This window comes from Macaca mulatta, chromosome 2, assembly GCF_049350105.2.
Source record: "Macaca mulatta isolate MMU2019108-1 chromosome 2, T2T-MMU8v2.0, whole genome shotgun sequence".
NCBI lineage: Eukaryota > Metazoa > Chordata > Mammalia > Primates > Cercopithecidae > Macaca > Macaca mulatta.
Window position 1 is genome coordinate 164138156 of NC_133407.1, and position 58159 is coordinate 164196314.

Here is a 58159-nt window from a genome sequence, read left to right on the forward strand (position 1 = left end):
GCCCATTAAATTCTGCAAGTCAAACCCAGCTCATCATTTTCTCTTCTTAGCTGGGATTTGGCCTTAGAAGTGCAAGGCTTTACACTTCCTATTGGTGTCACAATGTGTAGTTCACAAAGCACCTGCACATTCATTGTCTCACTAGTAGGGAGGGATTACAGTATGCATTTCACAGATAAGAAAATGAAGGCTCAGATAAGCTAAATTCACAAAACAAGAGGAGTGGAAGTACTGGAACCCAAATCTTCTGATTTCAGCCAAGCCAGGATGCTTGGCATCACGCCACTCAGCCTCAGCCCAGATTTTCTTACCTTGGGCAACCTCTGGGTGCCTCAGCCTCCACATTTGTAAAATGGCACTGATTTTAAAAAGTAACAACCTCCTGGATTTGTTGTTAGGAATAAACAAATTAAATTTCATAAAGTTGGCTGGACACGGTGGCTCACGCCTGTAATCCCAGCACTTTGGGAGGCCGAGGTGGGTGGATCACCTGAGGTCAGGAGATAGAGACCAGCCTGGCCAACAGGGTGAAACCCCATCTCTACTAAAAATACAAAAATTAGCTGAGTATGGTGGTGCGTGCCTGTAACCCCAGCTACTAGGGAGGCTGAGGCAGGAGAATCGCTTGAACCCAGGAGGCAGAGGCTGCAGTGAGCTGAGACTGCACCACTGCACTCTAGCCTGGGCAACAGAGCGAGACTCTGTCTCAAATAAATAAATAAATAAATAAATAAATAAACAAACAAATAAATAAATAAATAAGTTATTAGAGTGCTTGGTACATAGTAAGCTTGATTTTTGACGTATTTGTATTATTCATATACAACCAGGGAAAATGGGTGTTCTGTTTTAGAACTAGAACATTTTATCCCCACAACCTTTCCTTCGACAGCAATGTTTAAATATTGTTTCTCTTAGAAATGATCAGCTTCTAGAGAATTAGAATCTCGACTAATAATATACCCACCATGAATGAAATCCCTGGTAAAGCGCTGGCTTCCCTGTTGGTGCATTTCCTAAGAGCCCCCCTCTTTCAGCCAATTCCCCAGGGTTCCCTACTCCCTGTGGCTTTCAGGTCAAAGCCCTCCATCCCATCCAGGCCAATACTTTTATAAGGGTCCGGCAGACTAGCTCGTTCTCCCCTCAGGTGAAACTTTTCCCTCCCCTCCATTTATCTAAACCCTATTTACTCAAGGTCTAGTTCAAGTCACGGGGCTTCCAGAAGTGCTTCTGCAGCTGCACTGCTGTTGTCCATGGAATGCAGGCTAGGGAGCCCCTGGAGGAGTAAACGACGAAGACGGATGCGTTCTAGTACCCAGTTACTGGTAATGCTGTTTCTGCTCACAAAGGATATTTGTAAATGTTATTTACGTCGCTTATTATTTACAGTGAAGCCTAGGCACTGAGGTTCTGGGCTATTAGACCTGACTCTGCCGAGACAGAGTTGTGGGAGAACAGACACTCGGGACCGCGGTTTCCCCATCTGTAAATTGGAGGGGTAGTGGGGAGGTATAGGCTCCCTGAAGTTCCGTCCTGCGCTGTGATTTTCAGACACTAGCTCCGCTTCTTGGCTTCTGAAGACTAACTGTTAACCCCCCATACCCTCCATCTCAATGTCCTCATTGTACTTTCCGTAATTCCTTCTGGCTCCACCCTAATGTGTGTTTCGGTGAGTTGCAAGCTGGGATGGGGGAAGAAGAGCGGCATCTTTTTTCGTTTGTAAATTGCCTTTAACGTTCGCTTTCAGAACGCTGCAATTCCTTAACTCCTCTGAACTTTCACGGGTCACATTCTCGCACCCGAACTATACATTCAGAACTAAGATCTGATCAGCTGCTTCCGGGCCATGCCCGGCTTTGGAGAGAAACCGGGCGGTTGACAAGCTCTCGCGCTTTGCAAGACTGGGTGGGAATCCTCACGGCCCCGCCAGCCAGGGGCCGGGGAGGGGAGCGCGGGGCCGAGGGCCGGGGGGCGGTACCTGCTCGTAGCCTGGACTGGAACGCGCGAGCAAAGGGCGCGGCGCGGGCTCCTGGGACCGGGGAACAGGCCTGGCTGCTGCCGGTGGGCGACGGCGCGGGCTGGGGCGGAGCCAGGTCCCCGGCTTCCGGGACTGTCCCCAGGTCAGAGTGGAGGCGGCGAGCGCCCCAGCACCTGCGCTCGGCCGCGCGGAGTTTGAGCTAATCTTGGAACTTCCAAGGCGGCTTCCCGGCACCGCCGCGCCCTTCTGCACCCAAGCGAGGGTGGACAGGACCTCCGTCGCCCGCCCCAAATGCTCTGAAGGGCCCGGAGCCTGGTGCCCGGAATGTGGCGGCACCGGAAAGCCGGCTCTCGCCCGGGTGTGGTCAGTGACTCCCGCGTAGACCCGGCTGACGCCTTCGCCCGTGCTCACGTCCGACTCTGTAGGGCTGTAGTGGACCGGGTGTGCCCAGATGCTTGGAAGAGCGTACTGAGTGCGCCGCCCTTGCCCGGGTTCTGGGCCTTCACGCATAAAGTGGGATAATAATATCTGCCTCTTAGAATGGTTGTTAAGGATCCAGTTAGTTAATTTTAACTCATCTTTTATTTGGCAGCAGCGTAGAATTATTTTATCCTGATCGTAAATAAAAGCAAAGAAAAACGAAGATTATTTTCGTCTAAATACATTAATCATGCCACTTTTAAAGCAAATCAGAATCACCATATGCAAGTATTCTATGTATTTCTCCAAAGTTTTAAATTTGCTATGCCTGTTTTCTTGCTGTAATGACTAGCTTTGGTCTGAGAGCTTTTTTAAAAATTGATATCTAATTTATATATAATGAAATGCCCTTACACCATAATCAAAATATGGAATATTTCCATTACTTTAAAACATTCTCTTGAGACGTTCCCAGTGAATCCCCATCTCTATCTCCAACTCTAGCCTAAGTGACTTTTGAGTTTTTACAAAAATCAAGTTCACCAGTAAGGGAGGCAGAGATCACCCTCAACCCCCCACACCCTTTAGCTTTTAGTGGGCTAATCAGCTGCATCGAGAAGCCAAATTGACACTAGGCAGATTAACAAGAGAAAAGTATACAAATTTTATTAATTGTACATGTACACGGGGATGTTAAGAGACTGAATCCTGAAGAAAGTGGCCAAAGCAAGATGCTTTTATACTTTTTAGAAAAAGAGTGATAAATTGAAGAAGAAATGACAGGACAAAGAAAATCTGGCTAAGGTGGTAAAAATTTCTGGGGGAGCCCCTAGGAGATATATGGGGGGTGGGGTGTAAAACAGGTGGAAGATAATGGTTACTTTGCAAGAATGTTTATTCCAGTCCAAATGCCACCTCCAGTTCCAAATCTCTGGATATAGGGTTATTTTCTCACTCTGGCGTGGAGAACATACCTCTCCTAGAGGAATCTTTATTGCTGGCTACATGTAGGAAGAGACAGTTCAGCTCCTGTTAGGGAACCAGGTTCATTTGCCTTTCACACAGTATGCCAATCACTGAGGCGCATGAGTTTTGCAGTAGAGAAAGGGCGTATTCACAAGGCAACCAGGCCAGGAGACTGGAGAACAGGCCTCAAATCTGCCTTTCCAAAGATGGAATTTTAGGGATGCTTATAGGTTAGGGGAGGAAGGTGGTCCAAGGTGCCCAAAAAGATGAGGTAAGGAAAACAGGCAATCGGTAATCTGAGCAAGCATAGTCAAGCTTCATGGCTGTTCATAGAACACATGTTCACAAAATCACGATGTTAGCATGATCTGAGGGTGGAGTTTTGGGTCAAAAGGTCACCCATTGGACACTTATGCAGGCGCAAATGAAGGGCTGGTGGCTTGAACTGGACAAGAACTGATTCTAAGTTCCTGAAAAATAACTTAAGCAATCATTTCCATGGTGTCCTATCAGAGAAGTTATCTCTAAGGAGGCAAGTGGAATTTAGTTATGTATTGTATAGCTACGTGACTTTTAGCTATGCAGGTTTTAAAATTGACTAGAAACAAGGGACTAAAAGCAAGCGAGGCAAATTAAGTGTGAGGCCTTATCAGGTCAGACCTCAGTTTTACTCACCCTTTCTGAAACTATAATTTCTTTAATGTTTTCAACTCGAAATAATCAATATATTATATGGCATATTTGGGGATGGCACATCCTTCGTTCTTTCAACTATCAAAGATTTTCAGCCTCTGAGGATGCAGTCAAAGCAAGTTCCGTAGTAAGAGACATTTCGAATAATAAGCATCCTGATACAACTCAACACAGTTTCAGCTTAAGATGTCTGCTGAGGATATTGTTCATATTATATAGTGATCTTTCTGTGAGAATCCATGGGAAAGGGTGATTTTTTGTTTTTGGCTTAAATGTAAAGAATAACTGGGGCTGGGCACAGTGGCTCATGCCTGTAATCCCAGCACTTTGGGAGGCCGAGGTGGACAGACTGCTTGAGACCAGGAGTTCGAGACCAGCCTGGGCAACATGGCGAAACCTGTTCTCTACAAAAAATACAAAAATTATCCAGGCATGCGCCTGTGGTCTGAGCTACTCAGGAGGCAGAGTTGGGAGGATTGCTTGAGCCCAGGAGGCAGAGGTTGCAGTGAGCTGAGATTGTGCCACTGCACTCCAGCCTGGAAGACAAAGCAAGATCCTGTCTCAAAACACAAACAGACAAACAAACAAACAAAAACAAAACAGAAAAACTGGGGTTGTTAGCAATTTGTTTGCTTTGAACTTTATGGTGCCTATGAACTTGCGACCATTAGCATGGACTCCTTACACATCCATGCTATCTGGTTTCAAATCCTTGTGATAACACTTGGGGGCCAGGCACGGTGGCTCATGCCTGTAATCCCAGCATTATGGGAGGCCAAGGCGGGTGGATCACGAGGTCAGGAGTTCGAGTCCAGCCTGACTAACATGGTGAAACCCAGTCTCTACTAAAAACAAAAAATTAGCCGGGCATGGTGGTGGGTGCCTGTAATCCCAGCTACTCGGGAGGCTGAGGCAGGAGAATCACTTGAACCCGGGAGGTGGAGGTTGCAGTAAACCAAGATCGTACCACTGCACTCCAGCCTGGGCAACAGAGTGAGACTCCATCTCAAAAAAAAAACGAAACAAAACAAAAACAAACAACAACAACAAAAAACACTAGCTTGAGTAAGTGACTTTAGACAAGTCACTTCATCTTGCTAAGCTTCACTTTCTGTTGTAAAGTAGTAAAAATAATAGTACATATTTCATAAAGTTGGTTTGAAGATTGCATGAAATAATTAATTGAAAAATTTTAGCACAGTGCTTACCAATGTAGTAGTCATGCAAGAAAAAATTACTACCAGATCAGATACCTCTCTGTATTCCCAGTTCTCATCTCCATCACACACATGAGCCATTCTACCTTCTTTTCACATTAGTTAACACCTACTGACATCCTTTCTCCTCTGTCAAAATTAGAAAATGTTTCTGGGGCATCAAGGACATTGTCGTGTAAACCAACAGGATAATTTATCAGTTAGCATGTTTCTGGTTCCAAATAACGGCAAATAACATCACTCTTCCCCACCCCCAAAACACCACATACTCACCAGGCTTAAATAATAAAGACACTTATTATCTTATGTAACAAAATGTCTAAAGGTAAGAAGTCCCAGGGTTAATTCAGCAACTCAATACTATCATCAAAGGCCCTGTTCTTCTTATCTTTCTGACCTACTATCTTCAGTTATTTTTATCCCCAGACTGACGTTTTTAACTGGCACAAGATCACATTTTTCCCCATTTTAATTCATTTTATCAAATGTGTATAGAGGTCCTATCCTTCGGTGTGTTTTTGTTTAAACCATTTTGCTATTTTGTGTCTGCTAGTGAGTCCAAGAGGCCTTGCCTATTAATCACTTACTGTTAATTCCTTTGAAAATTTTTGTTTAGCTCTGATTATTTCAGATTATATATTTATGATTATATTGCAGTCAAGATAATGTGTATGCATAATAATACATTGCAGTTGCAGTTATAGACAATGTCCAGTGGAAAAAGAGAGTGTCTCTTCTTTCAAGATAAAGAAACTATTCTCAAAGATCCTCCAGAAGTCTAAACCAATTCCTGGCAGGCAGGTTGGATTATGATGTTTCCCTTAGATCAATGATAGACACGTCTTCCCTGAAAGATAGTGGTAGGTTCTTTTACAAAAACCAGTGTTTGTTTGCGAAGGAAACAGTGAATGTTGTTCTGCCAAAAAGAACCAATAGTTACTTGGCATCTTACTAGGTGCTAGGCATTAGCATAGGTCCTAGAAAGACAAATATATTGCATACTTGGTTCCTTGCTCTTAGTTTTATTGAGGAAGACATATCATAGGCATCTTCATTACTCACCAATACTGAATCAATTGCTATGTTGAGGCTCTTGCTGAGAAATAAACTTGTAGGCCTTGGACCTGATCTCTAAGATCCTTCAGACACTTCATATATAAGGTAGGAACAATGACACTGTTCTTAACAAACTTGTCACTTACAAGAAAGATCTTTATACATTCTTCAGACATTAAACACCTGCTGTGTAAGTATGTGCTAGGCCCTGACAGCCCCTGCTCCTCTGGAGTACCCAAGTTTTCTTACTTTTAGGCTGCTAACTATTTTTAAAATTACCAAAACAAGTGTTTATATGTTTTCTTAGATAACTTTATTGAGATATGACTGGCATACAAAAAGCGGTACATATTTAGCGTATACAACTTGATGAGTTTGAAGATAAGTACAGTAACTTTTTATAATAAAAGTAATGTATAATTGTAGTCAAAATGTTCTAAAAGAAATACCCACACACATTCACAAATATAAATGTTTCTGGATGTTCTGCACAAAATGTTCCCAATGGCAGAAAATTGGAAATATCCTCAATATCCATCTACAGGGGAGTATTCATTTCCTTCCCCTAAATTGTGACATAACTATTTATGGAAAAACTATGGAGCTGCTTAAAACCGTGAGGTAGACATAGACATGCTCACATGGGAAGAGCTTAGAGACACTTAACTGAAAAAAAAACAAAATTTTAGGCTGGGCGCAGTGGCTCACGCCTGTAATCCCAGCACTTTGGGAGACCAAGGTGGGTGAATCACCTAAGGTCAGAAGTTCAAGACCAGCCTGGCCAACATGGTAAAACCCTGTCTCTACTAAAACCACAAAAATTAGCCGGGCATGGTGGTGCAGGCCTGTAGTCCCAGCTACTCGGGAGGCTGAGGCAGGAGAATCACTGAACCCCAGAGGCAGAGGCTGCTGTGAGCCAAGATCGCGCCATTGCACTCCAGCGTGGGCAACAGAGCAAGACTCCATCTCAAAACAAACAGACAAAAAATTAAAAAGATTTAAAAAGATGAATATATATGGCCTTATTTATATTCGTGAGAAAAGCTCTGTGTGTGTGCATGTGCAAATGCACGTATATGTGTATAAAATGGATAGAAGGATAAATATCAAATTACTAATAATGATTACAGTTATCTCTGAGGATGAGGATGAGAGAGTTGTCAGGGAGTAGGAAGAGAGAGAAAGGGAAGCTTAATGCTTGCAATAAGCATTTTTGTATATTATGTGTATGAAGAAATTTTAGAAAACATAGACAAAATAGAAACCATCCACAGTTCATGATTCAGGTTGTATATATTTACAGTCTTTATTTTATGTACATGTTTTTTGAACAAAAATGGAATAATTTTGTGTATGCAATTTTATATCCTGTAAATAAAACTACTTACTTTTACATTATAAGTGTGTCTGTCTCATTTGCAATAGTATTATGACCGTAATTGATTCTAAATGTTCACATAAGGTCATGCTTTTAGAATAAACTCCCTTCCAATTTGACACAAAAAAGTCTAAGGCCCTAGTGGTCAGCTCCTCTACCACACCGTGGCTAAAACTGCTTCAACAGAAGGCAAATGGAAGCACAGAATCAAAAAACAGGAATTAACTCTTTGCCACTTTGGGGCCTGAATATGTGGATTATACATACATGACTGCCTAGCTGAATAATCGGAGCTTAAAAAAAAAAAAAGTGAAAGAAAAGGGAGTTGGTTGAACAAGAAATGGTTGATAGGCAGGGCCGCTTGGACTTACTAGCAGACACAAAATAGCAAAAAAGCTTAAAGAAAAACATACTACAGGTTAGACCTCTATATACATTTGTTAAAATGAATTTAAATGAAGGAAAATGAAGAAAGCAGAAGAAAGCTAGTACAGGAGAAACAAGAAACCAAAAGTAGCTGCTCACATATCCTGTGTTTTCAATTCAATTCAAGAAGATTTAGTGAGCATCTGTGATGGCTAATTTTGTCAGCTTGGATAGGCCACAGTACCTAGATATTTGGTCAAACATTGTTCTAGATGTTTCTGTGCAGGTATTTTTTAAGATGAGATTCACATCTAAATCAGTAGCCTTTGAGTAAAGCAGATTACTCTCCCTAATGTGGATGAGCCTCATTCCAATCAGTTGAAAGCCTTAATAGAAAAAAGACTTGCCTCCCCCAAAGAAGAGAGAATTCTGCTAGCAGACTGCCTTTAGACTCGAGCTGCAACTCTTTCCTGGTCTTCAGCCTGCTGGCCTACCCTGTCGAACCTACCAGCCTCCACAATGGTATAAGCCAATTCCTCAAAGTAAACTCTCTTTCTCTGCATGTGCGTGTGTGTGTCCATCCTATCAGTTCTGTTTCTCAGAAGAACCTTGACTAATACAGTATCTAAAATGTGCCAGCCAGTCTAGTGCGGTGGTTCACGCCTGTAATCCCAGCACTTTGGGAGGCCGAGGCGCGCGGATCACCTGAGGTCGGGAGTTCGAGACCAGCCTGGCCAACAGCGTGAAGCCCCATCTTAACTAAAAATACAAAAATTAGCTGGGCGTGGTGGCGGGTGCCTGTAATCCCAGCTACTTGGGAGGCTGAGGCAGGAGAATTGCTTGAACAGGGGAGGCAGAGGTTGCAGTGAGCCAAGATCGCACCATTGCACTCCAGTCTGGGCAACAAGAGCAAAACTCTGACTCAAAAATAATACAAATAAATAAATAAATAAAATGTGCCAGCCAAGCACATGCTTGGTGCTTCTTGCAGCTACAGAGGTAGGGCAAACATCACATGAGGAGAGGAGACACTGTACAGGACAATGGCACGAGGCTGTGAGAGTGTGGAAAGAGAGAACGGTCAAGGTACATGGTTGGCACCTATGAGAGAGTTAATGTTATCAGCTCAGTCAGGGTGTTCAGAGAGCGGCATCCAGAAGATCAGCTCATCAGTGAAAACAGGCTCAGACTCCACCGCTGATTTCAACCAACCACATGACTGCTGTCCCTTCCTTTTGCAGTTTTGACACACAACTGACCATCATTCTGTCCTGATAAGAGACCACCAGTCACAGATTGGTTTTGGCCAGTCTACAGAGGACCTGCAGTGAGGGTTTTTGTGTCCTCTGCTTCACCTTTTAACATCAGAGGGCCGAGAACTCCACCCTCAGATCATGCTGATGCTGTCATTTTTTGTACAAGGCACACCTTAAAGGGGCATGAAGCTCAATTGCACATGCACATGTTTCTCCTTTCATAAATATTCATGATTTCTCCTATAGCTTATTAAATACGTGTATTTTTGTAATCCCAGCTACTTGGGATGCTGAGGCGTAAGAATCGCTTGAACTCGGGAGGTAGAGGTTGAAGTGAGCTGAGATTGTGCCACTGCACTCCAGCCTGGGTGACAGAGTGAGACCCTGTCTCAATAAATAAATACATAAATAAATACATATGTGTATTTGGCCGCTCTGCTCAGCATACATTCCTGTTCCCTTTGCCCTTCCCTCGAAGTGCCTCTTTTTGGCTTCTGGCTGGAAGGCTATACTTCCCAGACTGAGAACGGACACCCTGCGGTCTGCAACCCTTTATGAAAAATAAAGCTCTCCTTTCCAGATTTATAAACTTGTCAATTCTCAGTTGACGACAGTTTCTTTTTTTCCTTTTTTCTTTTTTCTTTTTTTTTTTTTTGAGACGGAGTCTGGCTCTGTCCCTCAGGCCTGAGGGCAGTGGTGTGATCCCAGCTTGCTGCAACCTCCACTTCCCAAGTTCAATCAATTCTCCTGCCTCAGCTTCCCAAGTAGCTGGGATTTCAGGTGCTTGCCACCACGCCCGGCTAATTTTTGTATTTTTAGTAGAGAGGGGATTTCACCATGTTGGCCAGGCTGGTCTTGAACTCCTGACCTCAAGTGATCCACCTGCCTCAGCCTCCCAAAGTGCTGGGATTGTAGGCATGAGTCACCGTGCCTGGCTGACAATAACTTTCTAGGGAGGAAGCTGAGGCCAGTGAAGACAGTTACTCAGAGTTTATATAACTCAGTTTCACACGTGGAGAGAAGTGGGCCTGGCCTCTTGAACTCCCAGCCAGGACTTCTTCCATTCCTTCTACTGTCACTTAGAAAAAAATTGAAATTACGTGATAGACTAAACATCTATTAAAGATATGAACCTCTTGAGTCTGATTTTTAAAATATTTGCTGGGTACAGTGACTCATGCCTATAAACCTAGTATGCTGGGAGGCAGAGGTGGGAGGATCACTTGAGTCCAGGAGTGCAAGACCAACCTGTGCAACAAAGTGAGACCCTGTCTCTGCAAAATAAATAAATAAATAAAATTATCCAGGTGTGGTGGTGCACACCTGTAGTCCCAGCTACTGAGGAGGCTGGGGCAGGAGGATTGCTTGAGCCTGAGAGTTTGAGGTTACAATAAGCTAGGGTCACACAACTGCACAGTAGCCTAAGTGACAGAGTGAGACCCTGTCTCTAAATAAATAAATAAATAAATATTCTATACCCTGCCCCCAAAGAGGGTTAAGTCTCTTCTTGATGACACTCTAATAGTTGTATTTAAAGAAAAATCTAAGATATGCATTGTAATTCTAACAAGAGGTAGTAATCAAATATAGCAAGAGGTAGAGATGGGAGACTATATGGAGAGGAGCAAAAGAGATAAGTGGATACAAACTGGTGTTTTAAAACCTAGGAGTGGCCGGGTGTGGTGGCTCACACCTGTAATCCCAGCACTTTGGGAGGCTGAGGCAGGCGGATCACAAGGTCAGGAGTTCAAGACCAGCCTGGCCAACATGGCAAAACCTCCTCTTTACTAAGAATACAAAATTATCTGGGCGTGGTGGTGCAAGCCTGTAATCCCAGCTACTCGGGAGGCTGAGGCAGGAGAATCGCTTGAACCTGGGAGGCAGAAGTTGCAGTGAGCCAAGATCATGCCACTACACTGTAGCCTGGGTGACAGACCCATACTCCATCTCAAAGAAGAAAAAAAAAAACCCTAGGAGCAGCTTCCACCCTTCCCTGCAGAGCGGAAAGAGACCCGAGGGAAGTCCATGTGGATGTGAATCCCGCCCCTCCCAACAATGCAGTAGCCTGCTCCTGTAGGTCAGGGCTTTCCAGCCTTTGCTCTGGAGATCCACCAGTACTTTTCAAATCTTCTTTGGTACATTTCCTAGCAGATGACCTCTGTTGCTCCCTTTCTCCTGGTTTTGCTGGGATTTCCCACAGGAAGAGAAGCTCAGCTGGCCAGCTGAGTCCCAAGTTCCGCTTCCAGGGTTTGCAATGAAACATCAATCCTCCTGCCCACGGTCCCATCCTAAGGGGACTTCACTGCCTGCTAGACTCTCAGTAGGTGAAAATACAGTTTCTAGGAAGTAAAAAGTGACTGCTCCTGAAACCAAAAGTTTGGAGAGCCCTACTGAAGTTATCTTTCTTTCATGCGGCCTCTGCCCCACAATCCCTCCATTGGGGTCAACCTGGGCAAACATACACGAATCTACTCTCATTTCTGTTTCTAGAAGAGTCCTTGAGACAAAGGGTAAAGAAAAATCTAGTCAGGGGACATTTTGTTCCTCTCGTTTTTCCAGCTAGCTCCTTCTCCCTCTGATGAGGCAACAGTCCCTCATTCCTTGGTCTCTGGCATTCATTCCTAAAATTACTCTCTGGAGAGAACTCCTGAAGTTTAGGGTGGTGCATCTAAAAAAGGACACCAAAAGGTTTCAAATGGCAGCCAGTTTAGGCACATTTCCTAGTTGTGTCTGGGGCTATTGGAGGAGTCACTCAACTTCTACCAGTGGCCACTGGAGAAATCAATTCAGGCTCTGGAGAGATTCAGTCGGAGAGTGCTGCTAAGGATCTTCACTCCATAAAATCCTGTTCTTCATCATGTGGTACTTGTATAAATCAGACCCTCAAGTGGTCAAATCCTTCTCGTATTCAAATCATAGGTAAATATCCACACGAGGTTAACTTTTTTGGTTTTTGTTTGTTTGTGTGTTTGTTCGAGTCAGAGTCTCACTCGGTTGCCCAGGCTGGAGTGCAATTGTTCAATCTCAGCTCACTGAAACCTCCGCCTCCCAGGTTCAAGCAATTCTCATGCTTCAGCCTCCGGAGTAGCTGTGATTACAGGCACCCACCACCATGCCCAGCTAATTGTTTAATTTTTAGTAGAGATGGGGTTTTGCCATGTTGGCCAGGCTAGTTTCAAACTCCTGACCTCAAGTGATCCCCCCTCCTTGGCCTCCCGAAGTGCTGGGATTACAGGCGTGAGCCACCACACCCGGCCACAGGTTAAGTTTTAAATGTTGACCCTTCTAGAAAGAGTTAGTGAAGGGGAACTTCCCCTTTCCATTCAAGTCTTGCAATTTCTCTTTAATTTTAGGAACAGAATCAAACTCCTTTTCCGAAATCTGGAAACCATGACCTTTGACGTTGTGGACCAACGTAATATAAAACAAATGGCAACTGTTTGATTTATTTTTCAGAATAATACACAAAAAGGAAGAAGTAGGGGTCAGAGCTGGGGAGAAGGGAGGGAGGAGGAACAGGCTGCCTCCATGACCCTTCAGCTCTAATTCATTCACGTCATGGTGGCCCACTTTGAAAGCATAGATTATGTCTGGCTTCTCCTACTGCCTGGTCCTTGGTTCCTGTTTCTCAGGGGGCAGGGAAAATGAAATAGAAAACTGAAAAGGGTGACTTTTATAACTTTGTTAGTGGTTCTGGTGGACAGTGTGTCAGGGCTGGGGAGTGGCAGCCAGTGGCAGTGACATGTAATGCCTCAGATCCTAGAATCGTGGACGGCCCGGGATCCCACCACAGTTCCATACTCTCAGGCAGAGAAACCTCTGTTTTTCCAAAACAGGATTTGTCTCTTCTCTTCTTAAAGCATCAGGCAATAAAAATTTGCAACCTTCTTTGAAAGTCACCTTTTCCAGCTTCAACACAAAAAAAGTTTTCCTTAAACACAATCAAAATTTATCCTGCTTACATGTAGATTATTTTCTCCAGTTTGGTCGCCTACAGATGTAGAGGGCATTTATGTCCCTGACTAGCTCAAAACAAAGAAACAGACACACCTCAAAGCCACAGAGGATCATTACCAAATGCCTCAAAACCACTTGGCCCGTCTAAAACATCTCGGCTCCCCATTCCTCTGTTCTCTGAGCTACCTGGTTTAGCATCCTTTTTGTTATTGTTTGTTACTTTCTGCCGGATCCTGTCCACATTTAGTTTGAAGTTGGAAGTAATATTTCAATAAGGATCTGGGTTCATGTAGAAAGAATCCAAAAAGATAATTTCTGGCCATGGTATGTCATGTTGCCACTCATATCTCGCAATATGTTGTTGGCATTTTCGCCACACTGCAGACTTAAATTCAGCTAGCTGCCCTGCTCTTTTTCTGCTGTTTCTTTTTCTTAGGATCTGTCCACATTGTCCTATCTCTCCTGGTCAAACCATTTTGCTTCTCCAGTGTTTGAACCCTTCCAGGCACATAGTAGGCACTCAATAAATTTGGGGGTGGGTGGGTGGGGAGGGATTGGATTGGTGCCAAATGAGTGGCACAGACATAGGACCTCAGAGAAGGGAAAGAGCAGATGGATATTTAGAAGAGTCAGGAAAGCTTCTTGGGGAAGTGGCATTTGGCCTGGTCCTTTGAGGAAGAAAGATGTTTAGATGGGCAGAGAGAATGGGGAAAGGCAGCCAAGGAAGTTGGGGGACAGTGTGTCAAGAGTCACAGGCAGGAAGAGTAAGATGCCAAGTATAGGAGGGAGAGTGGGCAGTGGGCAGTAAGAAGAGGGCCCTCACTCTGAATGAGGGCTAGCTCTGAATGTCCATTTCTCTTCATTTTAGCATTTTGGTGATTTCCATCTCAAAGAACCAGAAAGAACGTGACAACATTTTAAGATGAAGAGGTGAACTCTTCCACTTTGATGACATTTGCTGCCAGCTTTAGCAGACTGTGGCACTCCTGGGGAGCACCATAGCCTTAAAGCCTAGATCAGCCGCCCTATGCGGGGTGCAAGCCTTATAGACGTGCTGGGTTAAAGTAGGGAAAGGAGCCAGGAGCATTTCAACCCTCCACAGAGAAGCTGACGGTCACTGCCACCATATTCTGTGACAGAAAACAGTGTGAAGATGCTGGGGAATTGTATTGAAATGGTCAGAAGGCTTCTTGTTATCCTTCACTGCCGAGACTGCAGCCACATCTAAAAATGAACTTCTAAACTCCATGGGAGGGTAATGTTAGAACATGAAAAACTCCCCTGAAAATTTTTGTCAGTGCAATAACGGGTTTTGTTTGCGTGGCACTGTGGGAAACGGGTTTTCCCAGCAGTCAGGCTAGCACCGTGGGACCTGAGTAGGCAACCTGCAAATGGCAGCACTTACAGTAATTCTGAGGCCACTGCCTGGAGCCAGCCCAGCCTTCCCTGTGGATGCTGAAAGGAAGGGTAGGAAGTTTGAGCTCAGGCCGGCTTTATCAGCTGAGGAGGTGAAGTGGCTCTGAGGTCAAGAGTGGAAAGATGGAATCTTCGTTTCCACAGAGATCATCTTGCTCAGGGGTAAAGCAAAGGGCCAGGCTTCCCCTACAGTGTCACAACAGCCTCTGCACCACGTGTGCTTCCTGAGTCACAAAGCTGCATCTCCCTCTCCTCATCTCTTCCTGCTGGGTCCTCTACAGTCTGTGACTGTGTTTTCATTTCATTTATGGTGTCTTTCATTGTACACATATTTTTAATTTTTATGAACTCAAATCTGTGTATCTTTTCTTTTTTCATGGCTTCCAAGTTTTGTGGCTTGCTCACCCTAGAATTACAAAAATATACTTTCATAAATTTATCCTTTAAATTTTTCACATAAAATTTTTTTAAATAATTTCTTTCACTTTTATTACAGTAAAGCCAAGGATGGATTAAAAAAATAACTGGCGGTGACGAATTTACACTGAGGAGCAGTAATTCCTGCTCTATTCTTCTCCAACCCTGGGTCTGCTCCTCAGAACAAACTCATTTAAAGTGTTTTTGTTATTGTGTTTTGTTTTGTTTCGTTTTTGAAACAGACTCTTGCTCTGTCACCCAGGCTGGAGTGCAATGGCACAACCTTAGCTCACTGCAACCTCCACCTCCCAAGTTCAAGCAAGTCTCATGGCTCAGCCTTCCGAGTAGCTGGGATTACAGACGTGAACCACCATGCCCAGCTAATTTTATTTATTTATTTATTTATTTATTTATTTATTTATTTATTTATTTTTGTAGAGATGGGGTTTCACCTTATTGGCCAGCTGGCCTCGAACTCCTGGCCTCAAGTGATCCGCCCGCCTCAGCCTCCGAAAGTGCTGGGATTACAGACATGAGCCACTGCGCCCAGCCTCCTTTTAGATCTTTTACTTGGTTTTGTTTTGTTTTGTTTTCCAGTAATATAGGTGTTCGGGGTCAGCTTCCTTTGCCCTTCTTCATCCATCACCACCTCCAGTGTCCTGAAATTTACCTTAGAAATCTGTGGTTCACAGGTCATGCTCCTAGACCCATTGAAGGAGGAAGAGGAATTAAACACATCCCATTAGTACATAATCTTGGAAGAGGAGCCTTCTGAATTTTACAATCAGGATTGGGGAAACCCTGTAAAGTACCTGCCTGGTGTTCCTTTCTTCCAGCCTCTTTGATTAAGTCACATCAAGATGCTAATGGCAAAGTTGTTTAATGGGTGTTTCACCAAGGCAGGTTAGGATTTCACTGGGATTCTTAAAATTTGAGGGTGCCTGTGATCGTCAAAATTTTTATTCATATAGTCCCTCACGAAATTTCTAAAACTCAGCTGGGCGCAGTGGCTCACGCCTGTAATCCCAGCACTCTGGGAGGCCGAGGCGGACTGATCACAAAGTCAGGAGTTTGAGACCAGCCTGGCCAAAATGGTGAAACCCTATCTCTACTAAAAATACAGAAATGTAGCCTGGCATGGTGGCACACGCCTGTAGTCCCAACTACTCGGGAGGCTGAGGCAGAAGAATTGCTCGAACCTAGAAGGCAGAGGTTGCAGTGAGCCAAGATTGCACCACTGCACTCCAGCCTGGGCGGCAAAGCAAGACTCCATCTAAAAAAGAAAAGAAAAGAAATTTCTAAAACTCTGTATTTCTTTGTTCATTTTAAGTTGACATCTATAACTTTCTATTACTTCAAATACCTGGAAAAAATATCACTTCCAGTGCATTGTAATAATGTATCAAGTAGAAGTGGCAAAAATCAGTGAAAACATTTATTTGATCTGAGTAAATGTTCAAGAAAATAGAAAGCATGAACTTACCTCTAATCTGTGTTCCCTTTACTTGAAAATTTAATGTTGATCTACCAGAGGTAAGGTGGAAATTGTCACGTCCATATTCCTTGCAATTATTCAAAATATGCATCTGAGACCAGAATAAGACACAGGTGAAGAAGGGTGTTCACTAGGCCCCTTCTGCCAATACAGAAGGTGACAGTGCAGTGGAGTCCTTTCATAGCAAGTTCTGCCTGCATGATTTCCAAAGCTTGAGTATTCCAAATCTAAGGTGAATAGGGTAGTATCCACTAAGCCCTGCCAAAAACTTGTTGCTGAGATGAAGGAAGTCTCGCTGCAGTCAGTATTTCTCACCCACACACTTTGCTCTCTTTCTGGCTGGTATGGGAAGAATGGTGTCTTTTTTTTTTTTTTTTTTTTTTTTTTTTTTGAGACAGAGTCTCAAAAAACTCAGACTGGATTGTAGTGGTGCTATCTCAGCTCACTGCAACCCCTGACTCCCAAGTTCAAGTGATTCTCCTGCCTCAGCCTCCCGAGTAGCTGGGATTACCGGTGCCCGCCACCATGCCTGGCTAATTTTTGTATTTTTAGTAGAGACAGGGTTTCACCATATTGGCCAGGTTGGTCTTGAACTCCTGACCTTGTGATCCACCCACCTCAGCTTCCCAAAGTGCTGGGATTACAGGCGTGAGCCACTGTGCCCGGCTGGCGTCTTTGATGATAGGTAGGAAGTAGAAGACGCAAGTTTATTAAATAAAAGCTGCCGTCATTCCTGCCACCCCACTACAATACATCTATTTCTTTTGTTGTTTTTTTTTTTGTTTTGTTTTTTTGTTTCTGGTTTTGTTGTTGTTGTTTGTTTGTTTGTTTTTTGTTTTTCTTTTTGACAGAGTCTCACTCTGTCCCCCAGGCTGGAGTGCAATGGCACAATCTTGGCTCACTGCATCTTCCGCCTCCTAGGTTCAAGTGATTCTCTTGTTTCAGCCTCCTGAGTAGCTGGGATTACAGGCTCCTGCCACCACACCTGGCTAATTTTTGTATTTTTAGTAGAGATGGGGTTTTGCCATGTTGTCCAGGCTGGTCTTGAACTCCTGACCTCAGGGGATCCACCTGCCTCTGCTTCCCAAAGTGCTGGGATTACAGGCGTCAGCCACCATGCCCGGCAATACATGTATTTCTAATGCCATGTATCTACTTAATAGTAATATAGGCAAGATAGGAAGGACACATTGGCCCGATCTTGGGCTTATATTGTCTTGATTTAAGGAGGCCAAATTGATAAAAGCACCAGTATTTCAAATGGTCCCTTTATTTGACACTCTGAAGTTTTTTTTACTTTCTAGAATGTTGTACCACAGTAAGATTCAGGTTGGGTGAGAGGTAAGCCTTTCTTTTTACATGAGGTTAAGGCCAGGATCCTTCTCATTGCAAGTTAAGTTTTAGGAAAGAATACATAACAAGACTGAAAACCTAAAAATTGATTCTCTTAAAAACTATCAGTGCCCACATACCCTGTGAAAATCCCCAACTGTTCTCAGGAATACGAGTACTTCAGTTTGAAGAGCTTGCCTCAGCCCAAGTGAATGCATCTTGTGGCAGGGAAGTGCATGCATTGTGGGGTGCCAGTAGTAGTGACGCTTTAGAAGTGGACCTATTTAGAAGTGGAAAACGCCTGTATTCTTCCTCTCTCTTTCTTTAGGATGATTTTCACTCTCCCAACCCAATGGACACCCAGAAGCCTCATGCTTTCATCCTTCCTAGTCATCTTTTTATTTAAAGGGATCTCAGTGTCTTCAGTAACACTGAAAAATATAGGATGGCTAGCAGCTCAAATTGCTATTTTTGCTAGGAAAGTTTGTTTTCTAATGGCCTTAAGTCAATATTCAGACACTTCTATACCATATTCACAATGTTTGTCACGTTCATATACCATGTCTACTATCATTTTCTTATTTCTCTCTAAATGTACTCTTCATTCTACATGCTTAATTTAGAAAAAAACTATTGTATCTCCACCACACTGAATATCCCTGCTGTCTTAGCTTGCATTCTCCAGAAAGCCAAGCTGGAGATAAAGGCTTGAGTGAAGTAATTTATTTGGAAACATTGGTCCAGCAATGCAGGCCTGGGAAGGAGGCACAGCCAGTACAAGGAAGCCTCACAGAGGTGACCACTGTTAGGGGCCACTGGTACTTGATCCCACAGGGACTTTCTGGGGAGCCTCACGCAATGTCCGTCAGAACTGTTCACCTGGGAGGCAAAGGAGGAAGCAGTTATCCACCAGCTTCCAACCCTCTTGGTCAAGAGCAGCTCCATGGGCATCGACTTCCCTGTATTTCTGGATTGCACATGCTTGAGTGAACTTTCAAAGAATGCCAAAACAGCAGAGAAGCCCTGGGTGAGGACAGAATGGAATCAAAGTGTGGATCCTGCAGGCCCATGCAAGGTGCTGTCAGGTTCCACCTGTGCAAACAAGTACACTGGTCCAGCATGGGTCAGCTGCTCACTCACAGGGGCTCCAGAATCCTGCAAAGGGGCACACAGGGGTGGGTGGCAAGCTAGTTGGAAATGGGAGTGATGGGCATGACTAAAGTCTTCCTCACCCCACCTGAGATGCACTCAACTGTGGCTAGGGTGACCAGAATTCACTGTCCAGCGTCGCTGGCAAGAGCCCACTCTCTGAAGATGGTGGGATGCAGAGGTGGGAGTACAGTTGAGGGTGATCTTGTGAGCTGAGCACTCTCCCACAAGTGTCCCCTACATATGAGGTCGACAGCTTATTCCTGCAGGGACTCAGGAGTAACTCTGGGTGCTAAAACAAAACTTGAGACCAGCACAGGAACAGCCAGCCCATGAAGTTCGCCTTCCATCACACAGCAAGGCTAGCGGGATGCCCCTCCCTCTTCTTGGGCATCATTCTTCACTTCCCCTACGCCGCCGGGTGCTCTTGGTGTTTTGTGTTTGTTAGTCTGTGCACGGTGGTGAGGGAGGCTGCTGTGTGATTTGCCCCAGACACAGCCTCTGCAAAAGCAACTGGGAGAAGTCAGCAGCAGAGGCAGCTTCCTCTGCTGTCCAATAAAACTGCTTGCGCTGACAAAGTACTTCTGAGTCAATTCAAATCTTCTGTCAAGCAACTGCAGGCTAGAAGGGGAAATGCCACCTCTCTGATAGACGACCCACCCGAAGAAAACGGAGCGACTCATCATTGCTTTATAGACTACAAGAAGAGAACATCTCAGAAGTGGAGTCTCATCTGAAATCAAAGGAGTTAAAGAAAAAGTGGAATTTTTCTTCAGCAAGTAAGTACATTTACTATTATCTTACTGTGGGATAGCTTGGTAGAACTAGTTACCAGCAACCTCACTGCTTTTTAAACAAACACACCGCCACTACCACCTCCTGGATCCATGCTTGCCCTCAAAGGAAACTTCAGGGTCTCATTCCCACAGGAGGCTGTGGCTTCCCAACACATTTGGAGCATCATAGTCAGCATTGTGGCCCTTTATTTTAAAATGTCCTAGATGCTAGCAAATATTATTTTTGTGGGCTGTATTTGAATTTCTCAAGCCAGTAAAATTCAAGTGAAAGTCGGAAAATCGCTTGAGCTTGGGAGGTTGAGACTGTGGTGAGCTATGGTCACGCCACTGCACTCCAGCCTGTGCGACAGAGCAAGATTCTATCTTAAGAAAAACAAATTCTGGTGAATAAGTCTCTTTTAGCTAATCCTGCCTAAAATGCATGATGACTAACAAAACAATATGGCGTGACGAACTCTAGCTTCAGCGTGGTCTCCAAAGAGGACACTCAAGTATTCTCCGAGCAGCACGGAGCTGTGTCCTAGTAGCAGCCTGAAGGCGTGACGGTGGAGCACAGTGTTCATTTTCATTTCTCAATTTTGACATATTTACTGGAAAAATTAAACCCTAGCCGTCTCACATGAGATCACATAATTTTTTTTTTTCTCTGTCACCCAGGCTGGAGTGCAGTGGTGCAATCTTGGCTCACTGTAGCCTCCACCTCCTGGGTTCAAGCAATTCTCGTGCCTCAGCCTCCCAAGTGGCTGGGATTACAGGCACCCACTACCGCACCTGGCTAATTTTTGTATTTTTGGTAGAAATGGGGTTTTGCCACATTGGCCAGGCTGGTCTGGAACTCCTGACCTCAAGTGATCCGCCCACCTCAGCCTCCCAAAGTGCTGGGATTACAGGCATGAGCCACCACGCCTGGCCCTGGAGTACATAATTTTAATAAGTAACGTGTGCAGTGTCTTTTTTCCCTCCCTTTTTATGGATAGACTTTTCTGGTTATTGAGATATCATACCCCTTTATGATATGTTATTTGAGCAGCGGGTTTAAAGAATTGAGATACCTGTTTTCTTATGTTAATATGTCAAGAAAGAAGTTATTTCATAACTTAGGTCCTGCCTTGGACAAAATACACCCTTACTGTCTGCTCTGTGTTTCTTGGTATGTTCAGAAGAGAATTTGAACTTTTGGAGGCTGGCTAGCAGATATGGAGGGTCCTTAGAGCTCTCTGTGTTTCTAACCAAATCTTAATCCCGCCTATTAAGTAGAAAGCCTTTACATGGAAGGGCTGTGGTTGGTTCTTGGAACTGATCCCTTCACAGAATTTCAACTTTCTTTCCCTCAGGGTCATGCCCTGCTTTAGCGGTTGCTTAGGTTAAACTCTCTAACTAATTTTAGCAGGCAACTCTGGAGTTTTACAACTCACAGTAGGCACACCTTCCTTCCTGGATGACTTTTATTTGTTCCTTTTTCAGGTTGTGAAACTAAATCCACAACCTTTGGAGACCCAGGAACACCCTCCAATCTCTGTGTGCTTTGTAAACGTCACTGGAGAATCCTCTGGGCTGGCAATTGGATTGTCACCACCCTGCCTGTTTTGTGCCTGGGAAGTGCCCTGGTCTTGCTTGGCTCCAAATTGTTGGCTTTCACTTTTGACCCGAAGCATCTGAAGTCATGGGCCACACATGGAGGCAGGGAATATCACCATCCAAGTGTCCATACCTCAAGTTCTTTCAGCTCTTGGTGCTGGCTTGTCTTTCTCATTTCTGTTCAGGTAAGCAACTTTCAGGAACTTAACGGAGTCAACTGCTACAGGGTTAAGAGAAAGGAGGTGGGGTTCTCTGAGCTGCTCCCTTCTATTATCCTATCAGCTGGAAGGAACCTTCAGGGTGTTTTCAGAACATTTTAAAGATGAGAAGACTGTGGTTCAAAGAGGTTAAAGGACATTCCTATCATCACACAGCAAGTTAGCAACCAAGTTAACTCAAGAACGTACAAGGAAGCATGGAAGGGACGGTGTTATTTTAACAAAACCATAGAGCTGATTCATAATGGTCTCTTTCATTAGATGAGTATTAGATGCTCACGTACATTTTGTGATGTGCTAATACCAGCCTCAGAGTCCATTCCCAAACTATATTTTCATGATACAGCTCAGTGAAAGTGTCCTGCTTCTAAAGTTGAACAATGGTGATCTTCTTTCCAATTTGAAGGCGGGAGAGTAGTTGAGGACAATTCCTCTTAATGACGTTAATCTTCTTAACCTTCTTAAGTTCCTCTTAATACATTAATCTTATTTGTTCTGTTTTGGATGCTGAGATCTTTTTTCAACATTGGCATCTGACTTTAAGTGGTATCAGATTTAACATAAAATTATATTTTTAGTTGTTTCTAATCTGCCACAGAGGTATTACATATACGTCCTGAAAGTAATAATTTGACTTCCAGAGGTTTTTGTTCCTGCTCAGGTGATCTTAAGAGTGCTGAACTTTTGGGACTGTCAAGAAGGGTGAGGCTTGTCCCTGCTGGCAGGATGGTTCTGATTTTTTTTTTTAAGTCAGAAAACAAAAGATCTGTTTTCTAGTGAGCAGCATACCTCCTGGTTTCCCACAAATCAAGAAGTTTGGGCTCCAGCATGATTTGCCAGTCTGCAAAGACCTGACTATTAAGGGTTCTTGTCTTAAAAACTTCTCACGTAAAGTACTGCCTAGAATATCAGAGGTGTGAGAGAGAGGTAGAGGGAAGGGAAGAGGAGTTGGGGGCACACAGATTACTTGACTGCAATGGTGGTCATTTAAAATTTTCTCTCCAGAGCTATTTTGCATTGTTTTCAGGACCAAGAGAACCATGGCTTACATTTCACAATTTACACCTCAGATTTTGTATATATTTGACAGTTACATTACATTTCCAACAGTTACAATTTCCTTCTGGGGAGCTGGGGAAGCATTCCCAAACTAGTCTTCTGGGGAGTACAGAGGAGTTTAAAATATTTAGAAGGAAATTTGTACAGGCTTCCCAGAAATAAGGGAGGTGGGAAGGGAGAGAGAATAGAAAGAGGGAGAACGATAAAAAAGTAAAAGAAGACATAAAATAAAAATTAAAACCCAAACTTTAGAAACTGTACCAGGAAAATTAGAGTCAGAGTTAAATGGAAAGAGATCTTTGAGCTAAAGAAAGATGTTTAGGAAAGCACCTTGTTCTCCAGCTATATCCTGATTTTACTGCTGCTGTGACTAAGTCAATGAACCACCTACTGTGTGCCAGGTGGGCCATAAAGTCGAGGCTAGGATTTCTGCACTCAAAGAGGTCTGCATATGTTAGTTGGGGGAATGCAAAGCTAACCCATGTAAAACAAGCAAAGAGCAATGAAATGCTTTGCCCTGATTGTAGGAGCCCAAGATCTGGGAAAGGGGGTACCAGACTGGGCTGCAGCAAGGAGGGCAGGCTTTACAGAGGCAGATGGATGATGGAGAGAGAATTCTGGTCAGGGCAACAGCCTGGACAAAGGCATAAAGGTAAGGATGAGGCTGGCACAGGTGTTCATTCTTTTGTTTAATCATTTATTCATTCAACAAACATCATCTACAAGCAAGAGACTTTTCTTGGTCCCGGGGACATGGCTCGGGCGTTTGTGAAATTTACTATCATTGGGAAGAGGGAAAGTAATCCAATAGCCACTCAAATGAATGTGTTTGTTTGTTGGCCAACAAACAAAGCCAAGTGCTTTGAAGGCAGGGCATAGGCACTGCCTGAGAAAGTGCTATCTTCCCCTGCCAGTGAGGAGTGGCAGTGAGCTATGGGAGGAGCAGAGGAGGGACTGGCCCAGTGAGCAAAACCAGACCCTGCAGCACTTGTGGGCTGTAGTCACGAATCCACATGTTATTCAGGAGGCTGGAAGGGCTTTACCCAGGGTAGTGGCGTGGTCTACCCCAGCTCTGTTCCCACATACCCGTAACCGGGGGGTTTTGCTAAATTGCAGTCTCTAGTGCAGGGAATTTTTTAGAGAAGTGAATCTATTTTGCATAATGCTGTAATGATAGATATAAGTTATTATAAATTTGTCCAAATCCATAGAATATGCAATACCAGGAGTGATCCCTATCGTGAACTCTGGATTGGGGCGGTAATGATGTATTAATGTAGGTTCATTGATTGTAACAAGTGGACTGCTCTGGCGCCGGATGTAGACAGTGGTGGAAGCTGTGAATATGTGGGGAGGGAGTATATGGAAATCCTCTGTACTTTACACGCAATTTTTCGATGAATCTAAAGCAGCTCTAAAAGATAAAGTCTATCTAGTTTTTTAAATGCTGTTTCCACTTAGGTGGGTCTGGGATGGGCCTGAGATTCTGCATTTCTAAGAAGCACCTAGGTGATGCTGATGCTGCTCCGCATACACTTTGAGTTTCAGTAGTAAAGGTGTAAATAACTTCAAAAAGGAAAAAGTGTTACTGAAGAAGGGCTTGTAGGGCAGCCCCCATGACTGTGCAAAACCTATTAGGAGGTTATTTCAGTACTTACAGTAACTGATGATGTGTTTGATGAAAAGAATTGAGTCAGAGGGAAGTTGATGGAGAGTGTGTACCATGTAAAATTAGTGAAGACTGCCCAACGGGAGTGTAGGTGTGAGTTGTGCGTGGTCTGTGGGGGGCGAGATTGAGTGAATAAAGTGGAGTAGGATTATAGAGGGCTTTATTCAGGGCAGAGATTTGCCACACTAGGTCTTCCTCTCCTGCCCTGGGTCAGAAAGCTATACCATGGCAAAGGTGTTCCCCCTCTCCTCCTGCCCAGTCACTGATGCCCAGGGGAAGGGACCCCTCTTTCATGCACAGGGTGGAACCAGCCAGGCTCCTCTCCCGCTCTAGGTCGGCAGGCACTGTCTATGGGGCAGAAACGCCTGACTTTGTACTCCAGCAAAGTACAATAAGTGCTTTGTCAGTAAGTAAGTGGCAGTAAGGCAGAGGCTCTACCAGGGCAGCCCTCAGAAGGACCAATGTGGGCAGCTTTTCTTTCGGAGCCAGAGTCCTTTAAGAGAGGGTCAGGTCTAAGGAGAGGGGAAAGGCCTCCTGCAGGAGGAGGCAAGAGATGCAGGAAAAGCATTGCCTATAAGTTTATAGCCTGAGAACTCAGAGCTAGGAGAAAAGAGAATGCCCCAAAGTGCCACCATTCACAGAACACATCCTCCTCTCCCCGCAACACATACCGCTATGCTGCTGGCCCAGGGGTCCCATGACCAGTGATTGTTCCCATCATCACCCTGACAACTGTTGTTCAAGTCCCTGAGCATTTTAAGGATATAAATACTGTGTAGAAAGAGAAAAAGTAAGGATCAGATGGTACAGAGTATATGAGCGGGGTCTAAACAGGGGGAAAAGTCAGGAACAGTGTGAACACCAGGAGACACAGGTCTCAAGCCTGCGGCTGCCAGAGGCAGCTCTTCCTGTCTCCTTTGTGTGGCTAGCACCTAGCCCATGGCTGACACCAGCCCTGTCGGTGCTAGTTCACCTAATCAAACATTGAGAGGGGTCCAAGATGGTCACTCCTGTTGGAAGCGTGTGCACAAACCAGGAACGGTAAAATCTCCAGGTGGTGAGACAACAGGTGACTTTCACGCTTTTCTATATCTTCCATTCTTTCTAAGAATGTTTATTTTATAGTCAGGGAAAACGTTTATTTAAAAAGCACACTTGTGTTTACAGGGAGATCATGTATGCCCTGTCATTTGGTAAGTTTTAAGATGTTGTGTCAACTGCTTCTCTCCCTTCTCCACCAGCAGTGGCGATGCAGCTCCCTTTCTGACTGCTGCTGGGTAGAGGTGCTGGATGGGCTCCCCATGCCAGCTAGGGGCACTGAACTTACTTCAAGAATCAGCCAGTTACCATGGTGATGTGGTCCTGTGGGGGTGTGGTTCAGCAAAGCAGGCTGTTGTGCATGAGAAAGAACAGCCCCATTAAAAATCTGTAGAGCCTTCTACACTTAAGAAAGCACTTTACATCTGGTATCCTGTGATCACTGTGATAATTATGTGAAGCAGGGAAGATAGTTATCTTGGTCTGTTTTGTGCTACTATAACAGAATACCTGACACTGGGTAATTTAGAAAGAACAGAGATTTATTTCTTACTGTTCTGGAGGCTGGGAAGTCCAAGGTCAAGGGGCTCACATCTGATGAGGACCTTCTTGCTGTATCATCCCATGGCAGAGGATAAAAAGGCAGGAGAGCACGCACGAGACACAGAGTGGGAAGGAGGCCAAAACCATCCTTTATAAGGAAGCCGCTCCTGCTGTAGTGAACCCACTCCCAAGAAAATGGCATGAATCCATCCATGATGGCAGAGTCTCCATGACCTAGTCACCTTTTAGCAGTCCCACTTCTCAACACTGTTACACCCAGAATTAAATTTCCAACACCAAAACTTTAGGGGACACATTCAAATCATAGCAATAGTATTATGACTGTTTTACAGAGATGGAACCTGAAGCCCAAAGAGGTTACCCACCTTGCTCATGGTTATGATTCTAATACACAGTGGATGGAGCCAGACCTCATTTCCTCATGCCTAGACATGCATTCAGCAAGTATTTACTGAGCACCTACTATGGGCCAGGTCCCGTTCTAGACACTGCAGATATGGCAGTGAACAAAGGAGGAAGCCTCTGCTCCATAGATCCATACGTAATTATGTATCACATATACATGTAAATATACATCACAGTTGTAAAAATATATATCAGTTGGAGACAAGCCTGAAGAGAAACAAATCAAGCAAAGAGACTAAATAGTAGCAGGATGGAGCTGGGCAAGGAGGATGATGCTGTTCAAGGAGAGTCAGGGAAGGCCTCTTTGACAAGGGGCCACGAGAGCAGATGTGAGCAAAGTGAGACCTGAACTGTGTGGATCTCTGGGGAAGACACTGGCTCCCTTTAATGTCCCAGGTACTGTGGAGGACTTTTATGAGCAGTACTTCATTTTGAATCCTCACACCCACTGGGATGGGTAGGTCTCACAATGCCCATTCAAAAATGGCAAAGCAAGCTCAGAAGTTCAACCAGGTTTGAAACAGTAATATTGAAATTTCCGGGCCCTGACTCTCCCCGCCAGAATCACTGAAGCAGACAAAACCGTTAGAGACATGTCAGTGTCAACCGCTTTTTGTCCGTGTGTGACAGAGTCCCTAAAACAGACAAAACTGATATAAATTTGTTGGGAAAATTTATAATGACTGTTTTCTGTCTCTGTGTGGTGGAACCCTGAAAACTGAGTTTCTGTGTGAATTTCCAAATTGTTCAGAAGATTTTGGTTCCTCTTTTTAGTTCTATTCTTCCTCACGCTTATCCTCAGAAGGCTGGACAAAAACTCCTTAGAAGCCATCATCAAAATTACATGGTTTCTCTTTCAGTTACGCTATCTCTTTTGCTAACATCACCACATACCAAAATCAGTGAGAAATATTGGATTCTTTTTGGGTGGGAACAAATAGCTCGGTGGGGAAAGACTATATTATTGGGGGCCCAGATAAGTGAGTTGCTGTCTGTCTGGCCCAAAGCAAGACCAGAGTCCTATATCTGACATAACCCTTGAGTGAAATGAAAGGTAAGAGTTAGCAGTGGGAGGAGGGAGAAAGAAAAATTGAAACTCTTACAGAAGACCTGCTATGTCCTTGGGACTTTTTATTTATACCATTTAATTGAATTGAATTTTCCAGTGATCCCAAGGGGTAGGTGTCATACCAATTTAGAGATGAGGAAACAGATGAAACAGCAAGTGGCTGAGCTGGAACTAGAATCCCATCAATGGAGATGGATAGCCCATGTTCCTTCTATGTCTCATTTTGCTTTCCTTGCAACACTAGGAGTGTCTGGGTTGTCATTTGATCTTTAGCTAATATAGCTTCACTTTGAAATACGCTCCCCTCAAGTATATCTTTTCATTTCTTCCCTTCTTTCAGTTATATTCCCTAAAGCAGGGACTGGCAACATTCCACACAATTGCTGAAGGGGTGCTTGGACTATTCTGCATTACCTCACTTTGCTATGCAAATACCCACCATCACAACACTCTCTTGCTCAGTGCTGTGGTGGGGCCGTATCCAGTCTCACAGAGGCCTGAGAATGGCTGGTGAGATGGAAAGGTGCTAGTGCCCCATGATCCTGCTATCTAAGAAGAGAGAGGGCTTGGAAATGAAGTCCCTAGACATGGGTCTCCCTAAGGGGATCTGTATGGCTTCAGGGAATACAGGGCCCAGAAGGCATAGCATGACAGCACTGGGCAGGGGGCACTGGGGCCTTAGAGGGATGCTGCTTTTAGGTCCTACAACAGCCTAGGAAGAATGACCATGCCTTCTAAACCAAAAATCAGAAAATATAGCCTGCTAAGGAATTTTGGTGCTATTGACACAGAGACTAGTTTAGATATTGATGTGCTGATATTTCTTGGTTATACGGATGGAGAAATGAACAGAATGTTTTAAACAACACTTCTAGCAAATCCAGGCTGGAGGGTAACTGTATAGCATGGACTGCAGATAGCCAAAGAGATAAAGGCAGGCTATAGGATCTATTTAGGGTACCTGAAGACGGTAGAAATAGTCCAAAGGTATAAGCATGGGAGTCATTTCAGTCTGAAACCATGGGATCAATCAGACCTGGAAAGAAAGGGACTCTGTTTCTTATTTATTTATTTATTTATTTAGAGACGGAGTCTCACTCTGTCACCCAAGCTGGAGTGCAGTGGTATGATCTTGGTTCACTGCAACCTCCGCCTCCTGGGTTCAAGTGATTCTCCTGCCTCAGCCTCCTAAGTAGCTGGGATTACAGGTGTGTGCCAACACACCTGGCTAATTTTTTTGTATTTTTAATAGAAATGGGGTTTCACCATGTTGACCAGTCTGGTCTCAAACTCCTGACCTCCTGATCCACCCACCTCAGCCTCCCAAAGTGCTGGGATTACAGGCTTGAGCCACAATGCCCGGCCTGGGACTCTGTTTCTTAAAGCAAAAGGGCTCAGTGGTAGGGCTGGGTTGGAGTAGGGGGAGGACAGTGTTGGCTTACTTACTGGAACTGGGGCCTAAAACTGAAGAAATCAATAAACAAGAAGAATGGCTCTAAAAGCCTGGGCCAGAAAGAAAAAAATGTGTAAAACTGGGGCAGTTTCTTTTCCTCAGCTCAGTTTCCTCATTTGTAAGATAAGGCCACGAGAATGAATGATCATGGAAATCCCTTCCAGACCTCACATTCCTTACTATGACTTTCATATCCCCTGGGGCTGAGTACATTGTTTAACCCATGGTTGGCACTTACATCCAGGCCTTCTCAGGGGACCAGTGGACTTTCTCCCTCACTAGGGATCCTTGTCTCTGTCCCCAACTCCTGGCCCATAGGCATCTGGCTATATACATAAGCAAGTGCCTTTCCATATTTCTGAATGCTCAAGATGTCTCATCATGCTGGGTGTGGTGGCTCAAACTTGTAATCCCAGCATTTTGGGAGGCTAAGGTGGGCAGATCACCTGAGATCAGGAATTTGAGACCAGCCTGGCAAACATGGTGAAACACTGTCTCTACTAAAAATACAAAAATTAGCTGGGCGTGATGGTGGGGGCCTATAATCCCAGCTACTTGGGAGGCTGAGGCAGGAGAATTGCTTGAGCCTGGGGGTGGAGGTTGCAGTGAGCCGAGATTGCGCCACTTCACTCCAGCCTGGGCAAAAGAGCAAGACTCCGTCTCAAAAAAGAAAGAAAGAGAGAGAGACAGGAAGGAAGGAAGGAAAGAAGGAAAGAAGGAAGGAAGGAAGGAAGGAAGGAAGGAAGGAAGGAAGGAAGGAAGGAAGGAAAGAAGGAAGGAGAAAGAAAGAAGGAAGCAAGGAAGGGAAGAGAAAGAAGGAAGGAAGGAAGGAAAGAAAAAAAAGAAAGAAAGAAAGAGAAAGAAGAGAAAGAAAGAGGTGTCATCATATGGAGATGCAGGGGAAGGGGAAGATTCTGGATAACTCTTGAAAGGTAACATCATTGGAAGAGCTTTACCCATTTGGTTGGGTGTTGAACTGGATGTAGGAGCAGCACTCAGTGGTATGTGCAGGTGGAAAAATAAGGCAATTTGCTTGTCAATATATCAATAGGTATATCAAAGGTGTAAGGTGGCTGCTAATATATTGAATTCAACTTTAGGCTGCAAACATAGATTTAGGTAAAGGAGGTGACAACCCAGTTCTACTCTGAGCCAATCACACAGTGGATGTCTGGAATGTTAGATTTAGTGGACTTTGCTCTCTCAAAAAAATATACACACAAATCAAACTGTGTAGTGAGGAAAGTGAGGGCACTCACTTTCAATACATCAATAAGGAACAGGGGCAGATGAGAACCTGCAGAACTATCTGAGAGAGGACATCACTATACTCAGATATCTGCAAGTCTTGTCATGTAAGAAGAATGAGATGTGTTTTGTAATACATGTAGAAGATAGAGGGAAACAGACTTCAACATAAAGCAAAGCAAAACTTCCTCAGTCAAACTGTCCAAAGATGAAATCAAAAGCCTTAGAAGTTAGTAAATTCCCCACCCCCTTGGAGAAAGGAGAATGGGATTCATATTTGGTGTGCATCTAGGCACTGAAATACAGTATGTGCTTGCCATAAATTATCTCATTTAATCCTCATAATAACCAATGTGAAGATTGGGGTTCAGAGAAGTAAAGCAAATTGCTTGAGGTCACACAGCTACTGTGGATTTTATTAAACACAAAAAACCCATGTTCTTTCTACATCAACAACCAGGAGCCTCTAGGCAAGGATGCTAGCAGGGGGCACTTAGTCATGATTGCCTTTAAGGTAAGTAGGGAAGTAGGCAGTCCTGAGAGCTTTAAATCCTAAGTCACTCAAGTGAAAAGAGGAGGAATCAGGATGTGTATTAAGGTGACAGATGAAGGTTTTATTCCTGTGCCAAGCCAGTGAAGTCACATGAAATGGATTGTCTTTAGCTCACTTAATCTGGATAAAATTTATCCTTAGATTTTTTCCATGGTTAAATGCAGTTCTGTAGTTTCAATGAATGGGTGTACACGTGCATATCTCTCTGTGTGTGTGTGTGTGTGTGTGTGTGTGTGTGTGTGTTGTTGCATCACGTGATTGTGGGGAGAGGGGCTGTAGGAGAAACGCAAGGGAAAGGGCAGTAAGCATCAGAGACTAGGTCTTTATAGTGAAATTCTAATTTCTCAAGGCAGTAGTAGCTGAAAATTACCTAATCAAGTGACTAGGCAACAGAGCCAAGAAGGAGGCCTTCTGTAAGTGGGAATTCATGAATAATGAAGATTGATTATGTTCCCTACCTATTTAAAGTATGGCCCTCTTTTTTCTTCTTAGTTGACCTCATCTCCCTCCCTTATTCTTCGTCATGGCTGCAGAATCATAGGCCCTTGGAATCTCAGGCTGACCTGCCCTGTCCTAGACTTCCTGAACCTCACAATCTCTCAGTTGCCTCAGCTGCAAAATGGGGAAAATAATACATATCTCATGGGGTTGTTGGGGGATTAAATGAAATAGCACCTGTCCCCTCCATAAAGCCACCACAGAGGAAGCAAAAAAAGGAAATATTATGAAGAGTAATTCAATATAGGCTATCTAGACAGAGGTGGGCAGCAGCACCTTGCCCTCCTCCACCACCACGGTGCCCAGAACCTTAGTCAGGACTGACTTCTCTTGGGGGTGGTATTGTGTTAGATAAACCAAATAAGAAGTAATAGGACTAAACACGCCTGCTGTAAGAGAAGGCTCATGTGCTCCTAAATCTTGCATGTCATTGGAAAATTCTCAAGAAAAAGGAAAGGGATAGTTTATGTTATAATGATTGGTCCACGAGTCCAATTTTAGTGATTTGTCTTCACTGTTTTCGAAACCAAATTTGTTTTTTGTGCAATCACATTTAGTTTTTCTAAATAGTGACTTCCAAAACCTTTAAAAAGCATTGAAGGTGCAACTGCTACTTTTTGAGGTTCCTCAAAAAATTAAAAATAGAACTACTATATGACCCCAAAATTCCATATATCCATAAGAATTGAAAGCAGGGTCTTGAGGAGACATTTGCACACCCATGTTCACAGCAGCACAGCAGCCAGGAGTTGGGAAGCAAGCAAAATGTGCATCGACAGATGAATAGGCAAACAAAATGTGCGGGGGGTGTGTGTGCATAATATTATTCATTATCCTCATGATCACATCATTACCATTCCAAAGGAAGGAAATCCTATCGTATACTACTTGAATGAACCTTGAGTGCATCATGCTAAGTGAAATAAGCCGATCATAAACAGGCTGTTACTGTATGATTCTATTTCTATGAGATATTTAAAGTAGCCAAATTCATAGAAACAAACAGAATGGCAATTGCCAGAGGCTGAGGGGAGAGGGGGAAAAGGGAGTTGTTTAATGGGCATAGAGTTTCAGATTTGCAAAATGAAAATTTCTAGAGACCTGTTTCACAACAACGTGAATATACTTAACACTACTGAACTGTACACTTAAAAATCAATAAGATGATAAATTTTATGTTATGTGTTTGTTTGTTTTGAGACAAAGTTTCACTCTTGTTGCCCATGCTGGAGTGCAATCTCAGCTTACTGCAACCTCCACCTCCTGGGTTCAAGTGATTCTCTTGCCTCAGCTTCCCGAGTAGCTGGGATTATAGGTGCCCTCCACCACACCTGGCTACTTTTTTGAATTTTTAGTAGAGACAGAGTTTCACCGTGTTGGCCCGGCTGGTCTCAAACTCCTGACCTCAAGTGATCTGCCTGCCTCGGCATCCCAAAGTACTGGCATTACAGGTGTAAGCCACCATGCCCGGCCTGTTATGTGTTTTTTACCACAATTTTTAAAAAATGAAGAGAAAAAAAGCATTGAGGACCCAAAAAGTCAAACTGGATTGATGCTTAGTCACTAGACACAACACCCTAAGTTCTGTTACTGCCAACTTTTCCTGACCATGCAGGAATCTATATTTAATAAATATACAATCCTGTTCTGTTTGCCTCTCCATAGGTGTTATCCACGTGACCAAGGAAGTGAAAGAAGTGGCAACGCTGTCCTGTGGTCACAATGTTTCTGTTGAAGAGCTGGCACAAACTCGCATCTACTGGCAAAAGGAGAAGAAAATGGTGCTGACTATGATGTCTGGGGACATGAATATATGGCCCGAGTACAAGAACCGGACCATCTTTGATATCACGAATAACCTCTCCATTGTGATTCTGGCTCTGCGCCCATCTGACGAGGGCACATACGAGTGTGTTGTTCTGAAGTATGAAAAAGATGCTTTCAAGCGGGAACACCTGGCTGAAGTGATGTTATCCGTCAAAGGTTGGTGGGATTTTCTGATTTTACTTTAGGCCGGCAGATTCTTAATGCCCTTAAAGACACATGGCTATTGATTTAGGTGAAAATTTTACCAAAGAGGGATGTAACTCACTTCATGTCTTGGGGTTAAGTCTCTAGTTGTACGATAAACCCTAACCGGTTTCTAAAGATGTCCTGGAAATATCTGTTAATGTGCATTTCTTGTTCTTTGACAATCCAAGTTCATGACAATCATCCTGGGGCACTGTAATGACCTAAAGAGCCTCTCAATCACCAAGGGGCATCTTTGACTTGATATAGCCTTGCTACTAACTGCACTTGACCCAGCAATATCTGCTTGTGAAAGTATGCTGAAAAGGTAACGGGGCTGGGTATGGTGGCTTATGCCTGTAATCTCAGCACTTTGGGAGGCCAAGGCAGGCAGATCACTTGAGGTCATGAGTTCAAGATCAGCCTGGCCAACATGGCGAAACTCCGTCTCTACTAAAAATACAAAAATTAGCCAGACGTAGTGGCGCATGCCTGTAATCCCAGCTACTCTGGAGGCTGAGGCAGAGAATTGCTTGAACCTGGGAGGCGGAGGTTGCAATGAGCCGAGATCACACCACTGCACTCCAGCCTGGGTGATAGAGCAAGACTCCATCTCAAAAAAAAAAAAAAAAAAAAGAAAGAAAGAAAAGAAGAGGTAAAAAGAACAATGGAGGCATAAAATCTCTTTCAGGTAGTATATGAATGTCTATTACTATGGCTATTTTACTATTATATTCTAATATTTTCAAAGTGATCATTTACTTATTGCATATTTGAAACTCTAATCTAGCAGTCAGTCCTAAAAAGTTAGATGTTAGAGAATTGGGCCAGGCACGGTGGCTCAAGCCTGTCATCCCAGCGTTTTAGGAGGCCAAGGTGGGTGGATGGCTTGAGCTCAGGAGTTCGAGACCAGCCTGCCCAACATGGTGAAATCCCATCTCTACTAAAAATACAAAAATTAGCCAGGGGCGTGGTGGCTACTTAGGAGGCTGAGGCAGGAGAATCATTTGAACCTGGGAGGCGGAGGTTGCAGTGAGCAGAGATTGTGCCACTGCACTCCAGCCTTGGTGACAGAGCAAAGACTCCGTCTCAAAAAAAAAAAAAAAGTAGACTACAGAGGAGGGTGAACATTTCCCTAGTGGTAGAGACTCTGTCTTAAAAAAAGAAAAGTTAGAGAATTGAATGCATAATTAATTCCTGCCACAAGGAAAAAAACTAATCTATGAATCATAGCCCTATTTATCTACGTACTGTGGAAGGCAAGCATTTCTGGTCTCAGAAAGAAAGGCTTTTGTAACCGCCCAAGCGGTTTACCTTGCCTGCTGCCTAGACAGAGCCGATTCACCAAGACAGGGGAATTGCAACAGAGAAAGAGTAATTCATGCACAACTGGCTGTGCGGGAGAGCGGAGTTTGATTATTACTCAAATCAGTCTCTCTGAGCATCTGGGGAGCAGAGTTTTTAAGGATAACTTGGTGGGTCAGGGGAAGACAGTGATCTGGGAGTGCTGATTGGTCAGGGATGAAATCATAGGGAGTTGAAGCTGTCTTCTTGCACTAGGTGGGGGCCACAGGATCAGATGAGCCAGTTTATTGATCTAGGTGGTGCCAGCTGATCCATCAAGTGCAGGGGCTGCAAAATAGCTCAAGCACTGATCTTAGGAGCAGTTTAGGGAGGGTCAGAATCTCGTAGCCTCCGGCTTTATGACTGCTAAACCATAATTTATAATCTTGCGGCAAATGTTAGTCCTACAAAGGCAATCTACTCCCCAGGCAAGAAGGAGGTCTGCTTTGGGAAAGGGCTGTTACCATCTTTGTTTAAACTATAAACTATAAACTAAGTTTCTCCCAAAGTTAGTTCAGCCTACGCCCAGGAATGAACAAAGACAGCTTGGAGGTTAGAAGCAAGATGGAGTCAGTTAAGTTAGATCTCTTTCACTGTCTCAGTCATAATTTTGCAAAGGGGGTTTCACTTTAATCACAGTATAACAGAGGATACTGAAGGAGCCAGAGCCCTTCTTGAGAAATTATAGCCCTGAGCCACTTTCTCACAGTTGGAATTTGAACATATTTCTTTTTTTCCCTGGGCACTTGAGACTGTAGTGAAAACCAAACTTGTCACTTAATAAAACATAATGATTAATCTTGATAATAGATAACTTCAGCAGATCCTTAGTGAATTCCTTACTGTTCTTCGTTTTGATCATTAGCTATGAATCTTTCCTTGTGACATCCAGATCACACCTAAAGTTTTGGGGAGTAAGGCAAAGTTACATGGAACTATCTTAAACTTCACTCAGTGTTTTCTCTGCTCTTGGATAGAATAAATTATTATATGGTGATGTGATTTGAGGGGTACTAAGAAGCCTACCTCTTCCACAATTTTCACCTGCATTGACTCCTGAAATTCTCATCATCATAGCCATTCCTGCTAGTTTCTCCATTTTCCTCCTAAAAGATCCCTGTTGAAACATTTCAAGGGGGCAGGCCCTATTAGCAGATTACCATAAGGGGACAACGTGACATTTCTGGGGTACTCAGAACCGAGGGTGTGGGGGTGGACAAAATCCAGTAAAGGGAAGACAAAAAGGTTACTTGCTTAACTTCACCGAGAAGCATTCTGAATTCTCCAACTGAGTCAAAGTAGTGCTTCTCAAAGGTTTATACGCCTATGAGTCACTTGAGGGTCTTGTTAAAAAGGCAGATTTAAGTTCAGTAAGTCCAGGATTTGGATCTGAGACTCTGTACCTCTAACAAGCTCTCAGGTGATGCCTGTGCTGCTGTGGAGGACCACAATTTGAGAAGCAAGGAATTAAGCTCTCATTTGGCTAGAGTGACCAGTTATCCTCTTTGCTCAGAACCAAAGGGTTTATTTGGGGCACAAGATTTTTGGTGCTAAAACTGGTCCTTAGGCAAATAGGACAAGTTGGTTACCCTATATTTGTCTAAGATTGCAAAATGGTAATATAATACCAGCATAGCTATATGAAAACCTCCATTAACTGGCATGTATGAGAACTAGCTACATTAGTTAACAGCTTAACTAGGTTAATGGATTTTTCCTTCTAAAACGTGTGCACCTATTCCTTTACTCATAAGATATTCTTACCCTTCCCTATTAAGAGTGATGAAACTTGGGTTAACTAATTAAAATGAGATACAAAGGTCACAGTCTTATAACGTCTTTGATTGTTCACAATCTCACAAGACCTTAGGAGTGGTTACCCTAAACAGATCACCCTAGAAAAATGGTGGGAGATGGAGTTTGGGCTGTTCTAAGCCAAGACAGATTTTGAAATTTTTTTTTTTTTTTTTTTTTTGAGATGGAGTCTCTCAGTCTGTCACTCAGGTTGGAGTGTCATGGTGTGATCTCGGGTCACTGCAGCCTCTGCCTCCTGGGTTGAAGCGATTCTCCTGTCTCAGCCTTCCAAGTAGCTGGGACTACAGGCGTGTGCCACCACGCCTGGCTAATTTTTTATTTTTAGTAGGGACAAGGTTTCACCATGTTGTCCAGGGTGGTCTCGAACTCCTGACCTCAAGTGATCATCCCGCCTTGAGCTCCCAAACTGCTGGGATTACAGGCGTGAGCCAGCGTGCCTGGCCTTGAAAATATTTTTAATACAATTCTTGGTATAAGTGGCATTCCTGTAGTTTATTTCCCAGAAAAGCAGAGAACAAAAATTAACATGAATCATATTAATAATTTAGGATATGAGTTATTTGGATTTGTTATTCCTAATTATAACACAAAACATATTGATGTTATAAGAAACAGAATATTCTAGATGTCAGCTGCCTGTGTCATGAGTCGATCTTATAGGATAAGTTAGTAAGTGGGAAATAACAATGCCAAATAAAAATGGCTCGGGAACATATCAAACTTCATTTAAGGATAGGGTTCATTGAAAAAAAAAAAAAAGGTAACTTCACCTCCAACCAAATCCAACTTTCCCCCTTTCCTGGCAATTATAATCATTTGTCATGGCTTCCCTTTATCGTCTTATTCTAGGTGCCACAAGGCATTCCTGGAAGTGTTTGCCTGGCAACCTGATTTAAATGAGGGGGCTTACCTAAGAGAGGATAAATTCAAGACCCACTTAAATATAGCTATCATTGGCTGGGTGTGGTGGCTCACGTCTGTAATCCCAGCACTTTGGGAGGCTGAAGTTAGTGGATCATGAGGTCAGGAGATGGAGACCATCCAGGCTAACACAGTGAAACCCCATCTCTACTAAAAATACAAAAAATTAACTGGGTGTGGTGGTGTGTGCCTGCAGTCCCAGCTACTCTGAAGGCTGAGGCAGAAGAATCGCTTGAACCTGGGAGGCGGAGGTTGCAGTGAGCCAAGATGGTTCCACTGCACTCCAGCCTGAGCAACAGAGCGAGACAGTTTCCTGTGTGTCAGGCTCTGTACTAAGTGATTTCTATGAATGATGTCATTTAATTCTTACAACCCTGGGTATTAGTATCCCTATCTTATAGATGAGCAAACTAAGACTAAAGGTGGGTAAGTTATTGACCCAGGGTCACAAGGCAGAACTGGTTTTAAAACCTGCTCTTGACGATCATATGCTACTTGACATCTCTGTGGGGCTCAGAATTCTGAAAAGAAAGATAACTCTATGGGGAGATTGAATCCCCACACTCATGCTAAGAAGTTAAACTCTTTACGTGTAAGAATAAGTGAGGAAGTCGCTAGGGGATCTTTCTCCTATGTTCTCTGCATTTATTTTCCCGTACTTTGTACTTCAGTATCTTATGGGGATCAAATATATAAATGAAAGAGTGCCTCAAGTGTCTTGGAGGAATGCTAGGAAGGCCTTCCTGTCCCTTTAAGGCATATCAAAATATTAAGAAAATCAATAAAGTATGGTGGATGAGGTTATAGGCTCAATGTTGTAGTTTGGATATACGTTTTTCTGAGTAAAAGACTACTTTTTTTTTTTTTTTAAATTTCAACCAGGTATTTAATTGGTCTGGCAACTGCACAATATACAAATTTCTGAAAGGTATCTCCTGTTTGAAAGCTAGCATAGTTTCATCCCAGTAATTAATTCAGACAAATACACAGAACGCAGAGAAGTCATAAATTATACATGGAAGACTCCCAAACCAATTAACAACTAAACTCAATCTATACAGCTTTCTATTTTTCAGGCTTCCGTATACATATTAAATAAATAAACAGCATGTCTACTATCAAAATGATAAAAAAATTCAAATGAATTCAAATAAATTTATTCAAATAAATTTCAATGACATTTTCAAATGAAAATATTACTGATATGGTTCACAGTTTTTCTTCTCACCTAAAATAAAGAGCTTTGCCCATGGTCTCAGGACAGAATAAAGAGAGGAGAAACCCCCTCCAGAAATAGATATGCAAATTTAAAAATATTGATCCTGGGTGTTTTTTTTGGGGGGGCTGCGGGGTGTTGGTGAGACTCAGTAGAAGCAAAAGCTCATGACTATAGTTCAGCGCCCGCCCCCCACTCACACACACACAATGCCCCCTCAAAAGCCAGGTCACAGGCTTGCAAATTAGGCAGCATTTTCCTTTCTCCAAGATCTCCTCTCCTTGACCAGATTTATATTTTCTCTCTCCCCATCTAGACCCTTTCCAAACGAAAGTTCTGTGTTAGGCGAAGCCTCCTCTATTTATGTATTGAGTTTAGGTAGTCAGAGAGAAGAGGGAACACAACTTCATGGAGCCCTTACCTGCATCAGAGTTAAGTGTCAATGTTCAAAGGATAAGACCAGAAAGGAGGACATGAGAAACCATTCTTAAGAGCAAAGGGGTAGGCCCCTCATGTAAAAGACGACCTTTTAAAAAGGAAGGAGATGCTAACCATAAATTTAGGACAGCGATTACCTTAGGTAAGGGAAAGAGAGGGACAGGATAGGTGACATCATAGTAGCAGATTTACCTCAGTTACTGTCAGTGTTTTGGGTCTCAAGTTGAATGGTGGGTTTTCAGGTGTTCACTATAGTTTAGTAAATAAATAGATAACATAGAAGAAAGCCACTGTGTACCTCAGGCATCAGGAAGAAACAAAGAGAAGACAAGAAAAGGAAAGGAAGAAAGGCAAGCTCAAGAAAAGACAGGCTCTGGTGTCAGACAGATTTGAATTCTGCCACTACTGGTTGGTTATAATTTCTCTAAACCTGTTTGATTACTTATAAAATGGAAATTATATTAGGTTAAATCATATGAAATTACTGATCTTTGACCTTTTTAGATTACAACTTACCTCTCTAGGGATTCTGTGAAGACAAAATGAGATAAAGTCCAGACCTAACAAACAAGAGCTCAGTAAATGTTGTCTATTATTCTTCTCTTCATCTCTTACAATTGCAAGTACTCTGGCAACATTTATTCACACGAACCTCCTTTCTCTAGTAAGTGCCCTCCTATCTCCATCAAAAGTGGTAAAGAATTGATATAAACAATTCAAATCAAAGTTAGTCTTTGGATTATACGTAACTATTAATGATTAATGGGAAGTTGCAAGTTATCTCTCATTTTATCATTCCTGTTTTGTTTTGTTGTTTTTGAGATGAAGTCTTGCTCTTTTGCGCAGGCTGGAGTGAAGTGGTACGATCTCGGCTCACTGCAACTTTCACCCTCCAGGTTCAAGCAATTCTCCTGCCTCAGCCCCCTGAGTAGCTGGGATTATAGGTGTCTGCCACCATGGCTGGTTAATTTTTGTATTTTTAGTAGAGATGGGGTTTTGCCATATTGGCCAGGCTGGTCTCAAACTCCTGACCTCAGGTGATCCACCTGCCTTGGCCTCCCAAAGTGCTGGGATTACAGGCGTGAGCCATTGCGACTGGCCTTAATCAACTCTTATTAAAGCTAGAAAATTATTTAAAAATAAACCTCTACACACATAGGTTTGTAACTATATGTAATTATATATTCTTGTTCTTTCTTTAGCTGACTTCCCTACACCTAGTATAACTGACTTTGAAATTCCACCTTCTAACATTAGAAGGATAATTTGCTCAACCTCTGGAGGTTTTCCAGAGCCTCACCTCTCCTGGTTGGAAAATGGAGAAGAATTAAATGCCATCAGCACAACAGTTTCCCAAGATCCTGAAACTGAGCTCTATACTGTTAGCAGCAAACTGGATTTCAATATGACAACCAATCACAGTTTCATGTGTCTCATCAAGTATGGACATTTAAGAGTGAATCAGACCTTCAACTGGAATACACGTAAGTGACATTGTTCTGGGGAGTTTTCTACTATATCGAATCTAAAAAGACAATATAGTCGTGTGTCATTTAATGATGTGGATACATTTTGAGAAATGCATCATTAGGCAATTCTGCCACTGTCTGAACATCAGAGTGGACTTACATAAACCTAGATGGTGTAGCCTACTGCACACCTAGGCTACATGGTACAGCCTAGTGCTTGAGGCTACACACCTGTACAGCATGTTACTATACTGAATACATAGGCAGTTGTAATACAATAAGTATTTGTGTATCTAAGCATATGTAAACACAGGAAAGGTACAGTAAAAATACAGTATTATAATTTTATGGGACTACCATCATATATGCGGTAGGTCATTGAAAACATTTTTATGTGGCACATTACTATAACTCAGCCAGATACATTTTAGAATTGTCATATTTACTTTGATAGTATTTTATAGTATTTTTAGATATACAAATGACCATGTCCTATTATGACTTATTAAAGTCACTGTGAGGGCTAAGCACAGTGGCTCACGCCTGTAATCCCAGCAGTTTGGGAGGCTGAAGTGGGAGGATCACTTGAGCCCAGGAGTTCAAGACCAGCCTGGGAAGCATGATGAGACCCTGACTCTATGAAACATTTAAAAAATTAGTCGGGCTTGGTGGCACATACGTGTAGTCCCAGGTACTCGAGAGGGTAAGGTGGGTGGCTTATTTGAGCCCAGGTGTTCAAAGTTGCAGTGATCTATGATCATGCCACTGAACTCCAGCCTGGGCAACAGAGCGAGACCCTGTCTCTAAAAGAAATAAATAATTTTAAAAATAAATTTAAAAAATAAAGTCACTGTGCAAGGTGTGATAATGTTACTAATTTTCTTTTTCTTTTATTTTTTTGAGACCACCTCACCCTGTTGCCCAGGCGGTAGTGCAGTGGCACAACCTCCGCCTTCCGGGTTCAAGCAATTCTCCTGCCTCAGCCTCCCCAATAGCTGGGATTACAGGCGCCAGCCACCACCCTCGGCTGATTTTTTCTATCTTTGGTAGAGATGGGTTTCACCATGTTGGCCAGGCTGGTCTTGAACTCCTGACCTCGTGACCCACCCACCTCAGCCTCCCAAAGTGCTGGGATTATAGGCATGAGCCACTGTGCCTGGCCTTATTTTCTTGTAATAAATATTCTAAAATTTATATATACTAATAACTACTATCCATCATCTTAAAAAGTTATTGTAACAATATTGGTATTGAAAGTATTAAAATGTGCCCTTTGGAATTGCCCTTAGGGATTTGGTACTTTCTTTTAGGGCATGCCACCCACATGGTTCCATGGTACCAAACAACTTTTTTTTTTTTTTTTTGTGGGTGAATGTGCTTTTTAAGAACTATTGGTTCCTTCTGAACCAAGTCTGGGAAAGGTGAGTGACAAACTCCTTGAAGACAACGCCTGAAAAGAGGTCATTTTGGAGCAAATATTTTACCCTACTGGTAGTAAACTCAGAGAATTCTCTTTCCCCAAGAGGTGAAATCACTTGAAAATATAAAATGAAATCGTTGGGTTTACATGAATATATGCATCTTAGGCCTATAATGGCTTAAGATGGCTTACAAGGTGAACTCAGATGCTCAAAATATTAATACTTGTTTAAATTGTATGGCTGATCATACAGAAGCCCACAGTCTCTCTCCCTACCCCTAGCCCCACTCCCAAGGATAGGTTTTGTGACTATAGTAAGAAACAATACACTGAGTTTGATATACAGTTGCACATAAGTATATAGCACAATATATATTATATAGTATGTCTTTACTTATAGTTGTGAAGTGGATAATTTATTTTAGATGGTCTAGTAATTCATGCTAGTATATGATTTACTCTAGATCTTTCAGTGTTACAGCAGATTCTTTTTTTGGGGGGATGGAGTCTCGCTCTGTTGCCCAGGCTGGAGTGCAGTGGCGTGATCTCGGCTCACTGTGACCTCTGCCTCCCAGATTCAAGCAATTCTCCTGCCTCAGCCTCCTGTGTAGCTGGGACTATAGGTGCCGGCCACCACGCATGGCTAATTTTTGTATTTTTAGTAGAGACGGGGCTTCACTATGTTGGTCAGGCTGGTCTCAAACTCCTGACCTTAGGTGATCCGCCCACCTCAGCCTCCCAAAGTGCTGGGATTATAGGTGTGAGCCACCGCGCCCAGCTACAGCAGATTCTTTATTTTCCTCAATGAGATAAAATTTCGTGGGAAAATTAGGTCAACTATAAACCAAACATTGACATGACTATTGATACTCCAAACTTATCAGTCTCAGTCATCTTTTATGTGTTGTAAAAATTTCATTAAAATGAGGCTTCAATCATAAAGATAGTTTATTAAGTCTCTATTTTTACCTTCTTGTTATAGAATTATTTAACGAATTTTATATTATTCTGATTGAAGGTAGAAAACAGTAGAGTCCTGATTATTAAATCAGTAATACTAGCTTGAACTGCATTTTGATTTGGACATTATTTATATTGGAATATGGATATATGTGACATTCTAGGACAGGGGTTGGCAAATTTTTTCTGAATAGAGCCAGATAGTAAATATTTTAAGCTTTGCAGTCACAGTCTCTGTTGCAACAAGTCAATTCTGCTGGTTGTAGCATGAAAGCAGCCACAGACAAGACATAAATGTTCCAACAAAATTTCGTTCTTTCTTTCTTTGCTTTTTTTTTTTTTTTTTTGGAGACAGAATTTCGCTCTCATTGCCCAGGCTGGAGTGCAATGGTGTGGTGTTGGCTCACTGCAACCTCTGCCTCCTAGGTTCAAATGATTCTTCTGCCTCAGCCTCCCAAGTAGCTGGGATTACAGGTGCCTGCCACCACAATTGGCTAATTTATGTATTTTCTTAGTGGAGATGGGGTTTCACCATGTTGGCCAGGCTGGTCTCGAACTCCTGACCTGGCTGGTCTCGAACTCCTGACCTCAGGTGATCCATCTGCCTCAGCCTCTCAAAGTGATTACAGGTGTGAGCCACCACGCCCAGTCACAAAATTTCATTTTTAAGAACAGGTGGCAGGACAGGTTTGGCCCATATGCTATAGTTTGCTAACTTAAAGATTTTGTGGTTGGAGAGCTTTGGTGTATAAATGTCTGAAATCTCATTAATTGGACTGTGTGGGGATTCTTTAGAATAAGATTCAAAAGCAAATAATGCATTTATGGGAGGTCAAGGGCTGACTGCACTAACAAATATACATTAGATGTACAGTTCATAGAAATGTTACAGGTCAATGTGAGTAAAGTTTTGATGTGAAAATGTATTAGTCTGTTTCCATGCTGCTGATAAAGACATACCCAACACTGGGCAACTTACAAAATAAAGAGGTTTAATTAGACTCACAGTTCCACGTGGCTGGGGAGGCCTCACAATCAGGGCAGCAGGCAAGGAGGAGCAAGTCATGTCTTACATGGATGGCAGCAGCTAAAAAGAGAGCTTGTTATAAGGAAGCTCCTGTTTTTAAAACTATCAGATCTCGTAAGACTCATTAATTATCACAAGGACAGAGCAGGAAAGACTCGCCCCCATAATTCAGTCACTTCCCACTGGGTTCCTCCCATGACATGTGGAAACTGTGGGAGTTATAATTCAAGATGAGATTTGGGTGGGGAAACAGCCAAACCGTATCAGTAAATAACTGGTCTGGAAAAAAAAAAAGCCCAAATATATTAATTAAGCAGACTGGGCATATGATTCTTTTTAGTGTAGTCCCACCAAATTTGTTTTCCCTTGATAAACTGGAAGGAGATAAATCTAGGAGAGTCATACTCATGGTATCTAATAAGCTACATGTGCAGATGCCCTCACACAGCTGTGCACCTTGGATTCTGGGTCTGCCCCTGTGGGGTGTTACCAGGTTTCTAACAGGTGTCATGACAGACCTGGCTTGCTGCTACCGAGGCCTCCCTCTTTCCCTCATACACATACTCTCTCTAGGTTGAATGAGGCTTGTGGATGGGTGTGGAGTGGAAGCCAGGAATGAGCTGAAGCCTGTGAAACTTCTAGACGCCCAAGATAACAGCAATGGCTTGTTATTTTTTGTGTCATTCTAATCTGTAGAGGTCAACTCTGATAATCACTTGATGTCTCTATGCAATCTGGTGTTTTAGAGAAAAAAGAAAAACCAACTCTCCTATCTTTAAGTGGTAGATACACTATGATTAAACAGGTGTTTTAGAATGATTACTGTGACAGCAATGTGCAGGAATTATTGGAGCCTAGGAAACCTGAGGCAAAGAGACCGGTTTGCAGGCTACTAAGTGGGAGATGAGAAAAATCTCAGCTAAGGCAGTTGCTGCAAGAGATTTGGGAAAAAGCAGTAAGTTCCAGAGATATTCTGAATATAGAACAGAAAATACATGGGAGCCTACTGGGAAGTGAGCACAAAGAAAATACCACACTCTTATTTGGGTAATTAAATGGTATTGTTATTCACTGAAATGGGAGAATACAGGCGGTAGATATGATCTGGAAAGCATGCAGTAAATTCAGTTTTAATCAAGTGGAGATTCTGGCATCCATCCAATATATAAATTTAAAAATCAGATGACATTTTTGTTTTTTTCTTTGTCTTTTTCTGAGATGGAGTCTTACTCTGTCACCCAGACTGGAGTGCAGTGGCGTGATCTCAAATCATTGCAACCTCTGCCTCCTTGGTTCAAGCAATTCTCTTTTTGTTTTTTTTCTGAGACGGAGTTTTGCTCTGTGGCCCAGGCTGGAGTGCAGTGGCATGATCTCAGCTCACTGTAAACTCCACTTCCCAGGTTCACACCATTCTCCTGCCTCAGCCTCCTGAGTAGCTGGGACTACTGGTGCCCGCCATCACGCCCGGCTAATTTTTTGTATTTTTAGTAGAGACGGGGTTTCACCGTGTTAGCCAGGATGGTCTCGATCTCCTGACCTCGTGATCCGCCTGCCTCGGCCTCCCAAAGTGCTGGGATTACAGGCGTGAGCCACCACGCCCGGCCTCAAGCAATCCTCTTGCTTCAGCCTCCCGAGTACCTGGGATTGTAGGCATGCACCTCCATGCCCCGATAAGTTTTTGTATTTTTAGTAGAGACACGGTTTCACTATGTTGGCCAGGCTGGTCTCGAACTCCTGACCTCAGGTGATCTGCCCACCTTGGCCTACCAAAGTGCCGGAATTACAGGTGTGAGCCACTGCACCCGGCCTCAAATGGCATTTCAAATCTTGGGTGTGGAGGATATAACCCAGGAAGACTGGGGCCAGGAAGGGCAAAATGGGACCACAAACAGAACCATGGGAACAACAATAATTAGAGGACAAGAAGAGGAAGAAAAGTCTTCGAAGCAAAGCCTTCAGAGAAAACCGAGTGCAACAAACAGAAACAGAAGGATGTGGTGTCACAGAAGTCCAAGAAGGAGAAGATTCCAACTGGCCAAATGCTGATGAGAAGTCCAATAAGAGAAATAATAAAACTAGGCCAGGCGCAGTGGCTCACGCCTGTAATCCCAGCACTTTGGGAGGCCGAGACGGAAGGATCACCTGAGGTCAGGAGTTTGAAACCAGCCTGGCCAACATGGGGAAACCCTGACTCTACTGAAAATACAAAAATTAGCTGGGTATGGCGGCATGCCCCTGTAATCCCAGCTACTTGGGAGGCTGAGGCAGAAGAATTGCTTGAACTTGGGAGGCAGAGACTGCAGTGAGCTGAGGTCGCATTACTGCACGCCTGGCCTGGGGAACAGAGTGAAACTCCATCTCAAATAAATAAATAAATAAATACATAAATTTAAAAAAAAAACTTACCACTAGGTTTGGTAATCAGAAAAGTAAAAACAGAGATCTTGGACTCCCTGGTCCCTGGACCCTGTCTCCAGCCCAGCCTTGCTAGCTCCGCATCTGGTGCATGCTCCTGCCTCTGACTCAATGGTTTGCAGGAAAAATTTAGAGAGCACAACAGTGGCAATTCACAATGAAGAGATCTACTGCAAATCCTGCTATGGAAAGGAATATGGGCCAAAAGGCTATGGTTATGGCCAGGGCGCTGGCATGCTTAACATGGCGAGAGGCTGGGCATCAAGCCAGAGTGTTCAGCCTCACAGGCCTACAACAAATCCAAACACTTCTAAATTTGCTCAGAAATCTGGAGGTGCTGAGAACTGTTCCAGATGTGGGGACTCGGTATATGCTGCCGAGAAGATAATTGGAGCTGGAAAGCCCTGGCACAAAAACTGTTTCTGATGTGCAAAGTGTGGGAAGAGTCTTGAATCAACAACTCCACTGAAAAAGAAGGTGAAATCTATTGTAAAGGATGCTATGCAAAGAACTCTGGGCCCAAGGGATTTGGCTATGGCCAAGGAGCAGGGGCTCTTGTTCATGCCCAGTAAGGTGTAAACCCAGAACTAAGCATCACACACTGATAATCTCTTCGTTATCTAGGCACAGATAATCTTTAACACTAAACTACTGTGAAATTCTACCAGCATTGAGTACTGTATATTACCCTGTACTTGGATAGGCTGGCTAACTCAGAGGGAGAGAGCACTGTATCGTACCATTTTGCTTTATTCACCAGCATTTTTGGGGAACATTTCTTTTATGTTTTAAATAAAACTTCAGCATGGGAAAAAAAAAAAAAGGAAAAACAATAAGTTACTAAATATTCATTTATTTGTAAGCCATTTCAGAGAAACCAGATGAGCTGCTATAATTTGTGTCCCTGCCCTTTTTCCAGATGTTGCTAACTATTCTTCAAAGCAGCTGAAGAATAAACAGTGTAGCTGCTGCTCCTGATCTGGAGGCATGGACCAGCAGCACCATATCCACCAACACCTTTCTCCTCTCCACCCTCATCCTTCCTGTGTACTTCTTGTGCTCTGTGGGGCTGAAACTACAGCTGATAACCTTCAGAGCTCTCTTCTAGGATGGTCCCACCTAATACCAAGCCATATCCACACTTAGTTCTTTGCTGGACTTGTTCTGTATTTCCAGTAGCTCTAGGCTAGAGGGTGAAAAACCTGTACCCGAAAGTGAATGCAAAGTGGCTCCTGTGAATGCACAGTAGCTCCTTAGGGCAGCTACTGTGAGGTAAGGATGTGTGTGATGTGTATGTGTTGAGAGACAATATGGTAGGAGAAAGGGAGAAGGCATGACAGAGCTAGAGAAGGAAAAATAAAGTATACATAGAACACAACATCAACCAGTTAGTAGTAATACATAGTTATAATCAGCTATAAAAGTGAGATATTACAAGATGGCTTGTAAAAGATTTCCTTAAAATCTTCCTTATATCAACTTAACTCAGTAAATGCAGACATTCAAAGTGCCTTTTTCACTTTTAGTATCTGACATCTGAATATTAGTTGCCCACAAGTATGTGCCTGATTGAAGAATTATGCAAGAAAAATGCTAGCAGCTGCATACTGGAGAGGTGACCAGACAAAGAATACTCCACAGTTGCATCAATAGAAGAGGCACAGAATGAATATCAGGCAGTAGGAAACACATTACAGCTGACATTATTCTTTTCCCTCCACAGCCAAGCAAGAGCATTTTCCTGATAACCTGCTCCCATCCTGGGCCATTACCCTAATCTCAGTAAATGGAATTTTTGTGATATGCTGCCTGACCTACTGTAAGTACTATCATACTATCATCCTGATCTCAATTCTGGAAGATCAAACTTTATTAGCATGGTTCAGCAGCTCTCTGAGATTTTAGCCTATTCTCTCTCATATTTACAGAAAGTTTATGGAAACATTAGCATCTCCTTTACTTGTCTCAGTAAGTTCTGTTCATTCACTGGACATTTTCCGACACCTCCTACATGTGTGGCACTCTACTAGGCATTGGAATTACAGAGCTAAGAAGTCGCTGCCCTCAAGACACATTCTAGTTTAGTCCATCTATTTTTTCCTTAACTTCATATATTTTTGGAGACTGGGGTTTGCTAACTAATTTGAAAATGTTTCTGATGCTAAATGATATTCTAATTTTTTTTAAGGGCTAGTCAATTTGGCAGGTGAGTTGTTAAACACTCCTTAGTGAATTCCAACTTCCATGGCCACCATCCTTCTGATACTCTAATTTTGATTTGGAGTTAGAGAAAAGGCAAATTGACAAATTTTGGGGCCAAGAATCATTTTCTTGGAGGAGGGCAAGATGCACTGATACAGTCGAGAAACTACATGGCTACAGATGATCCTACCAATTCTCAGTTCTTGGGCCGGGCAAGGTGGCTCACGCTTGTAATCCCAGAACTTTGGGAGGCCAAGGTAGGTGGATCACTTAAGGTCAGGAGTTTGAGACCAGCCTGGCCAACATGGTGAAACCTCCGTCTCTACTAAAAATTCAAAAATTAGCCAGGCATGGTGGTGTGCACTTGTAGCCCCAGCTACTTAGGAGGCTGAAGCAGAAGAATCGCTTGAACCCGAGAACCCAGGAGGCGGAGACTGCAGTGAGCCAAGATCACGCCATTGCACTCCAGCCTGGGCGACAGAGTGAGATTCCATCTCAAAAAACAAACACACACATTTTCAGTTCTTTTTTTTTTTTTTTTTTTTGAGATGGAGTCTCACTCTGTCACCCAGGCTGGAGTGTAGTGGCCCAATCTCTGCTCACTGCAGCCTCCACCTCCCAGGTTCAAGCAATTCTCCTTCCTCAGCCTCCTGAGTAGCTGGGATTATAGGTACGTGCTGCCACACCGGCTAGTTTTGTTTTTTTTTTTGTTTTTTTTTTTTTGTATTTTTAGTAGAGATGGGGTTTCACCGTGTTGGCCAGGATGGTCTTGACCTCCTGACCTCGTTATCCGCCCGCCTTGGCTTTCCAAAGTGCTAGGACTTCTTGTCTTTGTAATTTCAGTGCCTAGTAGAGTGCCACACACATAGGTGTCTGGAAAAATGTCGATTTTCTCAGTTCTTTAGAATACATTTTTGGATGAAAGATCAGGAGTGGCTGATGAAAGAAGAGATTTCTAAGATATTTTACCCTATGAATTTACACTTTGGGTGTTAGACATATGCTGCCCTCAATCTCTATGATTAAATGAAGAGGAACTGCTAGTTCTATGGTCTGAAATAAGGCCATAATCACTATGAAGGGGTACCAATTCTTCTTTGAGTAGAAATCATGTACGCTGATCAAATAAAATTGGAAGATCAACATCTGCTGATTTTCCCAGGATTTAGCACCAAAAAAACCCCAAAACTCAGTGAATTCCTTAGAGAGTATGTGCTGTTAACAACTTATCCCAAGGGTAGGATAAAGAGGTCTGGTGGGCTCAAGGATGTTTCTAATACCAATATCCAGTGTTACCCCTTTAATTCAGGGGTTCTCATCCTCAACATTATTGGCATTTTGGGCGAGATAATTCTTTGTTTTGGAGTGCTGTTCTGTGCACTGTAGGATGTTTAGCAGCTTCCTTAGCCTCTAATCACTACATGCCAGTAGCACTCCTTGCCCGTTGTGACAACCAAAAATATCCCCAAGCATTGCCAAATGTCCCCTTGACAAAGAGATGAAGAGGTAGGTTGTAAATCACCCCTGATGTAAGAACCACTGCTCCAGTTCTAAGTCAGTCTGAAGCCTTGCTAAAGTAAATATTAATATATGGGCACAATTCAAGGGAAACTCACTAATCATTTTTATTGTTTGTTCTTGTCTCCAAGGTTTTGCCCCAAGATGCAGAGAGAGGAGAAGGAATGAGACATTGAGAAGGGAAAGTGTACGCCCTATATAACCGTATCGGCAGAAGCAAGGGGCTGAAAAGATCTGAAGGTAGCCTCCGTCATCTCTTTGGGGATACATGGATCATGGGGATCATGAGGCAGTGTTCCCTTACTCTTAGTAGTAAATTTAAGCTGTTTTACCTACTACCTCACCTTCCCAAAAATCTTTTGGATTAAGCTGGACAGTTATAAGATGGCTGGCATCCCTCTCCTTTCTCCCCATATGTAATTTGCTTAATGCAACCTCTTCTTTTGCCATGTTTCCATTCTGCCATCTTGAAATATTCCCCTATCAGCCAATTCAATGTCTGTCATTACCTATTAAACACTAATTGAGTTTGTCTTGAATATTCCTGTGGTAACTTCTTATTCTGATCATTCATTTTTCCCTATATCTCTCAGTATTGATGGACATGGGTTGGGGCCACTTTGTATTAATATGGTAACGTTTTCATTGGTTTCTCTGCCTCTTACTAACAGACTCATCCTACTGACGAATCATGGAGCCAAATTTCATAAAGAATTACTCTGTCATGTCATTTTCCCACTCAAAAACTCAGAAGAGACCCCCGTGCCTACAGGAAAAGCTTCAAAGCTTTTTAACTTTCTACATTCCACCTGATCTCTTGTCTAAACACCCTTGAGTTCTGTCAGTTGTTCCTCACATGGCATGGTTTCCAGAGCCTCACATGAATGGGGAAAACGGAACCCAAGACTTTAGATTTGGTCTTAATGACTCTACATACAATGAGATAATTATTATCTGGGGTCTGGAATGTCCATTCTGTTAATAGATCCTAACACAGCACTAGCTTTAGTGAGTCACAAATCCCCAGGTATTTTCATGCAAGAGAAACTTACATGGGACATTAGAATCCAAGAGACTGATACCAGGTCTAAGGTAGTTACAAGCCTCCCTAAACAGTTCAGCTTTGACTTGTGAAGATTGGAGTAACACCAGTATAAGAAACTAGTCTACAAAATTATCTTTAAAAATAAAAGAAAGCAAGAATTGTCCTGGGCAGGAGGGGGAAATAGAAATAAAAATGAAAAATAATACCTGAGACTTATACAACAGGTTGTTTTGCAAAAACACAATTTCATCTTAGTCTTATAAAAATCTCTATGAGCAAGATCTATTTCCATTTTATGGGAGAGAAACCAGAGGCTCCCAGAGGTTAACTAATTTGCTTGTAAGGTCATACAGAGGAGGAATAAAACCAAGATTCAAACTGGACATCAAGTTCAGGTTCCTTTCCCTACAACCTGCCAGCCTATACATATTTTCCTCCAAGGCAGTCTCTCAACTTCCTATCCTGTTTTTTCACTGCCACTGAATGCTTGCTCACTCCTCAGAATGTCCTTTCCAGGATGTTGCTGTGGCTCAGTTCTGTCATTATTTTCTTGACTTTCTATCTAAAAAGTCTTCTGCTCAGTCTGCTGATACTTCAGAATGAAGCCATGTATCCAATCTTCTACACAAGGCCTTCTGTGGCCATCTTATCCAGCTCAAGCAGTTCCACCTGTAGAGCACATCTCATACCACTAGCATAGGTTGATTTTCATGTACCACATCTTCCTTCCATCCTTTACCGGACTGTATGTAGGCTTACTGAGAAAAGCAACCATGCCTGATAGCCCCATACATAGAATCTGAGTACCTTCATCAAGCATGTGGTCGTTTAGTAATAGCTGGTAATAACTAAACATTTGCCTGATCAGTATTTCATGTGATAAAAATCGCCAGAGTAGTTTTAAGTTCTCTCATAATTTAGCTCTCCCTTCATATTCTTCAGCTATCAAGGTTACTATGTACAAGTTGGGAATACCCTTGATCTTGAGATTAAAATCTAAATTAAGAGATTAACATTAAAATTTATATGTATGTGGATATATAAATTTAAGATGTTCTCCTCCTTTGCCAATATAGGGTTTGATGTAATCATTTGTTTTCTCAGGTCCCAGCTCCGTTTGCAATTGACCTCTTCTGGGAACTTCTTCAGATGGACAAGATTACCCCACCTTGCCCTTTATATATCTGTTCTTAGATGCTTCTTCACTTCAGTTGCTTTGCAGGAAGTGTCTAGAGGAATATGGTGGGCACAGAAGTAGCTGTGGTGACCTTGATCAACAGGTTTTGAAATGCAGAATTCTTGAGTTCTAGAAGGGACTTTAGAGAATACCAGTGTTATTAATGACAAAGGCACTGAGGCCCAGGGAGGTGACCAGAATTATAAAGGCCAGAGCCAGAACCCAGATGTCCTAACTCTGGTGCTCTTTCATCAGTTTGACTGTGGCCTGTTAACTGGTGTATACATATACATGTCAGGCAAAGTGCTGCTGGAAGTAGAATTTGTCCAATATCAGGTCAACTTCAGAGACTGTCTGATTTCCTAATGTCAGAGTAGATTTTATATTGCTGTTTACAAAAGCCCAATGCAATGCATAGGAAGTATGGCATGAACATCTTTAGAAGGCTAATGGAAATATTATTGGTGTTTACCCAGTATTCCATTTTTTTCATTGTGTTCTCTATTGTTGCTCTCTCACTCTCCCATGAGACACAGGAGAAAGTAGAACTATCCAAAACTAATTTCCTCTGACATGTAAGATGAATGATTTATGTACCTCAAAGCAGTAGTCAAGGAGGAAAGGGATAGTCCAAAGACTTAACTGGTTCATATTGGACTGATAATCTCTTTAAATGGCTTTATACTAGTTTCACCTCATTTGTAAACCATTTATGAGAAAGTTCTCATTTAAAATGAGATCATTGTTTACGGTGTACGCACTAAACAGTAAGCTATCTTCAAATGTCTAAGGTAGTAACTTTTCACATAGGGCCTCCTTAGATCCCTAAGATGGCTTTTCCTCCTTTTTATTTCTGGGTCTTTCCGACATCAGCAGAGAACTGGAAAGACATAGCCAACTGCTGTCATGTTACTCATGACTCCTTTCTCTAAAACTGCCTTCCACAATTCACAAGACCAGAAGTGGATGCTGTGGGGAAAAGAAAGAGAGATCACACTTACTGTGTCTATATAGAAAGAAGTAGACATAAGAGACTCTATTTTCTGTATTTGAGATGCTGTTAATCTGTGACCCTACCCCCAACCTTGCCCTTGCAAGAGACATGTGCAGTGGTGACTCAAGGTTTAATGGATTTTGGGCTGTGCAGGGTGTGCTTTGTTAAACAAGTGCCTGAAGGCAGTATGCTTGTGAAAAGTCATCACCATTCTCTTAATCTCAAGTACCCAGGGACACGTACACTGCCAAAGGTCACAGGGACCTCTGCCTAGGAAAGCTAGATATTGTCCAAGGTTTCTCCCCATGTGATAGTCTGAAATATGGCCTCATGGGAAGGGAAAGACCTGACCGTCCCCAGCCTGACACCCGTGAAGGGTCTGTGCTGAGGAGGACTAGTATAAGAGAAAAAGAAGGCCTCCTGGCAGTTGAGATAGAGAAAAGCATCTGTCTCCTGCCTGTCCCTGGGCAATTGAACATCTCAGTGTAAAACCCGATTGTATGTTCTGTTTACTGAGAAAGGAGAAAACTGCCTCAGGGCTGAAGGTGGGACGTGCTAGTGGCAATGCTGCTCTTTATGCACTAAAAAGGTTTATGGAGATGTCTGCATATGCATATCAAGGCACAGCACTTTTCCTTAAACTTATTCATGTCACAGAGATCTTTATTCACATGTCTTACTGCTGACCTTCTCCCTACTATGATCCTATTATCCTGCCACTTCCCTTTTTCTAAGATGGTAAAGATAATGATCAATAAATACTGAGGGAACTCAGAGACCGTGTGGGTCCTCTGTATGCTGAGTGCCGGTCCCCGGGGCCCACTTTTTTCTTTCTCTATACTTTGTCTCTGTGTCTCATTTCTTTTCTCAAGTCTCTCGTTCCACCTAACGAGAAATGCCCACAGGTGTGGAGGGGCAGGCCACCCCTTCATCTGGTGCCCGACGTGGGTGCTTTTCTCTAAGGTGAAGGTACGCTCGAGCTTGGTCATTGAGGACAAGTCGACGAGAGACTCCTGAGTATGTCTACAGTCAGCCTTGCGGTAAGCTTGTGCACTCGGAAGAACCTAGGGTTACAATGGGGCAAACTAAAAGTAAATATGCCTCTTATCGCAGCTTTATTAAAATTCTCTTAAAAAGAGGGGGAGTTAAAGTCTGTACCAAAAATCTAATTATACTATTTCAAACAATAGAACAATTTGGTCCATCATTTCCAGAACAGGGAACTTTAGAACTAAAAGATGGGAAAAAATTGGCAAAGAATTACAACAAGCAAGTAGGGAAGGTAAAATCATCCCACTTACAGTATGGAATGATTGGGTCATTATTAAAATAGCTTTAGAACCGTTTCAAACAGAAGATAGTGTTTCAGTTTCTGATGTCCCTGAAAGTTGTGCAGTAGATTGTGAAAAAGAGGCAGGGATAGAATCCTGGACAGGAACGGAAAGTTCACATTGTAAATGTGAATCAGAGCCGGTAATGGCTCGGTCAATGCAAAATGTTGGCGATAATCAATTACAGGAGGTAATAGATCCTGAAACGTTAAAATTAGAAGAAAAAGGTCCAGAATTAGCAGAGCCATCAGAGTCTAAACCACGATGGCCAACTCCTCTTACAGCAGCTCAGATGCCTGTAACTTTACAACCTCAAATGCAGGTTAAACAAGTACAAACTCCAAAAGATCAAATAGAAAAAGATAGAGTCTCTGTCATGGCAATGCCAATCCAAATACAGTGTCCACAATATCAGCTGGTAGAAAATAAGACCCAGCCACCAGTAGCCTATCAATAGTGGCCACCAGACAAACTTCAGTATCGGCTGCCCGCAGAAAATCCATATGGACAGCCAGGAATGTTTCCAGCGCCACAGGGCAGGGCAATAAATCCTCAGCTGCCCACCATGGAACGTAATCCTACAGCACTGCCTAGTGGACGGAGTGGTGCATTACATAAAATTATTGATGAGGCAAGAAAATAAGGAGCTATTGAAGCGTGGCAATTCCCAGTAATATTAGAATCAAGACCACCTGGAGAAGGGGCCGAAGAGGGAGAGCCTCCCATAGCTGAAGCCAGATATGAGTCCTTTTCTATAAAAATGCTAAAAGAAAGAGGGAGTAAAACAGTATGGACCTGACTCTCCTCACATGAGAACATTATTAGATTCCATTGCTCATGGACATAGACTCATTCCTTATATTGGGAGATTCTGGCAAAATCATCACTCTCACTCTCTTAATTTTTACAATTTAAGACTTGGTGGATTGATGGGGCACAAGAATAGGTCCTAAGAAATATGACTGCCAATCCTCCAATTAACATAGACGTAGATCAACTATTAGGAACAGGTCAAAATTGGAGCACTGCTAAGTCAACAAGTAATAATGCCAAATGAGGCCATTGAGCAAATTAGGGCTATCTGCCTTAGGGCCTGGGAGAAAATCCAAGACCCAGGAACTGCCTGCCCCTCCTTCAATACAACAAGACAAGGCTCTAAAGAGCCCTACCCTGATTTTGTAGCAAGGCTTCAAGATGCTGCTCAAAAGTCAGTTACCGATGAGAATGCCCGAAAGGTCATAGTGGAGTTGATGGCGTATGAAAACGCCAATCCTGACTGTCAATCAACCATTAAGCCATTAAAAGGAAGGGTCCCAGCAGGATCAGATGTAATCTCAGAGTACGTTAAAGCCTGTGATGGAATTGGAGAGGCTATGCATAAAGCTATGCTTATGGCTCAAGCAATCACAGGAGTTACTTTAGGAGGACAAGTTAGAACATTTGGGGGAAAATGTTATAATTGTGGTCAAATTGGTCATCTAAAAAAGAATTGCCTAGTCTCAAATAAACAAAATATAACTACTCAAGCTACTACAACAGATAAAGAGCCACCTGGCCTATGTACAAGACGTAAAAAGGGAAAACATTGGGGTAATCAATGTCGTTCTAAATTTGATAAAAATGGGCAACCAGTCGGGAAACAGAGGAGGGCCAGCCTCAGGCCCCGCAACAAACTGGGGCATTCCCAATTCAGCCCTTTGTTCCCCAGGGTTTTCAGGAACAACCCCCACTGCCACAAGTGCCTCAGGGAATAAGCCTATCACAATAAGCAATTATCCCCCCCACACAAGTGGCAGTGCAGCAGTAGATTTATGTACTATACAAGCAGTCTCTCTGCTTCCAGGGGAGCCTCCACGAAAAATCTCCACAGGGGTATACGGCCCATTGCCTGAGGGGACTGTAGGACTAATCTTAGGAAGATCAAGTTTAAATCTAAAGGGAGTTCAAATTCGTACTGGTGTGGTTGATTCAGACTATAAAGGCGAAATTCAATTGGTTATTAGTTCCTTAATTCCTTGGAGTGCCAGTCCAGGAGACAGGATTGCTCAATTATTACTCCTACCTTATATTAAAGTTGGAAACAGTGAGATAAAAAGAACAGGAGGGTTTGGAAGCACTGATCCTGTAGGAAAGGCTGCATGTTGGGTAAGTCAGGTCTCTGAGAGCAGACCTGTGTGTAAGGCCATTATTCAAGGAAAACAGTTTGAAGGGTTAGTAGACACTGGAGCAGATGTCTCTGTCATTGCTTAAATCAGTGGCCAGAAAACTGGCCTAAACAAAAGGCTGTTACAAGACTTGTCGGCGTAGGCACAGCTTCAGAAGTGTCTCAAAGTACAATGATTTTACATTGTTTAGGGCCAGATAATCAAGAAAGTACTGTTGAGCCAATGATTATTTCAATTCCTGTTAGTCTATGGGGTTAAGATTTGTTACAACAGTGGGGTGCAGAAATCATTATGCCTGCTCCATTATACAGCCCCATGAGTCAAAAAATCATGACTAAGATGGGATATATACCAGGAAAGGGAATGGGAAAAAATGAAAATGGCATTAAAGTCCCAATTGAGACTGAGAAAACTCAAGAAAGAAAAGGAATAGGGTATCCTTTTTAGGGGCGGCCACTGTAGAGCCTCCTAAACCCATTCCATTAACTTGGAAAACAGAAAAACCGGTATGGGTAAATCAGTGGCTGCTACTGAAACAAAAACTGGAGGCTTTACATTTATTAGCAAAGGAACAATTAGAAAAGGGACACATTGAGCCTTCATTCTTGCCCTGGAATTCTCCTGCATTTGTAATTCAGAAAAAATCAGGCAAATGGCATAACGGACTTAAGAGCCATAAATGCTGTAATTCAACCCATGGGGCCTCTCCAACCCAAGTTGCCCTCCGCGGCCATGATTCCAAAAGACTGGCCTTTAATTATAATTGACCTAAAGGATTGCTTTTTTACCATTCCTCTGGCAGAGCAGGATTGTGAAAACTTTGCCTTTACTATACCAGCCGTAAATAATAAAGAACCAGCCACCAGGTTTCAGTGGAAAGTGTTACCTCAGGGAATGCTTCACAGTCCAACTATCTGTCAGACTTTTGTAGGTCAAGTCCTTCAAACAGTTAGAGACAAATTTTCAGATTGTTATATCATTCACTATATTGATGATATTTTATGTGCTACAGAAACAGACAAATGAATTGACTGTTACACTTTTCTGCAAGCAGAGGTTGCCAACGCAGGACTAACAATAGCATCTGATAAGATTCAAACCTCTACTCCTTTTCATTATTTAGGGATGCAGATAGAAAATAAAAAAATTAAGTCACAAAAAATAGAAGTAAGAAAAGACACATTAAAAACATTAAATGACTTTCAGAAATTGTTAGGCGATATTAATTGGATTCGGCCAACTCTAGGCATTCCTATTTATGCCATGTCAAATTTGTTCTCTATCCTAAGAGGAGACCCAGACTTAAATAGTAAAAGAATATTAACCCCAGAGGCAACAAAAAAAAATTAAATTAGTGGAAGAAAAACTTCAGTCAGCGCAAATAAGTAAAATAGCCCCATTCCAACTTTTGATTTTTGCTACTGCACATTCTCCAACAGGCATCATT

The 58159-nt window shown here is 42.9% G+C and overlaps 2 protein-coding genes and 2 pseudogenes across 4 annotated transcripts in view; 3 read left to right on the forward strand and 1 right to left on the reverse strand.

Moving 5' to 3' along the window:
* Positions 1 to 5089, reverse strand: part of ADPRH (ADP-ribosylarginine hydrolase) — a 13371-nt gene extending 8282 nt beyond the window's left edge. The window contains exon 1 of one of the 2 annotated variants that reach the window (XM_015129905.3): positions 1979 to 5089. In XM_015129905.3, coding sequence (XP_014985391.3) covers positions 1979 to 2488 — 510 coding nt within the window. In that variant the 5' untranslated portion in view covers positions 2489 to 5089. The remainder of the gene's footprint in view (positions 1 to 1978) is intronic. The other variant, XM_077990822.1, reaches the window with a different exon arrangement.
* A 14760-nt stretch (positions 5090 to 19849) lies between these two features.
* CD80 (CD80 molecule) lies at positions 19850 to 52167 on the forward strand. The gene is given in 7 exon segments (NM_001042642.2): positions 19850 to 19875; positions 21358 to 21656; positions 32911 to 33228; positions 40192 to 40473; positions 48004 to 48099; positions 50132 to 50240; positions 52150 to 52167. Coding segments are annotated over 5 exon segments (867 nt in total). The 5' UTR covers positions 19850 to 19875; positions 21358 to 21556; the 3' UTR covers positions 50203 to 50240; positions 52150 to 52167.
* LOC114676422 (cysteine and glycine-rich protein 2 pseudogene) lies at positions 46259 to 47000 on the forward strand (annotated as a pseudogene).
* A 2124-nt stretch (positions 52168 to 54291) lies between the features above and the next one.
* LOC144339404 (endogenous retrovirus group K member 5 Gag polyprotein-like) overlaps positions 54292 to 58159 on the forward strand; it is a 4782-nt pseudogene continuing 914 nt past the window's right edge. The window contains exon 1 of the transcript XR_013414392.1: positions 54292 to 58159. This exon is cut by the window's right edge and continues 914 nt beyond it. The product of XR_013414392.1 is annotated as an endogenous retrovirus group K member 5 Gag polyprotein-like (transcript).